The following is a 60,892-nucleotide window of genomic DNA, read 5'->3' on the forward strand; positions in this document are numbered from 1 at the left end:
AATATTAAAATAATTATTTTTCATTAATATGTCATTTTAAAAACCACTTTTTAAAGAAAATATTTGATTCAATTTCGATATTAAGCAAATTGGTTTTTAAGTAAAATCAAAAGAATTTAATCCCGAACAATTTCAAAAGTAAACAACTAGAGATAATTAATCACAATATTAGTATTTTTCATTAACTTACATAATTTTACAAAAAATTTTCACGTTATTATTAATCTTACTAATAGGACAATTAAATTATACCGAATTAAAATATAGGGATTAGTTCATAAAAGAAAAGGATTAAATTTTAAAGTTGAATGCAGTAAAAGGATTAAAACCAAAATTTACCCTGAAAATTAAACATGAGAAATTGAAAGTCGGCCTAAAATCAAACTCGAACTCCAAAGCAGCAAATTCTGGAAACAACCAAAGGAAGCAAAAACTCGTGTCATCAATTAACTGGTCTTTGTTTCAAGCTTTCTTCAATTTTAAGTCCTGTAATCAAGCCGCCACAATGGCGCCTGTAAGAACCACAGGCGCTATTGTTGCTTCCACTGCCGCCATCTCCATTTCCATGGCGATCTTCTCTTACTTCCTCTTCTTTAAAAAGACCAATTCGACCCTTCATTGCAACAAGAAGAAAAAACCCAGAAATGGAGTCGTCGATGCCATTGGTAACACCCCTTTGATCCGCATCAATAGCCTCTCTGAAGCCACTGGCTGTGAGGTTACTTTCATGTCTCTTTTTCTTTTTTCAAATTTGATCACTGGGTTTTCGATAATATACCTCTTAGAACTCAAAGCTTCTTTTTTTTTCTTTTTTTTTCCTTTTTGGATTTTATTGATGTTTAGCCTTGAAGTTACTGTTTTTGGCTGATTTTGAGATTTGGGTCTTTCATGTTTTCTTTTATTAATCAATGGTTTTTATGGACTTGATTTCCTGAAAATGAAGGAAAATGATCATTTAAATTGCTTGTTGGTGTGATTTTGTTTCAGATTCTGGGCAAGTGTGAGTTCCTGAATCCTGGAGGAAGTGTGAAAGATAGGGTTGCTTTGAAAGTAATTCAGGAGGTAATTTATATTGGTCAAATTATGGTTTTGGTCCTTCTGCTATGCTGAAATTTGTAATTTAGCCTATACTTTGATTTTGGTATATGGTGCTCCTACTATTAAAGTTTTATTAGTATCCAAATTATCAACACTGTTAATGTTAAATTGCTCATGACGAATTTTTTATATTTGGTTCGGTTCACATGTAATTTAAAAAAAAAAAAATTCTACATCAGCACTTTATCCTGAATTGTTAACAATATTAACAAAATTTGACTAATTAATAACATTCTAAAAGTATGAAGACCAAATTATGCCAAATTAAAATAAAAGATTATATCTTAAATTTTAGGATAGTAGAGGGATCAAAGCCATAAATTTTACATTTATATTCTATAAGTTTTCAATTCAAATTGGTTACAAATAGAAGAAATGAGAAAATTTCAAGCTATAATGCACTGTATATGATAGTTCATGTTTCAGATTAAAAAGCTTGCATTTGAAATATAGCACGTTTAGCCATGGAGTGAGAATTGAAGCCTTATTATGTTATTATCATGGATAAATGTAACTTTGTATGTTTTTTCAGAATTTGGGGATTTAATATTCATAATTGTAAATATAGCTTCTGTTAGGTAAAAGTACCCTGGAGACTCCTGTACTAGGAGTCAAATTGCATTTTGCCTGCTCTACTTAAAAAATGGGCAAATTAGTCCCTGTACATCAAGCCAAAGAACAAATTGGTCCTTTTTCTATTACAAATTTCAATCCATTTGTACTTTTTAAAACCTGGCGTGGTTAATGGAATAACCAGATAATGACATGTGGCATGCCATGTGGACCAGTTTTTAATCATAGAAATGAATGGAATTTTTAACAAGAGGACTATCTTGCTCTTTGATCTAAACGTACAATGATTAAATTGTCCATTTTTTAGTAAGAATGGCAAAATGCAATCTCACTCCAAGGACAAGTGCCTCCAGGGTACTTTTACCGCTTATTAACTCTGTTATGTTTATAGCATTGGCAGTTCTGTTTGTTAATCTGTCCGTTTTCTTCCTTGTGCTTTCCAATTTTCTGGCGCATTATAGGCTCTTGAATCAGGTGAGCTAGCTCCCGGTGGGGTAGTTACTGAAGGGAGTGCTGGGAGTACTGCGATTAGCCTCGCTACGGTGGCTCCTGCCTTTGGATGCAAATGTCATGTAGTCATCCCGGACGATGCTGCTATCGAGAAGGTTGTGTAAAATGTACTATGGATGAGCATATTCTGAATTTTCTTGTAAATATTTACTTTTAATTCACAACATTAACTCGAAAATTATTGTCTGTTGCAAACATATGTTAGTCTCAAATAATCGAAGCATTGGGAGCTACTGTTGAAAGGGTAAGACCAGTATCAATTACACACAGAGACCATTATGTCAATATTGCTAAGAGGCGTGCGCTAGAGGCAAATGAATTAGCAGCAAAGGATAAAAAGGTCAGCCAAGTTGATGGCAAAGACCGGGATCAAATGGATGGTTGCGTACCTGACCCGGAGAAAGAAAATCCGGGTTTCTTGAGCCATTATAACGGTGGTTTCTTTGCGGATCAATTTGAAAATTTGGCAAACTTCAGGGCTCACTATGAGGGTACTGGGCCTGAGATTTGGGAGCAGACTGATGGCAATGTGGATGCATTTGTTGCAGCTGCAGGCACTGGTGGTACCGTGGCTGGTGTTTCCACATTTCTTCAGGTAGAAGTTATAATGTCGGTAGTTCGTTTTAACTGCCTGTACATATTTATATGAGGGGCTAACTTAATTCATGAATGTCGAACAGGAGAAGAGTCCGAAAATCAAGTGTTTCTTGATAGATCCTCCCGGTTCTGGTTTGTTCAATAAGGTAACTCGGGGAGTCATGTACACTAAAGAGGAAGCCGAAGGACGAAGGTTGAAGAATCCGTTTGACACCATAACAGAAGGGATCGGAATCAACAGATTGACTAAAAATTTTATGATGGCAAAGCTCGATGGAGCTTTTCAAGGCACGGATAAGGAAGCTGTTGAAATGTCGAGGTCTGTCTACTATCTTATAAATATATATTACTTCTGTATTTGTCTCCTTAAACTTCCTATTTCTGTCGAATCCAATATAAAATGATGGGAAAGCCGTCTTGCTCAGCTTCTTAGCTGCAATCTTTTTATCTGCTCAATATTTCAGGTTCCTTTTGAAGAATGACGGGCTCTTTCTCGGGAGTTCTTCAGCCATGAACTGTGTTGGAGCTGTTCGAGTGGCAAAGGCTCTTGGCCCTGGCCACACTATCGTAACCATTCTATGCGACAACGGGATGAGACATCTAAGCAAATTCTATGATCCCAAATATTTGGCGCAGTATGGATTGATGCCCACGGCAACCGGATTAGAGTTCATGAGCACCAAATGAACCCTGCAAAGGTTTCTACTCCGAGACGAACATTATCCATCAAATCAGGTGGCATATCGAGTCATGTTTTGGTGGTCGGAATCTTCAGCTTTTTATTTTTATTTTTTTAGTTTCACAGTTAGAAAACATTAGTCCTATGTATACTGCTTTTAGCAGACAATTTTGGAGACCCAACTTATAATGAAAATTTACACGTATAGTTAGGTTTTGTTACTTTTCTCTTCAGAATTTAGATTCTGCTCAGAACTGCAAAATTCTGAGTATTTCGGAACGGCAAGTTTTCACCATATACCAAAGTGTGTATGCCAAGAAAATTGTAGTGTAGGAATTTTATAAATATATCTTTCAATGTCTTCTCATTAGTACCAAAACCAAATGGCTTGGTTGATAGATTATTGTCAAAATACATAAGCTCGATAATTTGCTTGCATACAAGATAAAGACTTATAATAAATGGTGCTGGAACGTCGAACTTTGCACCGATAACTATCTTAAGCTAAGGAAAGCTCCGATTCACTGAGGGTATGGCTTCTCAAATTCTGATTCATTGCAATGTGGGTCTAGCCAATCCCTAGGGGAACCCTTGGACATGTTGGGGCTTGCTTTCCCACCACCAACAAGCTCTTTCAAATTTTCCACCTTGTTCTCCCGGCCTGTCCCGCTGACCCTTTTATCAGCTTCCTTTAGTTTCTGTTTGAACCGTTGCTTACGAGTGGACAGATTCAGCTCCTGCTGCCTTGATTGTGATGGCGGCGCACCATGCGGTCCCAAGTAGATGTTCTCTTCTTTTTTGGTCTGCACAAGACAAGACAAAAGTTTCAAACAAACAAGTATTGACTCGGTAAAAGTATCATGAAGGCTTCCTATACTAGGAGTCAGATGGCATTTTACCCCCTTTACTCGAAAAAGAAGTGAAGTAATCCTTATATGTTAGATCAAAAAGCAAATTAATTATTTCTGTTAAAATTTTTATTCAATTCTATTGTTAAAAACTAGCATTGCTAACAAACGTGTACTTCATTTTGAGGTATAGAAACCAATTTTTAATGATAGAAATGGACGAAATTTTCAATAAAAAGACTAGTTTACTCTTTGATCTAATGTATAGGGATTAATTTGCCCATTGATTGAGTAGAGAAAACAAAATGCAATCTTACTCTTCGTACAAGGGTCTCTATGATACTTTTACCGTATTGACTCTTGACATCTATAGAGGTATAGATATTTGCAAATGACCTGCTGCGAATACGATTTTGATGTTTCTACATCTGAAGTATCAGCTTTAGTTTCATATGGTTCTTCAATTTCCAAGCTCGGAATCACAAATCCATCAGTGTCTAACGAAACACAAAAGAATGAACAGACATCAACATAAGAAAAACCTTTTTTTTTTAAGTTATAGACAACATTTCAACATACCAACAGTATAAAACTCTCTAACTCTACTGGTAACAATCTGCAAAATAGTGACAACACATCTCTCTCTAACCATAAGACCGACCTCTTTATAAAAGGCCACTTAGCACGGCCATCTTTGAAACTGTGTGCCAAGATATAACAATATTGTGTTCATTGTCAAAAGGGCAAGTACTAAACAGTTTCATTCCATAGTTAGAGATGCTAGATTTGACCGAATACAATGACGAAATCAACAGCTTACAAATGACGAAATTGAATAAACTTGAACGCCAAAAGAAGAGAAATGGTACAATGGGAAAACCAAAAAGCAAACTAATAGAAGCCACAAAAGACCAGCAGTATATACAGACACAAGATACAGCAATTGGAATAAATGAACAAGCAATTGCAAACTTAAAAGCGAGGAGTAAGACGTGAGTGCATCCGTGTTTACTATCATCTTGCTAAAGAATTGGCTCATTTAACATACCAAAAGCAATCAAAGACCAACGAACAACTATGGAACAAATGTTTAGAAGTGAGACGTTTGAACTGAGAACTTCAACAAACAGCTACAAATATAAGGACTAGTTCAATTCTCTAACTTCTCCCTTGGTGAAAGTACCTATCAGATCTATCATAAGGACTAGTTCAAATTAGTCCTTGAATTAATAAAAAGAATCAAATGAAGCAAACTTTCAACAGAGTTAACTCTTACTATTTAAAAGATGACATGAAATTTATTCTTTTCATTTGCAGCTCAACTCCAAACAAAAGATTTCATTTGCAAAACCATAAAAGCTTTAAAAATACTAACTTTGTTAAACAATAAATGTTAACTGTCACAATTTGACCTTATTCGATTCTTTTTAATAGTTCAAGGACTAAATTGATCCATTTAATAATACAATGACTAATTTGAATCAGTCACTATATTAGAGGGACCTCTTGTTACTTTCACCCTTCTTCCTCACTAAGATATCCTACACAAAGTAAAGCTTCATAAACTCAAATTCTAGTTTACTACAAGTATGTAACCTTCAAATGCTTATTAATTAGCCAAACAGATGAACTTGTTCATAAGATCATCACTTCCATACAAAAGGCAACCAGATATCAACTAAAGCAATAAAGAATAATGAAGGAAATGCATAAATCTCATCATCCCCCAATCAAAACAAAATCATCAAAGAAATAGAATTGAAACAGATAATCATAAATACCAAATTTTCCATATCAAATGATGCCAACAAAGCAATTTTCCATTGAAAATCAATTCAAACATCCAGTTTTCTCCTATATATCACTACAATCTAAAAAACCCATATCTTCAAATTAAATATTAATAAAAACTCACTAATAAAAAAAAGATCTTTTTGATAAGGATCCAAATTTCTCCCATTTATCAGAATTTTCCCAGCAAACAAACGGAGAGAGAGAGAGAGAGAGAGAGAGAGAGAGAGAGAGAGAGAGTTAGTATACCCCACTCATCTTCTTGTTCATGGAGTGAAGAAGTGGTGTGCACTGGAGATGAGTCCATGAGGTGCTGAAGATCATGGATTTCAATGGCGAAAGGGCAACAAAGCCCAGAGATCAACGAAAACTCAGCAGCAACGAAACGAATCCAAAAACAATTTTTTCTTAAAAAGGAAGAAAGTTCTGCAATATGTAAATAAAACCCAAAAAGAATCTTCAAAATTGGAACCTTATTCTCTCTCTCTCTCTCTCTCTCTCTCTCTCTCTCTCAAAGATGGTTGGCTTTTTAAATGATTTATGAAGCATTTATAGACAGGAATTTAAAAAAGAAAAGACCCTAACCCTAGAAAATTTTCTTTTTTGAATTTCATATACTATAACAATAATTGCATTAATTCTAGAAAACATTTATTATTTATCAAAAATTTTGTTTTAATTTTTTTAGAAATATCTCATTCAAGAGTGTTCATGTTTCTTTATTTGTGCGAATCCTCGTAATAGAATCTGTAATTCTTTATTTATACCAATCTCATAATGGAATCGGTAATTCAGTTATTTATTACTAATGATATGATTCTACTATAATTTCGTCACTTACAAATGTAGAAGTTAGTGTTAATATTTTTTTAATCTCTTTTAAGAATTTTATAATTGACATTCGTAAGTGTCGAATTGACTTGATCATAAGTCAAGCTGGATTGCACCGATGTAAAATTTTAGGTTTATTTTTTATGCTCGTGTTTCGACCCGAAAAATAGGCCTAAATTTGTTATTTAAGCCTAACCCAGACAAAAAAATGCTAAAATTGAGCCAGCCCGGCCGTATTAAATTTTTTTAATTTTTATATAAAAACAAATTTTAAAAAATATAATACATCAAATGTAACAGCCAAAATTTTCACTAGTTTCGAAAACGGCGGTTTTAGAACCCCTCCATAAATTGAGTCTGTAAATATTAATATCTAATGGTTACGAGTCTATTATAGAAATATATTAAAGTTTGGTCAAGTAATTTTGTCGAATTGATGGTTAATTAAGGAACAGAGACTAAATTGTAAAAGTTTTATCACTATAGATTTTTAAATAGTTAAAGGATTAAAATGGTAATTTGACCATTATAATTTTTTCAAGCGGTGTGGAAAGGTATTAAAATCCACTTGTTAATTGTAATTAACTTTTAATTAATTAAAGTTTAATTAAATAATTGTGATTAATTATATTTTAATTACAAGTATATAAGTTAAAACATAAAGATGTCACCTTTATTTTCTTCATCTTCTTCAACCTTTCCATGAAAAAGAAAAGAAAACCTAAGAAAAAGTTTCAAACATTTGGCCCCTTAAATTGGTAAACTATACAAGTTCTTTTATTATAATTTTTATGTTTTTGAGGTCATGAGAGTTTGATTTAGCTATCCCGTATATTAATTTGTAAAATTGTTAAAGTTTTTGAATGTTGTCATTGATGATTTCTTGAAGAAATATGTGTTAAATTGATAGATTTTAATATTAGATGTTAAAAGGACTAGATTGTAAAGTTTAATTGTTAGTTTTGTACAAAATGACTAAAGTGTATAAATTGCAAAATTGATGTAAATTTTTTTGTAATAATAGCTAATAGAGGGTCCTAAAAGGATGTGATTGAGATCGGTTTTGAAATCAAAGCTCAAAATTGAAAGTTATGGCGATTTCGGTTTTAGGGACTAAATTGAATAAAATGAAAAACTTTAGAGGCATTCAAAAAATGGAATTAAATTGGTTCATGCATATATGGGATAATATAAAAATGTTTGGTATTGATAAATTATTTAAAATAATTGTTTAGATCAGGAATTGAAATCAAACCGGGGATAAGCGAGAATAAGGCAAATTTATGGAATAGTCCTTGAAGATTCAACTTGTTTGTTGTTTTGACCAAAGGTGACTTGAGTTATAAATTGATTTAGGAAAAAGTTAGAAAGGGCTCATAAATTACTTGGTTGTAAATGTTGAGTGGCTTAGGTTGATAATAGATTAGGAATGTGATAAATGAGTCTTAGAGTCTTATAGGGCATATCAGTGTTAAATAAGTTTTGAGGTGTTTTATTACCCAGAAAGTGACTTCAGATAGGTTTTTAAGGTCTCATTGCACCTACATTTCAATACCTTAAGCATTGGTATTGATACTTGTAAAGCCAGTAGCTAATTGAACTTTTGAGAGCACTATTGATACCTCACCTTTGGGTATTGATACCTTTAGTCAATATATTTATACTTATGAAAAAAGCATCGGTACATGGTAATTCAGTACCCAATTAAGGATTTTAGGGAAAACAAGCATTGATAACTAAGCTTTTGGTATTGATACTGTAACAGCCCGTTTTTAGTAAAATCGAAACAGTCGTTTCAGGACCACAAATCCGAGTCAGGAAGGAAAATTATTTTAATATTATTTCATGATCTGCATTATGATAGGAATGTCGTATGAAAATTTCGTTAAGAAAATTTTACTGATTACATGTTTAATTGATAAAAGGACCAAATTGCATGAAATGCGAAAGTTGAGAGCTATAAGTATCAAATAGTTATGGAATTCAAAATTAGAGGTCCTTATATGGCAAATAGACCATTAAGAGAAGTTAGTAGATAAGTATGATGATTCATCCATGGAAAATTAATTAAAAAAAGAGGATGAAATTGGAAAGTGAAAATAATAAAAGATGATAAATGATAAAATAATGGAAATATCATCATTTTCATCATCTTTCCCAAAATTAAAACATGGAGACCCTAGCCTTGGAAACTTAAGCTCAAGCCAACTTGTTTTGCTTAATTAGGTATGTTTCTTTGTCCCGTTTTAGTGATTTTTATATTTCTGAAATCGTAATAACTTAATCTAGCTATCTCGGGGATTTATTTGCAAATTTATTAAGGTATTAAAGTTTTTTCATGGATGAGTATGCATGAATTATGAAGTTTTATGGTAGAAAAAAGAAAGGTTGTTGATAGATAAACAACTTTTGTAAAGTGAATTTTGATGAAATTGTGATTTAGGGACTAAATTGTAAAAATGTAAAATTCATGGAAAAATTCTGAATTTTATGAATTAACGGGCTGCAAATGTTATATGTAAAAATTGGTTAGGCTTGGAATAAGGATTAAATTGCATGAATTTCATTTTCCGAGCCTAGGGACGAGATTAAAATTAATTAAAAGTATTGGGGCAAAATGATAATTTCACCTAAGATGTGAAATGGACTGAATTGAATATGAATTGATGTTAAATTCATTTGTATAGATCCGAATAGATCAAATACGAAGTTAAATCGAGGAAAAGAGAAAGTAGTAGATTAGTAGCTTTTGTGTGCATAAACATTGTCGAGGTAAGTTCGTGTAACTAAATTGTGTATTTTTATATGTTTGAATTTAATATTGTATATGTGAATTGTATATATGCCATATGTATGAAATTGATCACATATCCGATAATGTCCGATAAATAATAAATTCTGTTTGGATAAATAAGATTTGATGGATACAGGGTTCCCGAATTGGTTGTGGTCCTGCATATGTTGCGAACACACCATAGCTCGAAAGAGCATCCTGTTATTAGCTCTCTCGAGCTTCCCGTTATATGGTTCATGCGAGCTTTCCGTTAATAGCTCTTCAGAGCATCCCGATCGGTTGTGATTCAGCATGTGTTGTAGACACACCACAGTTATTTTGAGCGTCCCGTTATATGGCTCTTTATGAGCTTCCTGATTAATGGCTCTCCGAAGCTTCCCGATATAGCTCGCTTGAACTTCTCGATATATGGCTATTCGGAGCTTCCTGTTAATGTCTCTTCGGAGCTACCTGTTATTGGCTCGCACGAACTTCCTGATTATGGCTCTTATGAGCTTCCCGTTATACAGCCCGGATAAGCTTCCCGTTATATGACTCAATTGAGCTTCCTGTTATATGACTCAAGAGAAGGTTTCCCGAATATGTGCTTTAACGAGCACTCCTGAATACGAATTGACGGATTACAGGTTCATACACTTCAAGTGTACTACCCTTTTATCCATCGATATTTTAAATGATTTAATGGATAAAGTTCCAGTATTATATGATATGAATTTAAGATGAATTATCATGAGAAATACTTGAATTACAAAGATATGGTATGTACATGTTCATGAACACTTGAAGTGATAAATACATGTATATGGAAATTGAATATTGATGAGCTCATTCATGTTTTTGGTATTTATGCGAGTTACATGATTAACAAGCTTGATGAGGATATGTGGTCAGGCAATTGGCCAAATTGGTTTGAGCATTTTTATTTTCTTACCTTAAATGTGAATTAATTGGTAAGTTAATTTCCTATTATACGAACTTGCTAAGCATTAAATGCTTACTCTGTTTTATAGTAACGTGGAAGCTCGTTAAGGTTGGAAGCTTGTCGGAGCCACATCACACTATCAATAGCCCTTTTTTGGTATATTTATTAAATCAACTTTGGTATAATGGCATGTATAGGTTAACTTAGTCAATAATGACATATAAATGTTTTGGTTGTAATTAGCCATTTGAATGGCTTGTGATGAATGTGTTTTGATATATATATATGAGATAATATCATATTGGATATGAAGTGATAATGTCATGCATAAGACTTGATATTGGCTTGATTTGGATGTATTGTATTAGATTGAGAATATGTTTAAGTGTTTATGTAGGTGGAAGGTAAATTTTAGGTGAGGAATAAGGCTTAGAAATGACTTTATTTTGTCCACACGGGCTTGTGTCTTAGTCGTGTGTCAGCACATGGGCGTATGTTTTGGCCGTGTGTCCCCTGGATCTTAAAAATTTCAAAACAAAATGCTTAGAATTGATCACACGGCCTGGCACACGGGCATGTGGCTTGGCTGTATGACCCTTACACCTATTTAATGCAAATTTTCATATTCACACAGCCTAGCACACGGGTGTGTGGCTTGGCCATGAGACCCAAGTCAGAGAGTTATATGGGTATGCACACGAGTTGGGACACGGGCGTGTGCCCCATTTTGAATATCCACATGGCTTGAGACACACCCGTGTCTCTTGGCCGTGTGAGCTACATGGCTTGACCACAGAGCATGTGTCCCCTGTACCTTGGAAAAATTTTGAAATTTTGGAAAATATTTTCTTAGTACTCAGTTTGGCCTTGACTTGTTTCTAATGTTTGTTTTAGGCCTCGATGGCTCATATAAGGGACTTTATGATTGACTTATTATATGAATACTATATGATGTGAAATATTTGTTTACTTGCTTGGTAAATTTTAGTATTGCTCCGTAACTCTATTTCAGCGATGAATACGGGTTAAGGGTGTTACAGATGCCTTCCAGTACCCTCACTAAGGTATCAGTATCTTCTGACTTTGTTTCATATGTTACTTAGCTTAATGAGTCGCAAATCAGGTTTTTGAATTTGGATTATTACCCGAGAATTAAGGATTAGTAAGGTTTTTTAATCAATGTTTGAGGTTGGTTTTAGTCATGAGATGTCGTTAGGATCCTATTTTAAAACCTCTTAATTAAGGATCGTTGTCAGTTCAAGTTAGAGGTGGTCTTTATATGTACAATGGTTGGCACTATGGCATGTGTAATTGATGGATTAATCCTGGCAAACCAGTGGCATTTTATTAAAAATCATCTATCATTTGCTTATTATTGCATTAGTTAAAATAACGTACCATAAGACCAATAAACTTTGGTTCAAACAGGAGAAGCAATAAGGTAACATTATGGCAACCAAACACACTTCTTACAACAAAGGGTATTTAGCTCCTATCGTGTAATAGAATTCTCCCACTTACAACACATGTTTAGGGTTGATGATCTACTGATCCATTATGGGGGTGCCACCAAGTTTATTTAAAGTCAATCTTGATAAGAGGTGGTGTGATTGTGGGCATTTGTAAGCAAAAAGGTACCCATGTTCGCATGTGATCATTGCATGCAATAAAATGCATTTGAATTGCATGGTGAATTGCATGGAATAACATTTTCTAAATTAATCGTGTAATCAATATTTATTAGCATGCATTTTAATCACTTTTTATAAAGACTATTATTCACTGAACATGATCGCTTATCAATTGTGTTTGAATCCTGAATGTTGCAAGCCCCCCAAGAGATTGCCCTTAATCAACCTAAATACCCACCAAAATGGACAATAAGGAGTTAGGCTATCTAAAACATTGTTCATGATGTAGAACTAAATGACACGACAAATGCAAGTTTACACATGATGCAAAGGAGACAAACATTAGATAAGGAGAGCAATGTATAAATTGTATTCCAATAAACTTGTTTAGGGTTAAAAACTTGTTATTTAAACTTAACATATTTTCAATTGTAAGTTTTCTTTAGTATTTTGTTATTAAGTAATAGACTTAACATACTGTAATTGTAAATTGAGGTTTAGACTTCAAATTATACAAGTTTTACTCTTTTCTTACCTAGATTTGTGTATATATTCAACTTGGTGTGTATTCATGTGGAACTCCGCATTTGGAATTGCTTTGGAATTTCAATTTTGGATAATTTTTAATGTTTTCATTGGTATTTCAATTTATAGATATATTTATCTGATATATATTTATAAATTCATAACTTATTAATACAAATTAGGAACCTAAGTAAAAAATAAAAAATTCATTAAATTATCTAAACTCACTAACAATAAAGCCTATAACCCAGTTACAAAGTTATCTAGTTAAAATCATTATAAAACATATGTAATCATTCATTTGGGATTGCATCGAATTTTTAACCTCAAACAAGTTATTAACATTAAAAGGCACTACAATTTTAGACGAGCTCACTATTTGGCCATAAATTACAGAAAAATAGGTTTGATACTTGACCGAACTAGTATAGGCATCATTATCAAATCAAGACTTAGATTTGGAAGACTAACATGTTTGCTTAGTAGCTTAATATTCAATCACACTAATGCCACTTGATATAAAAGAAGCACATAAGTGTCATGCACACATTAAAAATATGATTGTGCAAGCGTACATTCACCAATAGTATGGTAGTAATCTTTGAAGCTTGATATTACTTCTACATAAACTACAAAAACAAATAAAGAAATAAATTTAAATTCAATTATGATAATAATTATATTAACTAAATATAAATATAGCAAATAAATTACCTTTTCATATGATTGAATAACAATTTGCAATTGCATCTATACAAGATTATCCTTCCAAAAAGTTGTATGGTCACGGTGCCCAATCCATCTATTAAAATATTAAATGTCAATACCAATATAAACTATTAATAATGCAATACATTATAACACATGCTTACAATTTTACTCTCTAATAAAAAGAAAAGCATGTAAAGTACAGGGGGTAAACACTATCCCTGGAAGTCGATGCCATACTCGTGATTGGGAAATAATAAGACAACAATACTTTTTCACGTTTCTCAATCTACATGCCTTGCATAGAACTTTTTATAGACATACTAAAACAACAGACCCCAAATTGTATGTTTTTATCTATGGAAATAATCTAACAATGGATTGTGCTTGGACTAAACTTTGTTGCTAGACTTTTCTAGCTATAGTACACCAATGATTAGCTAATGGATGCAAGCTTTAACGTGTCGAATAATCTCAAATAAAGGGTTTCTTTAGGAGAGTTTCGAAGTGCCTTTTCAGCCATGTAAAATTAATAAAAAACATCGTAATAAGACTTATAGTTGGTGGATTTTGAGATGGTAGGATTTGAATTGCCTAATGGATTTTGAACAACTCCAATTTGAATGAAGCAAGTTATATTTTGAAAAGTGGATTTGAGGCGAGGTAAGGCTTGTAGATTTTTGTTAAAAAAAATCATCATCTAAACTTGTTAAGATTTAGTACCCTAAATGTAGTGTATTCATCATTTTGTACTTGTAATCTTTCAAACAAATTATTTTATATAAAATTTCATTATACATTAATATCATTTGCACTTTTCTCAACGATTTTTGCTCGTAAAGCAAAATGTAAGCAAATATTGACTCATTGATTATCTAATATTTAACTAATATTAAGTTGCATTCTATGGTTAGATCACAATGTGAGAAAACAACTTATATTAGTAAATAATCTAAATAGTTCATAGTCTAATCGAAATTGAGAAAATCGATAGAAATACTATTATGTCATCTATCAAATCCAATTGGAGAGATGTATTGTCTTGAGTATCGAAACAGATGACTCTCAGAAGATAGATAAATAGATGTTATTGTTAGGACTGACAATACATTGGACAATACCCAAGTTGAATTTATCCTAAATTTGTTTATAGATTTATTCACTTGTGACATTCATAGTGTGATATACCTTAATTCTGTGTAGATGATGAGCAATGTATGCGTGACTTATATACTTTGATATATTAAAAGTCTGACTTCGAATAGACAAGGAACCAAAAGCTGGTGCGTTGGGTATACAACTTTTGCAACATGTAGCATCATTCAAAATAGTGGAATTCATAACCCAACTAATGGATAAATGATTTCCTCTCATTGACATTACATGATTGATGGAAAGTAAACGAGGTCACGGGTTATTTGTCTTTGTCACAAGACAAATGATTTAATTATTATGGGTTAGTAATTGACTTTTTTCATTGCAAGATGTAATAGATATTATGAGATAAAATAAGATCACATTAAGATAATAGATTTTATCTCAAAGATATTAAAGATATCTTATGAGAGTAACACACTTATGATAAGGTCATTGGACGAACACTTATTGAGTGAGTTTCATAATGGTATATAATAAAGAAGAGTTCAATTGTGGTACCATAGTTGAATGATTACATGATTAAATAATATTGTATTAATAGACGAAGAGCAGGAACTAAATTCCAAATTATTTGAGATCTAATTATATATTTCCAATCGCCCATTGACTAGCTCAAGATGATTTGAAACGAATTGCATATAGAACTAATAATATGGAATGAATGAAAACGACAACTAAGAGAAATAGATCGCACATAATAGTATTGGCAGTGAATGTGTTTTCTCGCTAAGTACAAAAAATGACTTAGAAATTAAATTAATTTCTTCAAATTATTATTTAACCGGCTGTAATTAAATAATTAAATTTGATGTTCGAAGTGAGAATTAAATTAATTCGTCATCGTAGATTTGTTGAATGAGACAATTAAATTAATTTCCTCGTGGATTTCAATACGGTTGAGTTGTCATGACTTTAACAAAATTATAATTGGGTTGAGAAAATAATTTAATTTAATTAATTAAAATTTTTGGAAATGGAAAATAGTTAATTGGTAGATATTAACTCACATAGATGACATGTCAGCATTTAATTAATTTTTTTAATTTTAAAAATATTAAAAATAATTAATACAATTAATATAATTTTTAAAATAATTTAAATGGTTATTAATTTTTTAAAATAGTTTGTATAAATTTTTTGATTTTTTAAAATTTGAAAAATTATTTAAACGCTAATGTGTCGTCCATCTGCATGCAATGTCAGCAAAGTTAAAAAAATTAATTTTTTCATTTATTTTGGTTGATTTGACAAAAAAATGTAATTTTAAGAGTTTAAAAAGGTTAAAAATTAAATTAAAGGCTAAATTGACTTTTTTTTGTAAAGTTGAAGGGCAAAATAAGTCATTATGTCATTTTTTAACGTGGGTGGCAACAAGATGACAATCTACTTGTACTTTATGTGAACATAACACTATTTGTCTTATATGTCACACACCAATAATATAATTTAAAAATTATAAAAAAAATTCAAAAATTTAAAATTTTAAAAATATAAAAATTCAAAAAAATCAACATAAAGTACACATGGATTGTCATGTGGGCTATTATGTTAAAAAATTAATATTTTAGTAAATATTTTCATTAAAAAATAATAATTTGACTCTTTTTGAAATGTTATGATTAAATTTGACTCTTTTTAAAAGATAGATAGTGAAATTTAACTTAAAAAATATAAAAAGAACCAACTTGAAAAAATATAAACATTAAGGACTAATTTTAGAATTATACATTTATATTCAATTTTTTTTCTATCACATAATAAATGTGATTTAAGTTAAAAAAAAATAAGTTTTTCAAAACTAATAATTACTTTGAAATAAAATAAAAATTGGAAAAACCGCTCCCACTATCAGCCCACAATTTACCTCACAAAATTGGGGCCCACCAGCAAACCCAAAATGTGGGGCCCGCAACTTCCAAGATGCCTCCAAAACAAAATCTCAACCCTTGGATTTACATTACGTAGAATGAACAAGATCACAGCCGTCCATTACCTCCCATCTCGAGTTTCGTCCCTTTTCTGACAAGATCCCGTCCGACGTGTCACTTAACTGCATTTAAAATCCGGGTTTCAAGTCCGCACTTTGAAAAAATTGAAAGCTTAAAATTTGTTTCTCCCAAAAAAAAAAAAACAAAAATTTAATTAAAAAAAAAATTCTCACTTTAAAACACTCTCTGCTCTCTGGCGAGCTTTTGAATGATTATAAACAGTCCGTAACTCGCTGTAAGTTTTCTCCTTTTATTTTTTTTTTCGATTCTCAGCTTATATTTGGTAATTACTCTTCATTTTTTTTTGTATTTTCTTTGGAATTTTGGTTTTTTTGGGTGTGCTAAAAAGTTAGGGTTTTAGATTTCAACGTTTTTGAAATTTGTAAAAATTTGGGTTCTTTTACTAACTTTTTTGTGGGAAAAATTTCGGTGTTAGTTTGGTTGCTTTAAAATTTGAGAATTGACGAGTTTTCAATTTTTAGATTTGGGTTTTTTTCTTTGTCTAAATTGAAAATCTATTTAATTAAGCTTTAATAGACTCTGATTTTTGCTTTGTTAAACTGTGATTTAGGATTTATATTGGGTAGAGAGACGAAAGGGAAAAAAACTTGTGAGATTTAAAATTTCCCCCTTATTTTTACCCTTAGGAACCAACAAGGTGACTTTGTTATGAATTTTGAATTCTTACTTCTTGTGGGTCAAGTTTGGGTTTTTCTTTGCTTTTCAACATGTCAAACTCATCTGGATCTCTAGTAATGCAATTCAAGTCTGGAAATGCTGTACTTTTCTTTTGGAGTATGAGGCTTTTCAGTTAGAGGATATTTTTTTCTTACATTGAGTTGAATGTTTCTTATAGTTTGTTTTTCCTCCTTATATGGAGAGTAACATTTTTTTGTTGGTTACAGCTTTTTGCTCATTGTATTTCATGAGAGACTTAGAAGAACTTTATTCTGTGCAGAACAGAAATTTTGTTTTGTTATGTGAAAAGATTGCGAGGGAAAATTCGCCTGCAACACTAATATGGCCGTGAATTTTGGAAGCATTTAATGAGCCTATTGTTTCGTAATGTATGGATTATTACTTAAGTTTTCATGGAAATTTTTTCAATGGCGGTGTCTTTGGTGGTGTTATGGTGCTTGTTGCTGAGTGTTGTAGTGTCTGTTTAATGGTTCTTTTGTCTTGAGTGTAATTAATCGATTTATTTGTCTTTATTATTACTATACTTTTTTTTTGTTTCTTCATCTTTTTTGTTATCCTATCCTACAGATTTGGAGGGCAAGATAAACAAGCGTTGCTGTTTGAAGCATTTAATTTGAATTGGTTTGATTATGGGTGAACAAGAAACAAAGACCAAAGTCCCTGACCCAGTGGCTAACGGGACTTCTCTTCCGGAAAAATCCAGTGAAGTTGTAGCAGAGAAAAAAGAGGAAGAAGATAATGGGGTAAAGGAAATGGAAGAAGATAAGAAAAATGATGAGAAAGTTGAGACTGAGAAGATGGATGAAGACCAACCGGTCAAGGATGACACAGAAAGCAAAGAGACGGAAAAAGAAGAAAAGGAGGAACCTAAAACTGAGGCGATGGAAGAAGAAACCAATGCAAAAGAAGATGTTAGGAAAGTTGCGGACGATGAAAACAAAGATGAGGAGGAGAAGGTGGATGAGTTGAAAGAAGAAGATGAAGAAGAGCAGGAAGAGAAGGCTGAAGAAGAGCCGAAAGAAGAAGAAGATGAAGAGGAACATGAAGAAAAGGATGGAGATGATGAAGAGAAGGATGGGGATGATGAAGAGGAACAAGAAGAGAAGGCTGAAGAAAGTGAGGAGGAAAAAGGTTCAAAGAAGCGTGGGAAAGGTAAAAAAACTGAGGAGAAAGTTAAGGGGAAGACAAAGAAGTTGGAGGAGAAGAAGGAGCCAGAGCAAAGAACTCCTCTCACTGATCGACCTGTGCGTGAGCGGAAATCTGTTGAAAGACTTGTTGCTTCTATTGAAAAAGATGCTTCTAGGGAATTCCAAATTGAAAAGGTTTTTTCCCCCTCTCTTTATTGGTTCTATATATATTTTTTGACAAGTTAGATGTTTAGATCTCTATTTTGAAGGTGCATTAGAAATTAATTGGTTACTTTGGCAATTGCAGGGCAAGGGTACTCCACTTAAAGATATTCCTAATGGTGTGTTCCTTAGTACTTTTTATATCACTCAAATTTTTTTGTTGTTATAGACAATATCCTACAATGGCTTTGTTTGGTGCTATGTTTGTAAATCTTAACAGTGCATTTTTAATAATGTTGTTCATCATTGATTTCATACTGTTTGCATTGTCAAGAAAACATCTGAGGATGCTGCTTCTTTAGTTTAACTTCACTTGTCTCCTTTCCATATTTCTACTAAGTTCCTTTAATGTGTATTTGAATTCCTTTTCCTTTAAAATTAAATATGTTCTAGTATTTGATATTAGTCCAGAACCATGAATTGAGTGAAATGGCATCTCATATGTCAATTTTTGCAGTGGCATTCAAGTTGTCTAGACGGAAGACTGATGACACTTTCAAACTTCTTCATAATGTTCTCTATGGAAGGAGAGGGAAGGTAATATGATTCCTTTCGAATATTTTATATGTTTCTATCTAGCATTCCAAATATGTTGTTTCATCCTCTTGCTTTGATGATAAGGGCTTATTGGCTTGCAAATACACATAAACAGAGTCCAGCCATGAGTCTCTTAAAAGAAATAATTCTTGGATGGTGTGGATTGCTGCAGTAATAATTTGCTGATTTTACTCACGTTCCTTGCTATTGCAGGCTACTCAGATTAAGAGTAATATTTCCCGATTTTCTGGTTTTGTGTGGCATGATAATGAGGTAAGACGGATTATAAAATCATGAAGCTGTATTTCTGTTGCATATAACTGATATCCTTCAGTAATTGGACTTTTGGATTCCAAAACTTTTAGGAAATTTGTAGTTGTTCTATTAGTTTAAGTTTCCTATATGGTTGATATTAGTGCACTATAGTAGGTGTTTCTTGTGCTTATTTCATTCAAATGTTATGAAATCGCAGGAAAAGCAAAAAGGTAAAGTAAAAGAGAAGCTTGACAAGTACAATAAAGAGAAGTTATTGGAGTTTTGTGACGTGCTTGACATACCAGTTATAAAGGCTACTACAAGGAAGGTTTGTCATACTGCTGTAATTTGTGCTTTAGTTCTTCCTATATGTCAAGAAAGTGGTGGGGAGTATGTTTGTTTGATTAGTTAAAAGCACTTTCTTGGTGGTTGGTTATTCAACATTCATGCAAATTGATTAATAGGAACCCTACTAAGATAGACTTGTCCGCTGGGTTCTTTTTCTCACCTTGTACCTACTACGCAGTAAAGTGGTGAGTAGCCAAACAATGTACATATGCATGTATGTAAGTTACAGAACTATGGGTATTCTTTTTCCTTTACTTTTCTTTTCAGAAAGCTTATTTTTTGTTATTTTCAGCTGAGAAACCCTCATTTATATGACTAGTTTATCTAGGAATGCAGCAGTTATAATTTAATAAGATTGTGATTCACTAGACGGGTAAGGGTAGATTCTGGAGTTCTTGAAAACTATGGTTCTGGTGGTGTAGTTAATACTTAGTAGTATAAAAATCAGTATCACTGCCCAAGTCAAGTGTCATTTATGTGAGAACTTGTTAACAATCCCACTTCCGCAATCCTGAATGGAATGCTAATTTTGATAATAAAGAAATTGAATTTCACTAATGGGTGTTAATAAGCCGAAAATGGACATGCAGGAAGATATCATTATAAAGCTGATGGACTTTTTGATGGCTCCTCATGCTACAACCACTGTTCTACTTGCTGAACAAGAAAAGGTTACCTAATTTTTGTCTGCTTCTTTTGACTAAGTTCCATTTTTACATGCTTTTTTTCTAACCTATAGCGTTTACTTTTTATCCAGTCAAGTAAGGGTAAAAAGCGCAAAAGGGCTACGAAGTCTGGGACCACAGTTAAACGATCAACAAAGGTATTAATTTTCCTTGTTGACATCAGAAATATGATGCTTGATTAACCGTTGGAACTTTTTGTTAGGACAGTCACCTGTACCATGCTTAGGGAAATTGTAGCATACCATTCAGTTAGGTCTCCTACGTGTGAATAACTTCTATATGAATGTTTTGTATTATGGTTTTGGTCAGGGATTTAGGGGTCATATGGTTTTACTTCTTTTTACATTAATCTTCCTAGTTATTTTCTTAGAATTTTTTCCCCTTTGTTCTATGTATTATGCAGAGTCGAAGAAAGAGTGAGGATACTCCAAAATCTAGGAAAAAGAATATGCCTGATTCTGAGGATGAGTCTGAAGAAGAGGAGGAGGAAGAAGAAGAAAAGGAAGAAGAAGAGAAGGAAGAGGAACAGAATGAAGAAGAGAAAAATGAAAATGGAGTTGCAGAAAAATCTGAGGACGAGATGCCTGAGGATTCTGAAAGTGAGGAGAAAAATGAAACTGAAGATGAATCTGAAGAAGATGTGGGAAAGAAGAAAAAGAGTAGAAAAGTATCATCTGGAAAGAAGGAATCTGCTGGAAAAGCTAAAACGAAGAAAGTGTCGATTCCCAAAAAGTCTACTCCACAGAAAAGAACCCCAAAAACATCAGCATCTAAAAGTTCAAAGGCAGATGATGATAGTGACAAAAGTCCAAAGGTGTCTTCGAGGAAGAAACCGGAGAAGGTCACTAAGGAAAAGTCCTCTACACCGAGTACATCTGTGTCCAAGGAGAAAACCAGTAAGATAGTAATCTCCGTTCTTTTTTTGTCTGTACTTTTTTTCAAGGAAACTGAATAATTGTTTCTTATGGTGGCCCAATTTGTAACATTGGCTTTTGCTTCTGATTGCCTATGGTGCTATCTTTTCCTTTATTTTTTAAGGCAAAAGGGCTGGAAAGGGGAAGGACAAAGCTAAAGAGCAAAAACTGAAGCCAAGTGATCATGAACTAAGGGATACAATTTGTAAAATTCTTAAGGAAGTGGACTTCAATACGGTAAGATCTGTATACTAATATAATGACTGCAGCCTTTACTGGACTTCTCTTCACAGCATTTTTGGTCTGGTCTGACTGCTAAGACTATATTGGTTGCGAGGACTTGTTTCGGTGTTAAATAGGCTACCATGGATAACAATTGTAATATTGTTCACATTCATTGATTGGAAAGTTAGTATAAACTCCGAGGATTATTACTATTTAGTCTAATTTTGTCATCATGAATCCAAACATTCTGCTTAAACATGCCAGTGTGAAAATTGGCTCTTTGGAATGTTTATTGACAACATAATTGCTTTTTATACTCTATTTTCTGAAACACAATCCTTAATTCTTGCTACTATTTAGTCTAATTTTGTCATCGTGAATCCAAACATTTTCGAGTATTTTTAAGTTTTTATCTAGATTCATTTCTGAATCACACTCGTGTTTTCATTTCATCATTAATACTTATTTCGATATACATTCTAACTAAATTGTATTACTTTATTCTGCAGGCTACATTCACTGACATTCTGAAGCTTCTTGGTATGCATCTTTCCCTTTTTACTCGACTCTTTTAACAGTGTTATATAATAAACACTTTTGGGGCACAAGTATTTAATTATGAAAATTGACAATGAAAGCCATAGTTTTCAATGGTTAATTTCATACTTTGTCCGATAAGGAGTCTCAGTAATGGTTTGCCTTCTAAATTTCATTGTAAACTTTGATGGTTTCGGGATTAACTCAGTTAGTGCTCAACGGTGAATCATGAAAACCGACCATGAAAGCCATCTATTTCAATGGCTAATTATGTACTTTTCTAGGATGTAAACTTTTCTGATATGCAATGTTCTAATGGAGAATTGACTTCCTTTCAGCTCAACATTTCAATACTGACCTCACCCCGAGGAAGTCATCAATCAAGCTCATAATCCAGGAAGAACTTACCAAACTAGCTGATGAGGCCGATGACGAAGACGACGAAGGAGATGCCGAGAAAGATGAAACCCAATCTGCTGGTCAAGAGGTTCAAGCCTGACTCTACAAGATGGATAATAACTACATGCAAAAAGGACAAAAAGGAAATGTAGGTATTCATGTCTTGTGCCAATATGTACTTTTTAGTTGTTACTTAGAAGGGTTTGGTTGTAAACTATTGTTGCTTTTTCCGATGAGCAAATTAGCATTTATGAAAAATACTAGAGGGGGAAACTGCCGTTGCACCCATCTGTGTTGCAGGATATGTACAAACCATTAACATAATCTGTAGGAACTTTACTATCTGAAAAACCAAGTACTTTTGAGTTATAGAACACAGCTGCATGTGGTTTTTTCTTAATTTATTTTTCCATATATTCTCTTCTAGTCTCGAGAAGCTAGTTTTTACATGGTTGTGGTTGGTCAAAATGTTGGGTGTTGATTTGGCCACTACTAGCTTATGTTGGATGGTACACTATTTTGATTTTTTTAAATTAATAAATTATAATATTTAGAATTTAATTAATAATTTTAATTGAGGTATATTAATTTATTATGCAATATTTTGTTAAACAATTATAAATTAAAATTTATATGTATGAAAAATGTTTTAAAATATTTATAAGCTTCATGAGATTTTTTATTAAAATTTTAAAAAATGAATAAATCAATCTTTGTACATTATATCAATGAGTAAATTAATTTTTTATTAAATTTTTTTATCTACTTTTTTGTTAAAATTTGGTATGGTTAACGGAATAACTTGACTAATTAATATGTTTTACATAACTTTTTGTAAGGTATTTACTGAAATTTGTATTTTGTAAATCAATTAAAGGGTAAATGTTGGTCACGAATTTTAAAATTGCCTCATATCTAAAGCGAAAATTAAACTTTCGACCAAGGTAAGAAAAATCATTACCGTCTCACTTAACTCTCATAATTTATGACGACTAATTTTTAATAATAAGAATAAATGAAATTTTTATCTATAAAATTTGAAACGGTGTATAAAAATTTAGTGCTATACAGGTACATGTCAGTATTAAAAATTGAAATGGTAGAGTATTAATTGGTTGTGCAGTCTGCAGTCTGCAGAGATGCTTCAGGTAGTTTAAATGCCAAGTTTCAGCTAATATGAACTGAAATTGTGAAGCCCATATAGCTCCCCTTCAAGACCTTGGTAATGCCCAAAATACTTATTATGGACATGATAAAATTATATATAAAAAATAATTTAAGTACAATATAAATACGAGTGAGTAGAGGTGATCATGGGTTGGGCTACCCGGCCCGGCTCGACGGTCCATCCAAAAATGGAAAGGTTCGGGTAAAATTATAGGCCTGAAATATGGGTTTGGGCAAAAAAATGAGACCCGTTTAGAAAACTGGTCGAGCCTCGAGTAAGACATTTTAGCTCGGACTTAGGCCTAGAAAATAGGCCTAAAATTTTATCTGGGCCCGGTCCGGCCCGACCCATGATCACCTCTACGAGTGAGACTTTGCTCATGGTCTGGATAATCACGAACCCTTTTATTATAATATTTATTAAGATATTTATAAAATTTTAAAACCAATGATTTAGTATTGTCCGTAAATGTATGAACGATGTATGTATGTATCATTTTCCTATAAATTTATAACGTGATAGACTAATTATTTGGTATATCGATGAAAAATTTTAACTTCACAAACGAAGTTGAAAATTTACGACATTTCCCGTCAAATCAAATTATTGAAATTTAATAATTGAAAGAAAATAAAATTAAATAAATTGAGAAAGATTTAATCATTAAAATTCAGTCAACAGAAAAATAATTGGGATTTGAGATTTGAGGGCTGGTAACGGCTATTTCTTAAATCAAATTAAATTTGTTACAACGGTCAAATTTTCTTTGATCAAACCATTCTATAAATTCCTCCACTGACCTTTCAATCTCAAGGAACATCCCATCAACGGAAATCAAAGATGTGTGTAGTCAAAGAGCTTTCCATTTTTGTTCTCTTTGTTTTGATTTTTGGAAATGTAATTCAAGCCCAAAATTCACCTTCTCCATCTCCTAAATCCACTCCAACCACAACTCCTCCCTCCAAATCTCCTTCATCATCGCCTCCTGCGAGTTCCCCAACAACATCATCGCCGCCTGCAGCATCTCCGACTACTCCTCCTCCTCCACAGATCCAACCACCGGCTGCGACTCCGCCTTCTTCTTCTAGCCCATCGATTTCTCCCCCAACTGCTTCTCCTCCGGCTTCCACTCCTTCAAGCTCTCCGCCTTCATTGACTCCAACTAGTTCGCCTCCTTCAATGACTCCGGCCGGGGCTCCACCTGTTTCGGCTGATATTCCTTCGAGTTCAACGACGCCGGCCGAAAGTCCCGGGGTTTTCCCGTCGAGCAGTAGTCCACCGAGTCCTACTCCGATCGGTTCGTCCCCTGAGAGTGCAGCGGGCCCGGCTGTTAATGATGATTCGGGTTCAAGATCCGGATACGAAGTCGGGTTCGTTCTAAGCTTTGGTTTGGTTATTGGGGCCGCATTGGCTATTTAGATTTTGATACTTTTTTGGATAGTAATTTTTTTGAAATTTTTATTTTCTAAGCAGCACTTCATTTTATTATTTTGGATTTTTAATTTCATGTATAAAGTAAAAGTAAATAAAGTAAGGTAGGATCTTCATTATTTTTATAATAATCTCTCATTTTTAATTTATGTTTATTTATTCACTTTAAATATTTATTATTTTTCGGTTGATATTTGCTTAAGCTCAAGGATGTAACGACCCAAATTCGCATTTGTGATGTGTGAACATTTATCCACTTTGTGCGTTGTTATGTGTGGGCTTTTTTCGATTTTTGTTCTTAGTCTCTTGTGCTTTGTACTGGATTGATTCTACATGTCATTATAATTGGTCGGACATGTATTTGCACTTGTAATTACATTTTTAAGTCTTACCAGTACAAATACAGGTGAAAAACATATATGAAGTATTGTGAATCAACTAAATTGTGTCTATGAAAGTTACCAAGTTCTTTGGGAAGTTAGCAGGGACGGATGACGTTGTTCTGTCCAAGTCTCATCTTGGTCAGGCAATAAAAAAAGTTCATTGACGGGTGGATGACCCTTCGAGTTCGGATGATCCAATGGTGGATGAAGCAGGGGTGGTTGTGGGTACAAGTACTAGTACCGGTACTGGTCACCGGACATCCTTTAAGGAGACGTTGCTGGGAGCGAATCCAGCTAATCCCACTGTTCCAGTGTTTATGACTATTCGAAGGTGTTGACGGGTTTTTTTGGGTTAGTATCTTACGATTCTCCTGTGGTCTCTGTTTTTCGTTACGTTGTAAGAGCATCTCTCTCGGTTGGTGATTTGGATACAGTAGTCGGGTATGTCGGTTGAATTATATAAAAAGTGTTTGTTGGAAATTTTTGGTTATGAAAACGCTTTACTATTATAACGAAAAAAATCGACTTGGTTTGTGATATTTATAGTAACATTCTATCGAAAGTTACACCTGTTTTGTATGAAACAGATTCAAAAGGTTACTGTTTTTCAATCGAATGGTCTTCTCCGCTATCCTCAAACAATAAGAACCAAACACAGGACCAAAAACGATTTATTAATTTCAATAGGAAATTAATTCTTTTAATAGAAAACGGTAGAAATTATTATTCTTAAAAAAATAAGAATTTATTCTAAGAAAATAAATTTTCACCACTTTTTGGTAGAATAACAATATATGAAAACTTATGCGGAAAATTACTAGTGTCATTTATTTATATGGAGAGATAGGAGAATTCTAGTTGGAAAATGAGGGGAATTGGGTCTCTCATGTATAATGTCTAAATTAACTAAATTAATTTCCTAATTAAATAATTTTCTCAACTTAAGTTTAATTCCGTTAAATCAGGAGAACTTTACTGTAAAAGAATCTATAAGGAAATATATTTAATTTTTATATTCAATGAATTCATAATGACCAATTAATTTAATTTCATTTTCGAACTTTAATTATTTAAGTAATAATTTGAAAATCTTAAATTAATTCTTAAGATATTCTATACTCGATGAGAAAAACGTATTCATTTGTAAATCCGATTCATTTCTTTAATTTCATCATTTCTATTAATTTTTGATCATTTTGTTCTACAAACAATTCATTTTTAGTTTCAACGAGTTAGCGGAGAGACCGATTGGATAAATGTAATTAAAGCTCAAATAATTTATAATTAAGGTATAACTTTTTACCTATTAATTATAAACTTTTACAATCACGAGCTAGTGAAAGCATGGTGGAATCTACAGTTCATGTAGTACGAGACTGTCTTTTTAAGAGAGGGGTCTAGTGTTCATTCTTCCTTTTAATGCCTTCTTTGCAAACTCACTTGGTCCATGGCTTTGCACTAATTCGCAGAGTATGGTTGTTGTTGTGTTGCCTGATGGTAAGTAGCCCATTGTGTTCTCTTATTTGCTAGTGCCTATGGAAGAGCCCATTGTGAGTAGTAGCGGTGCGGAGATAGTTTCACTAAGCCTTGGGTGGGTGAGATGTTTAATGCAGGGGATGAAGCGATGACCAAGTTGTTAGTGGTGGTTTTAACATCATTCGATGGCAACCACTTCTGGTTGGTTGGATCAAGGTAAATACATACAATGCTTGTACAAGCATTGGCGTTCGACTATTGAAGGAGTCTTGCGGGGCTCAAATGGGGGTTAGCAGCTTGGATTTGCGATGGATATAAGGGATGCGTTAGTTTTTAAATAGGAGGCAAGGGCCTTGTATTAGGGCCTCCAGCTAGCTTGGGCAAACGGGTATAAACCATGTTGAGCTAGAGACTGACAATGGTGTTATAGTCAATGCTATTTGGGTCGGTTGTGGTGTGGACAACAACCTTGCTAAATTACGATTAGTAGCACAACTGCTCTATTAGTGTTGGGTGTGTCACACCTAATTTTCTTTAACATTTGGAAAAGCTAAGCTAATGAGGTCAAAAAACATCAAGTGAGTTTTTTCACCCCATTTCTAGGAATGTTGAGTAGCTGGCTTGATTCTGTGCTAAGTTCTATGACGGTAAATGAACTCTATTGATTGTGAATGATAAGCCTGCATAAAAATTTCTTGCTATATGAGTATCCGCCAATGTAGTTTAAAGTGTATGAAATATTTAGGATTTTATGTTTAAAAAGATAGCGTACTCCATACTAGTATGTGAATGAAATGCATGTATTGCATAATTATAACGATAGAAAATTAATTGACGAAATAGATGAAGCTAAGTTTGGGAATGAGAATTTCTGTTAGATACTGCCATACGGGGTTACTGAGTGCACCTGTGTTGTGTGAATCTTTGGGCCTTGTGGATGGGACACTGTGGTATTCGAGCATCAATGTTAGGAATGGCGAAATGGAGGAATGGATAGAGGAATAGGAAAAATGGAATTCCTGTTAGATACAGTCATACAGAGTTGCTGAGTGCACCCGTGATGTGCGAAACTCCAGGCTTATGAGGGAATACTTTAGTGTTTGAGCATTAAGGTTAGATATAAGATGAGTTGATATCGATGGATATTAGGAATGGTACCAGATTGTATCACACCCTGCTGAACTTACTGCTGGTTACTACAATACTGCTCTCAGGGATGGTTATGATCCAGTCATCTTAGTATCGTCTCACTTGAAGCTGCTTTGCATATTTCCTTTTCTTCTTGACCTAGCTAGTTTAGTGTCTTGTTGGGTTTCTTTTCCCCAAAACTGCTCGGCACAATGCAACATTCATTTAATGACTGAAAACAGTTTGGTCTATTTTGGACTAAACTGATACTTGCCCAAAAATAGAGTGATTGATATTCAAGGCTGTGAATCTCCTGGAAATCCCACGTTGTGAATTTACAAATTTTACTTTGTAGAAAGCTTGTCAATGAAACTTTATTTTGTAGAAAGCTTGAAACCAAATTTTACTCTCTTCTTTCCTCTTTTGGTCGATTGCTTGAACCTTGAGGTTAAATTTACAAGATGAGCATGCAATGTTAGCAAGCAGCAATATTATTTAAACTTTTCCTTGTTCTTTAGTGAAGTTCTATGCTACTTAATTTTATCACCCTTCTTATCTAAGTTCGTACGTTTAAGATCATTGTAGATATTCAGTCATATTTCTTTCATCATTTTCATTTCTTTAACTTCCCCTGCAGCTGCTCGGTGATGTTCAACAGTGAAAGCCCACCAACATATCTTTTCTGTCCCCAAGGATTACTGAAGCTGGCATGGATTACCTCCTTATTGGAAAAATCTTCTTTTCTCTTGGTATGCAACATTTCAAACCTTCTTTCTGTACAGCTATATAGGAAACAACTGGTTGCCTCTTATCAGGAAGTTCAACTGAGGTTGTTTAGACTGTATGAGGTGCGATTTAACGGCTAAAGAGTATGAATACGAAGTGCTACTTGTCCCATTCATGTTCTTCTCTTGTGCAAAAGCCTAATTTGATCTTCTGATTTCTATAGCGTATATGGTCTGTGTCAGGTCCTGTCTTTTCTTTTTTCTCTTCAACTTTGCCAGTATATTCTTTACAAACATAACTCATATTGCTCTTCAACTGTGTTAAATTCTTGCAGACTGGACCATGGAAAATTCATTCAAACTGTTACAATCCTCAGGCAGAAGTTGTAACATCATTTTACCTATTTCAGAATGAGTATATATTTAAGGCTGAAAATTGGGAATAACTTAATGAGCTGTGATTTGTAAGATACTGTTTCAACTGTCTAACCATTTGATTAAAGCTAGTTGAGATCTCTCTGCCCCTACCTTATTTTTTTTCCCTAACTGGGGGACAGAAGTTGAATTACAAAAGCTTTTGTAGCATTATCGTATAATCTACAACCTTTTTAACCCCTGCTATGTCATTTTTGTTAATGTTGGAAACTAAATCCAAAAATAACAACAAAAGGTTCATCTGAAATCCGATAATGAAAATGTATAGAAAATAGAAACTTGGTTGGCTAGATATTAGCAGCCGTAGCCTTTTCGGCAACGTAGAGTACCAGCATACTGAGCTGTCTGTGTTAGAAGTGAAGATGGTCTTGCCACCATGCTTGATGCTTTTATGTAGCTTTCTGAAGCTTCTTGTCCAGAAGGTGTGAAAAAAGCACCATTAAGCATCATATCTCCTTCTGATCTCCAATTCCAGTTCTTCCACTCATCAAAGTAGCTTTCACGTTTTGTCACCTGATTAAATAAATAAATAAATTGTTGACAGAAATATGGTAACCTATGGAGTAATTTTTTGCTTAGTCTTCTAGCTCTTTCATGTTAGGATGGAGTTAGTATAGGTACATTCGGGTGGAGAAACTTGCCTCCTTTGAATAATTGTTATCTGATGCTACGAATACGTTCCCTTGGCTATTGATTGTCAGGTTGGCACTTCCTCCGATTGCATACATCTGCCAACCGGTGTATACATTGTTGACAATGTGAAAATATCCATGCCTGCACCTGAAACATTTTGACTACGTGTTTAGATATCCATTTATAGTTTTTATAGGTGTGACTTAGCATATATTGTGCTACTTGTGTGTGCATATTGCTGCAGGCGAATGCTACCTCGGCATTCTCTGAACCAGGCCTTCCCCAAAGTAGTTGAAAGCTATTGTTACTTGCATGTTCTTGTCATCAAGGAACTCATCACTATGACCCATAAGCATGACTTCATTGTGATGTAGCATATAGTTGTTAGAGATTGTTATAGATGTTGAACCATACGTGGCATCAATGAGCCCGTCGTAACAATTTGCTAGTGTGCAGTGATCGATCCACACATCCCGGGAGCCAAATATCGAGATCCCATCTCCATCAGATCCACTGTGAGGAAACGGGTCCCACACCATTGCATTCCCTGAAGGTGAGCACTTATGTATGTAGATGTTATGTATGATTACATTACTCACATTGTGTAACGTTATGCACGGTCCACTTGTGATTTGGACGTCGTGTCCTCTTCCATCGATGGTCTTGTACGAGTTGATCAGTGTTGTTCCAATAGGGTCGGAAGCGTGTAAATTATTGTACTAAAAAATCACACAAAGTTCAATTATCAGGGAAGAGAGGTGGATCACAAGGATCTCTTAAATACCAAGTCTTTCCTTAGTCAGAATATTCCTTCTAACATAATTTAATAGCACAATTAAATACTACTATTATACCCTCAAATATTGAAAGAAAAATAGGACAAAAAGAACACAAGAGTTTTAACGAGGTTCGGTAAATTATACCTACGTCCTCGGGCTACTAAAACCAGATGATAACTTTACTATCTCCAAAATATTACAAACAAATAGAATTCCTTAAGAATTCTCAAATGGGAGAAGAGAGAAAACTAAGAGAGAAAGATTGGTTGGGATGAATTGAAATGAGAAATGAGAAGGCCTATTTATAGTTGAGGTTCAAGGACCAAACAATAAATAGCCCATTATCTCAAGGACCAAAAAAAATTATCCCTTGCCACTTTTCCAAAGTTGGTGGTTGTTATTATTGATTGTCTCCCATTAATGTTAATGGCAACCATTATTAATTGTCTTCCATTAATGTTAGCAATCTCCACCTTGAAGATTTGATTAGGATAATCACATCTTCACACACTTCCTTCAACTCCCCAAATTCGATAAAGCTATCTTTTGTAGTGCCTACAAATGCGCTCTCGAGCGCCATACACCTGAAGGTGCTCAAATTCTCAGGATGTTAATCAAGTTCAAACAATGATTAAACTTGATTGTTGTTACCACATTGGTCATCATATCTGCGGGATTAACTGCTGTCGGAATCTTCTGAAGTAGAATTTTTCCTTTTTCAAAGACTTCCCGCACAAAGTGATATCTTACGTCGATATGCTTGGTTCTTGAATGATAGACTTGATTTTTTGCTAAATGAATAGCGCTCTGACTGTCACAATATAAACTTATGTGACTTTGAACAACTCCTAAGTCTTTCAACAATCCATTAAGCCAAATAGCCTCCTTAACAGCTTCTGTAACTGCCATATATTCTGCCTCTGTAGTAGACACAGCTACTGTAGACTGTAAGGTAGACTTCCAACTCACTGGGGCTTTCGCAAGAGTAAACAGATACCCCGTAGTTGAACGACGTTTATCTAAATCACCAGCAAAGTCGGAATCAACATATCCAACTACAAACTGACCAAGTGCTTCATCCTGTTCAAAAATTAAACCAACATCTACGGTTTTTCGAAGATACCGTAGAATCCATTTCACAGCTTGCCAATGTCCTTTTCCAGGATCATGCATATACCTGCTCACAACTCCAACAACTTGTGAAATGTCAGGCCGCGTACACACCATCGCATACATCAAACTCCCAACTGCATTAGCATATGAGACTTTTGCCATATATTCTCTTTCTTCTTCAGTTTTCGGAGATAATTGAGCACTAAGTTTCAAATGAGAAGCAAGTGGGGTACTTACATGTTTTGTGTTTTCATTTACACCAAAACATTGTAATACCTTTTTCAGATATTGCTTCTGATTCAAACAAAGCTTGTCTCTCTGTCTATTTCTACTTATCTCCATGCCGAGAATCTTCTTGGCCTCACCTAGATCTTTCATCTCGAACTCTTGATTCAACTGAGCCTTCAGCTTATCTATCTCATTTTGGCTCTTCGAAGCGATTAACATATCATCAACATACAAGAGTAGATAAATGAAAGATCCGTCATGCAGCTTCTGCAAATACACACAATTGTCATATTTGCTTCTTGTGTACTTTGCCTTCTCATAAAGCTATCAAATCGCTTGTACCACTGCCTCGGGGATTGCTTCAATCCATATAGCGATTTGTTCCGCTTACAAACCCAATTTCTACCACCAGCATCTGTGTATCCTTCGGGCTGAGTCATATAGATCTCCTCTTCTAACTCACCATGCAAGAAAGCCGTCTTAACATCAAGTTGAGCTAGCTCCAAATTCAACTGTGCTACCAAGGCCAACAAAATTCTAATGGAGGAATGCTTCACAACAGGGGAAAATACATCATTGTAGTCAATTCCCTCCTTCTGAGCGTAGCCTTTAGCTACCAATCTTGCCTTGTAGCGAATATCCTTCTTGCTAGGAGATCCATCTTTCTTTGCGAATACCCACTTGCATCCGATTGCCCTTTTACCTTTCGGTAATTGCGCCAACTCCCAAGTATTGTTCTTCCGGAGAGACTGCATTTCTTCATCCATGGCGCTTTTCCATTTATCACTTTCTAAGCTTTGCATTTCTTCTTGATAAGTGATAGGAATATCATCAACAACGGGAAGGGCGTAGGCCACTATATCAGTAAATCGAGCAGGTTTACGAATTTCTCTCCGTGGCCTTGCAACTGCAATTAGTTCTGGTGTACTTAGTGGTTCTTGGGTCAGAACCTCTTCAACCTCTAATTCCTCTATTGTGGCTGGAGAATTAGACTTATTAACTGGGCAAATCCCCATCTGCTCAAACTCCACCTGTTTTGGAGTACACTCCACCTGCTGTGGAGTATTGCTCGTCTGAATATCTTTATCTGCTACCTTTTTCAATGTGGCAGATTCATCAAAGGTAACATCTCTGCTACAGATCATTTTCTTTGTGCTTAAGCACCAAAGACGAAATCCCTTCACTCCAGAAGTGATTCCCATAAAGAGAGCTTTCTTTGCCCTCGGATCTAACTTTGACTCCTTCACATAGTAATATGCAGTGGTTCCAAACACATGTAAGGAATCATAATCTGTAGCCGGTTTTCCAGACCATACCTCCATAGGAGTTTTTCTTTCTAATGCAGATGATGGCAAACGATTAACAAGATGGCCAGCGTATGTCACAGCCTTAGCCCAAAATTGCTTGCCCAACCCGGCATTGGACAACATACATCGAACTTTCTCCAGCAATGTTCGATTCATACGCTCTGCCAATCCATTCTGCTGTGGTGTATCCCTAACTGTGAAGTGTCGAACAATACCATACTCTTGGCACACATCGAAGAACGGATCACTTTTATATTCCCCTCCATTGTCCGTCCTAAGCCGCTTGATTTTCTTGCCAGTCTGGTTTTCGATCATAGTTTTCCATTTAAGAAAAACTCTAAGCACTTCATCCTTAGTTCTCATGGTATACACCCAAACTCTTCTGGAAAAGTCATCAACAAAAGTAACAAAGTAGTGTTTTCCTCCCAATAAAGGTGTCTTGGAAGGCCCCCACACATCTGAGTGAACATATTCCAAAATACCTTTTGTATTATGGATAGCAGTACCGAATTTCACTCTCTTTTGCTTTCCCAGAACACAATGCTCGCAAAATTTTAATTTGCAAGCCTTTGCACCTTTCAACAATCCTTGCTTTGCCAGAATTTGCAAGGATTTTTCGCTGGCATGTCCCAACTTCATATGCCACAACTGTATTGAGTCCAATTCTTTGTTGCCGGAAGCTGCAGCGACTGCTCCAATAACTGTACTACCTTGGTAGTAATACAAGTTATTTTTCCTGATGCCCTTCAATATCATAAGTGCGCCAGATGTCACTTTCAAAACCTCATCTCTCATAGTAACAACTGAACCATTGGATTCCAAGGCTCCCAATGAGATGAGATTTTTCTTCAAACTCGGCACGTACCGAACATCAGTCAGAACTCTGGTTGATCCATCTTTATTCTTTAATTGGATTGAACCTATCCCAACAGTTTTACAGGCATTGTCATTGCCCATATAAACAACTCCTCCATTTAATTCTACTAAATCAGAGAACCACTCCCGGTTAGGGAACATATGATAGGTACAACCCGAATCCAATATCCACTCATCTGAATGGAACGACGATGATGATGCAACCAGTGATAGTTCAGAGTCACTAGTATCATGCTTAGCAACACAAGCATCTACAGCAGCTTTTCCCTTATTCTTCAGCTTTGGACAATTTTTTTCCAGTGGCCTTTCTCATGACAAAAAGCACATTCATCTTTCCCGAGTCTGGACTTTGACTTTGATCTCTCCTTTTGAGTTTTCTTCCAAGTGTATGAATGACCTCGGACTACTAAAGCTTCTGTATCTCTGATTGAGTTTTTCTGTTTGTCCTTCTTTCTCTGTTCATAACTGTATAAGGCCGCACAGACTTCGCTCAGAGATATATCACTCCTGCCATGAAGTAGAGTAGTTTCTAGGAACTTAAACTCCTCAGGAAGTGACCCCAACAGCATCAAAGCCAAATCTTCATCTTTGAATGTCTCATCCATATTCAGCAAATCAGTGACTAACTGATTAAATTTGGTGATGTGATCATTCATTGTGGTACTTGGGACGTATGTGAAGCGAAACAGTCTTTTCTTCAAGTGGAGCTTATTTTGACTGTTTTTCTTCAAAAATTTTTCTTCAAGTGCCACCCACAACTTATTTGCAGAAGTCTCCTTTGAAAAAGCATACCTCTGCTCTCGAGAAAGGCATGATCGAATTGTGCCACATGCCAACCGATTGATCGCCTTCCAATCTTTCTCCTGTACATCATCTGGTTTCTCTTCATCAATGGCAATGTCTAGACCCTGCTGAAAAAGGGCATCTAGAACCTCACTTTGCCACATACCAAAATAGCCCGTGCCATCAAAGATCTCCACGGCCAATCTTGCATTTGCAATTTTCGGTCTTGTCCACATGGACGATGTTGAAGCTCCTACACCGACCGTTTTCTCCATAATCTTTCAATATACCTAAGGAAATCTTTTCTGATGTGGAAGATCAGTTTAAACTGCAACCACAGAGCATACTACGATTAACCTTCGGCTCTTGATACCACTTGTTGTTCCAATAGGGTCGGAAGCGTGTAAATTATTGTACTAAAAAATCACACAAAGTTCAATTCTTAGGGAAGAGAGGTGGATCACAAGGATCTCTTAAATACCAAGTCTTTCCTTAGTCAGAATATTCCTTCTAACATAATTTAATAGCACAATTAAATACTACTATTATACCCTCAAATATTGAAAGAAAAATAGGACAAAAAGAACATAAGAGTTTTAACGAGGTTTGGTAAATTATACCTACGTCCTCGGGCTACTAAAACCAGATGATAACTTTACTATCTCCAAAATATTACAAACAAATAGAATTCCTTAAGAATTCTCAAATGGGAGAAGAGAGAAAACTAAGAGAGAAAGATTGGTTGGGATGAATTGAAATGAGAAATGAGAAGGCTTATTTATAGTTGAGGTTCAAGGACCAAACAATAAATAGCCCATTATCTCAAGGACCAAAAAAAATTATCCCTTGCCACTTTTCCAAAGTTGGTGGTTGTCATTATTGATTGTCTCCCATTAATGTTAACGGCAACCATTATTAATTGTCTTCCATTAATGTTAACAATCAGCAGTTGTTCTCTTAGGTTTATGACCATGTCATGATCAAAGATGATCCACAGAGGTTCAGTTTGAATAACTGCATGACGTAATGTACCTGGAGTTGGATTTAGGGGATCATCATTACCTGAATCCGTGACTACATAAACATCACCATCTCGACCCCCAATGGCATTTTTCCGAAACCCAACCGCACAATCAGCTAGCTTTTTCCGGTTGGCTTCCCATTCAGGGTCACACCTCCAGCAATCATCTATAGGATTACCAGTTCTACATTGTTCTGTATCCAACTGTCTTCTTGTTGAGTACCTATTTAGATGCCATGTCACATTATCGAAACTTCATTAGAAAAATACGAGAAAATCATTAGGTCAAGAATGAAGCTCCGGAGAACCGGAGCAACTCACCTAGGTACTGGTTCCGATATTTGCTGAGGAACATGTCTAGAGAATGTTGAGGTAGCATGTAAGCATATGAGTAGGGAAACTAGATAGAACCTTGCCATCTCAAGGAAGCTTTTAGTAAACTACAATAGAGAGATGACTATATTTTATATTAACGTTTACACATTGCATGATTTTATAGATATTATCATGAATAGTATATTCATTATACTAAAAAAAATTGTCCTAAATGCATTAATTAGCAAAATTCATTTAAGAACAAACATAGGAATTGAATGATGCTGTGAAAAGCTGGTTAGTTTTCCCACTTGGATAGCTGCACATTGAAGGAGGTGATTTATAGTGTAAAATATTTGCTCCATTTAAAGGACTTGGCCAGTAATGGCGACCGAATAGTTAGGTTCACAGGGACTAGCAAGTTAGCTGGTTGGCTTGCCTTTTCCATTTTTTTTCGTTTTTTGGTTTTAAGATTGGTTAAAATATGCCATAAATCCCTGTACTCTTCATTGATTTGGAATTTAGTCTCTCAACCTTTTTAATTTTAAAAATTTAGGTCCAACTATTAAACATTGTTAATTATTTTTGTTAAATTCAAGTTCATTACTTGTACTAAGAGTAGAATTGTATTTTGCCCCCTTTGCTCAAAAAATGAGCAAATTAGTCCACATACGTTAGATCAAAGAGCAAATTGATCCTCATGTTAAAAATTTTATCCTTTTCCATAATAAAAACTTATCCATGTACGTTAAAATGAGGTACACATGACACGTCACGTGTAACTTTTTGTTTATTATGTCAATTGCATGGTTTTTAACAAAAAAAAAGGTGAAATTTTCAACATAAAGATCTAGTTTGCACTTTGATTTGTTGTACAATGACTACTTTATTCATTTTTTAGTAAAGGGGCCTTCATGGTACTTTTACCCATTACAACGTCATTTTTTTAAATTGTCAAATGCCACCCTAATAAATTTAACAGTATTAAGATTAAGTGATAAATTTATGAATAGTACAAGGAGTTATATATAGCCTATTTTAAGCTTGTAGGGTTGATATCCTTGAAAATCATAGACGATGGTCTATGGCTAAGGAAATGTCGGGTGCAAAGGAGCCAGGAATTGGACTCATTTAAAGTCATTACGGCTATAATCTAATGTCTAAATCCATTCGAAATTTCACATGCTTTTTACATCTTTGTATTGCTAAGTTCTTAATCCTGTATTTTGGTCAAACTTTTCTAGTGTTTCAGTAAACTGGCTTTTATTAGTTGGTTTAATTATATTTAAAAAGATATAATCATTATTGAATTTTTTTAATTTAAAAATTAAGTAAATTGAGGCTTTTTTAGTAAAAAAGTTAATTAATTAACAAAATAATATAGACTAAAAATTAATTAGAAAAATAACTCGTTTTGAACTGTGGCCGTTGATGCCGCCAATTGGTCAAGCGGCATCACCCCTTTTTTGGTGCCATCATCAATCAATTATCACCTTTAAAATAATTTTTTTGATGCCGTCACTATTCCAGGCGGCATTCGTATTATTATTCAAAATACCTGTGAAAATGCGGATATTCTTGTGGAGAAAACTAAAGAAAAAATACGGTGGAAGTTGGAAAAAATATTTGGTGAGAAAAAGAAAAAATATTTTTTAATGTATATTTAAAAAAAAGTGGCTTGAAACAACAAAAAGAAAACTGTAGAAGATTTGAAAGATTTGACCATTGTTTTAAATGATTTGGAAGATTTGAACTATAACGAGGAGGAAATCTCTCTTTTTGTGTCGAAATCGGCACAAAAAGTCCCCGTAAACGGCAGCGCCAGTGATTATTGAGTATGGTGACTAAAGTTTTCAATTGAGAAAAGAAAAGGACAAAAATAAAATAAAATAACAAAAAGGATAATGTGAAAAGAAAGACAAAAAAGAAAAAGAAAGAACAGAGAAGGATAATAGAAAGGAAAGTTATTAGAATTTTAAAGTTGGTAATTTTTTAAAAATATATATTTAAAGGAAAAAAATATTTAGAATTTAATGGAAATTAAATGTTAATAGCTAGTTTCCATTATATTTATTTTAATTTTCATTAAATATTTTTTCCTTTAAATATTTTTAAAAAAAATTTATGTCAATTAAAATAAACTGGAAAAAATATTTTTTATGAGCATCACTTTAATTTAAGTACTTTGTTACCATTCTGTCAATTTGGTCCTAAGTTAACAAATATATCCCGCAACATTCATGTAAGTGTATAAATGTTGAGGTTGAATTTATTAAAATTAAGGTCAAAATGATAATACGTAAACATTGAAGGCTAAATTTATTACTATACCAATCAAAACTGTGTACAATTAATGGAAGACATTAACGTCATAGTTAATTATCCTTAGTTGTTTGTTTTAAAATTGACAGGAATTAAATTACTCTAATTCTTTTAAGAGGGATAAATTATTCAATTTCGAAGAGGTGGTTTCAACAATAATAAAAGCAATGATATATTGATTATACCAAAATAATAGTAATAATAACAATAATCAAATTCGAATTTTTCTCAAAATCCAATGCAAAACTAATTCGAGAAAGATTAAAATTCAATCCTTTTATCTTTTCAATTAAAGAATCCCGGTTCAATCATTATTATAGTTAGTCGTTTCGGTCAAACATATTTACTTGCCATTCATTATATGTCGCGTCATATGAGGGCGACTTAATCAATATGCTAAATTGATCAATTTTGACGAAAAATACTTACGATTTTAATTACTGGACTGGGATTTTTAAATCAAGAAAATAAGAGTTAATTTTTAACATTTTAAATATAATGATTAAACCTTAAAATTTGTCAAAGTATAAGGACTAACCGCATATTTTAACCTTTGAGAATATATATATATAAATTCAAAGTGTTGATACAACCACTTTTTCTAGCTATTAATGTGTTGAAAAGCTTTCCATGTTTAGGTGAGTTTTATTGGTGTAGTTTGTGGTGAAGTTTAGAAAAGGACTATACAACGAGACCCTCATTTTATACACAATCCAATCCATAGGGTTTAGGGCTTAGATTCTGTCTTTTTGTCCTTTTCCTTTTTTTTTTAGGTTTCTTTTTAGACTACAAATTAAATTATTCGAGTTTGAATTAAAAAAAATTAAAGATAAACTGTTAAAATAGTTAGTTTTTTTGTTTTAGGTTATATTTTAGTTACTTATATTTAAAATGTTATGTTTTAGTCACTTACGTTATCGTATTATAACATTTTAGTCATTGAGTCATTACTTATCGTTAATGGTGTAACAGTAAGTTGACGTGACACGTTAAATCATCATTTCAAATGAAAATTTTTGGTTAAATTCTACAATTAGTCCTTATATTTTTTCATTTTGAAAATTTTAATTTTTTCTTTTAGGTTCTTTTAACTCTTTTTTTCCATTCTCTTTTGCTTCTCCCTTTGTTTTCCTCCTTCATTTTATTTAAAGTAGATTTTCTATGTTTTCTATTTGTTAAAACTATTACATAAGCTTGCCTCACTCAAAAAAATTAAATTGTTTAAAAAAATAAAAGTATAGGGACTAATTTTAACAAATGGAAAAACATAGAAAAACTACGTTAAAAGAAATGGAGAAGTGAGGAAAACAAAGGGAGAAGCAGAAGAGAATGAAAAAAAATTAAAAGAACATAAAAGAAAAATTAAATTGTTCAAAACAAAAAAATATAAGGACCAATTGTAGAATTAAAACCTAAAATTTTTGTTTGAAATAATGATTTAACGTGTCACGTGAGCTTATGGTTACACCGTTAACGATAATTAACAGCTCAGTGGGTAAAATATTACAATGCAATAACGTAAGTGATTAAAATGTAACATTTCAAACATAAGTAACTAAAATGTAACCTAAACTAAACAAAAGTGACTATTTTGATAGTACTTTTGTTTAGTTTACCCAAACTTAAATTATTGAGTTTGAGTTTAAATACCAACAAATTAAATTTGAAAATATTAATAATTTAATATTATCAGCGCAATTTAATTTTTTCTGAGAAAAAAAAAAGTTATGGTAGAAAATATTTTCTAACTTTTATATTTTTAAAAGGTGCCGTAAAGAAGTACTTATGAAATTTTATATGTTTAGTATTGGCGTTGTTGTTAAAAAGTAACTTTTTAGAAATAAAATATTTATTTTAAATATGATGTTGTGAAGTAAAAATATGTCTTCAAATAATGTTCAAATTCGTTAATATTATGATATTTGAGTAAGAATATTAAATAAATAATTTATTGCAACTCATTATTAATATTTTAATGTATGAAATATAAATTTTAAATATTTGTAAGTAATTAATATTAATTATTTGTGAAATTTAATTTTAATATATAATCTACATTTTAAATATTATTAAAATTAATCATTATAAATTCAAATATATAAGGTTATATATTTGAAATAAATTTCAATAAAAAATTAATCCAATATAAATATTATATTAAATATATTAAATTATAAATAAGAGTTAAAATGTCATTTTGACTTCAAAAGTAAAGGCTAAAATTATCTGTTTAGCATTACTTACGGATCTAAAACCGTTTTTTAAAAACAAAACCTTAAACCGAACATATTGGTAAGCCAAAGCAATATACATGTATATATTTAGAGAAACTATACAAATTTTCTTTTATTAAATAATAATAATTACAAATCATTTACAAAAAAATAATAATTACAGGATTAAAATGTGTTATAAATTCTTATATTCTTTATAAATTAAAATCTTTATTTTTTTTTTTCAAAAGTTTAATCTATTTACTTCTTAAATTTTAAAATTCAAATTATTAACATCGTTATTTTTTTTAATTAAATTTACTAATTACTATTATGATATTTTTAAAATTAAAAAAATTTCATAACCATATAACTACAAATATAATATTGTAATAAAAAAATTTTAATGGTATTAACAATTAAACTTATAATTTTACTTGATTATAATAAATTATAATTACTTGATTTAAATCTCACATTTTCCTTAAAACCTTTTCAAAGTTCAAACCTATAATTCAACCTTTGTTTTTACACATTTGTGATGGTGAAAAGTAATTTATTTGCCAAATCCAAGTTTATTTACATCCACTACTAGAAAATAAAAATGGAAAGAACCCTTTTGAAAAAAGAAGAAAATGTACATTGTAACACCATAGAGGGAAAAAAAAAACACTGGATTCCAGCATGTCCGAGACTCAAATGGCAAACGGCGATCGGCCAATTGACGAAAACAAGAATGTTCAACAGTTGAATATGAACACACATAAGAAGGATAAATTTTAAACCAATGAACCAAAACAACATCATAGGAACTCACTCTTTTAGCCATTTTGATCTGAAACGTCCACGGATAGGAACAAGCTTTGAATCCAGTTGCATTCAGGTATCATCAACTTGTGAGTGAAAAACAAAGCTCGGGAATGTTGTTGTGATGTCCCTGTTTCGAGTATATAGAACAAAAATCATTGACGGTGAGAGCAGACTGGGATGAAACCAAGGTGTTTATCGGGGAAGTTTGCAACTTACTTGAGGTATTGCAGGGTCATGTTTTTCAGAAGGGACGGATGTCGTATAACAAGGCTTCTCCACTCTTCCTTGTCAATCCTTCCATCGTGTTTCGTATCAGCTTCCTCAAAGGTCTGTTGGAAAATGTTAAAAACAAAGGAAAATGAAAGTTACAAGATATGACATCAAATAAATCAGATTTAAGAGATCAATCACCTTGTCGATTATACTTTCTATAACATCATCCGAAAGGTTCATGCCTGATTCAGCAAGCGTAGCCACTACCATTTGCTTCACCTATATGTAAAAATATATGCATGAATGACGGAAAGAAGGATCAAAGAAATATAGAATACAGAAGATCAAAACCGGGAAACATAATACTTACTTCCTGCCTCTCAATGAAACCTTGTTGCTTGAGATCGTATAGTTGAAAAGAGACTGCAAAAGGGCACAAAAGAATTACGAGACAAAAAAGTACTCAGTGGATTGATAATTGGAAAATGAACCGGTACTTGAGTTCATAGTTCCATTTCCATGGCAGTCATTTACATCTGATCTCCAAGTTTATGAACGATGGCCAAAGATGCAAATAAAGATCTCGGTGTAGACAACACATACACTCAATCTTATCTTCAATGGGTGCATTCGGATGGAAGACAGAGAGCGCACGAGCAAACTCTTCAAAACCTAGAATTCCATTATGCTTTGTATCAAACAAGTCAAATACCTACAGCGAAGTAGGAAACACGTTGAAAACGGCTCAGACAAGATGCTAATAACTGCAAATATTGGTATGATAAGATTTAGGAGCATTATTTTATTGAGGACGGAAACAAAAACAATATCAGTTTAACATTAGATTAAAAAATACCCGATCTGCAAACAAGCTCTCCTTTTTGTTTGTTTTGAATAATGCCAATTGAAACTCCTCCTGCCAAATGGTAACATAAAATAAAACTCAGATACGAAAAAGCATTTCGAGCGATCATTGAGTCCCAAAACTTGTCAAATGTAACAAAACAGCATCGGTTTAATAAAACGTGAAGTAAAAAAAATAATAGAACAAATACCTTGTGAAGTAAAAGATAATAGAAAAAATGTTAAATTCTGCAATTAGTCCCTGTACTTTATGAAAGTTGTGGATTTAGTCATTGTACTTTAATTTGGTCATTTTAGTCCCTGAACTTCTCAAATTTTAAAATTTCAATCCTCACCAAAACAAAAAAATGTTAAATTTATTAAGTTAAGTTTAGCTATTTCCACATATTACTCACTAAAAACCTAGTTAACAGATTAGCGACAGTCATTTATGTCAAGATTAAAATTTCAAAATTCAAAAAGTATAGACTTTAAATGATTTAGTTGCAGAATAAGAACTAAATGTACACCTGTATGCATGGTACAAAGCTAGTGATTGAATTTAACCAAACAGATTTAACAGTTACTGTTTGGGTTAGGACTAAAAGTTTAAAATTCAAAAAGTACAAGGAGTTAAATGGACCAATTCGAAAAGTATAAGGACTAAAATTGATCAAATTAAAATATAGGGACTAGATCCACAATAGGGACTAATAGAAGGATTTAACCTAGAAAAAATACCTTGTTAATCAGCCCATCATCTATCACCGCGCTACTTATCTTCTTGAACAGCTCGTAAAGAGCTTCTATTTCACTTACACTAACTGCATCAAGGTGCAGAAGAAGGAAAAGCTCAAATAATACATTAATTTGTTCAAGAGCTTAACAATTTAAGAAAAAAAACAAAAATAAAATAAAAGAAAAGAAAACAATAACATACACACAGTCTCTCGTGCAAGAAGTTCGGGATCACCGAGACCTCTAGATTGTTTGTACAAATCAATATCACAACATTGCAGTACAGAAGCAAATAAATGCTTCACACCAGCTACGCACTGCAACATGATATCTTCCACACATCAAAACACTCCATACCTACAAAACACAAAACCGGGGTTAGAAAAAAATTCCCATTCACAACATTCTTTTCAATAATCTGTCTCGGGAGGAATATACACGACAAACCTTTTAACCATTTCCTGATTCTGCACTGAAGCTCAAAATGTAAGAATCTGAATTCTAAAAAAAACGAAGGAAAAAAAATCCTCAAAATCAAATCAATATCTGTTTAATAAATGAAACCAAGATTCCAATTCTTTTTGTCCTAACAGTCTTAAATGCATTCCATGATGTTCTCCCTGATTTTTGTACATACGTACATGCATATACATATACATATATATGTATATGCATATATGTGTATATATATGATAATAATTCCTTTGTGTTCATTTTTCATGCATTGGATAATAATTGAAAACAATAAGGCAATGCATAATAGATGAATGATGAAATGCCAAACAGAAAAAACCAAAAAAAGAACAAAGAAAAAAAATGATCCAATAAAACAAAAAAAGAATTGTCCATTTTATCAATTCCACAAAAATTACAGTGGTTGACCACAAATCACCAGGTTTTGTTACACCAATTAATATCAGAATTTTCTAATAAAAGAAACAGTTCAAAATCATATACCCATCAAATCAAACACATTAAAAACGCCAATTCAACCCCCCAAGCAGATCCAATCTAACCAACTCAACACAAAATCAACAACAAATGATTGAGAAATTGAAAAAACATAACTATAATAGATCTATCAAAGATTGGAAATCTAGATAGAAGATACTCACTTTTAAGCTCACGTAGATTTTCAAAAAAGAAAAGAAAAAAGTTAGGTACTTTTCTCGAGAAACAAACAGAGAAAAGAAAACAGAATTGAAGGGAAAATTATGGTAATACCTAGAGAGAGTAATGTTGGGGTAGTATAGAAAATCTATGAAACTGGGTGTGAGTTAAATGGGGAATGAAAACGATGGTGATAAGGGTTGTGGAGAGAACTGTAGAGTCCAATCATTTATATATATGCAGACATAAAATTGAAAAATAATAAAATAATAAAAAATAATTTTCTAAAAAATAGAAAATGATAAATATGAATAAATAAATGAAAAATAGATAATTACGAAATTTTATTTGTATAAGTCGTGAGTTTAAATTTTATCGTAATGTTATTTTAATAAAAAATAAAAAGACAAAAACATCATCGTATTAAATATTGTTACTTTATATATAAAATGGTATTTTAATAATATTTTAATAAAATTAGTGTTTGGTTAACTCGTGATATACTTATATCTTTATAATGTTTATCAATTCCACAAAAATTACAGTGGTTAACTACAAATCATCAGGTTCTGTTATACCAATAAAATTACAGTTTGGCTCCCATAAAATTATAAAAATTTAATTTAATCCTTTAAAAATTATAAATATATAAACTATAAAAATATAAAATTTCATTCGGAACATAAAAAATTGTTTTGGCTTCGCCTTTGCATATGATTTTAAATGAAAAAATTATTTCCATGGTAATGTTTATTATTTTATAGAAGGAAGGTTTTCGATAATTGCTCAACTAATTTGAGACCTGTTTGAAATGGGACACCAATTCAATAAGCCCTTTAAATATAGTATAGATAAATATAATATTAATATATATATTTTTAAAAAAACTAATAAAACATCTAGAAAAAACAAACAAACTATACTAAATGTTAAGACTTTGAATTTTTGTCACATATCAATTACGCATCAATTAGTTGGGTAACGATGAAAAGATCATTCCTTCACAAAATAAATGGTATTATATCTGTTTTATCATTTCAACCAAAGTATTATTACTTATTACATCTAAATATTTTACTGAGTTGGTGTCACCCTTTATTCGATCATTGGGTTTCAATGTAATTACAAAGTAGGTAACATCATATAAGTGGATATATTGTTTTTGTTTTAGTACGAGTAGATACTGATGTGTTTCGATGTACTACTTTGAATTTATCAATTTTTAAAATTATTATTATCTATTACTTGCTATATTTAAATCTTTTATTGAGTAGGTGACACCTTTAAACAAATTACCAACTCAATAATAGATTTAACAAAAATTATTTTTTTTAATAAGTAAGGGTATTTTTTGGTTCACTGTAATAGAATAGAACTGTAATTAAATAGGGCTATAATGAAACAGAGCTATAATGGAATAGAACTGTAATCAGTAATTCAATTGTTTGGTTGAATGGAATGAAATAGAACTGTAATACTATTCTTTTGTTTGATTGAATAGAATGATGTTGTAATAGCATAAGGTAAAAAACTAAAACGACTAGAATATACTTAGCAAAATTTTTTTTAAGTAGATGATTATTGTTATTAAATTTTAATAAGATTATTATTAAAAATAATTTAATATAATGATTATTATATAAATTTACTAAAATCTTAATATATAATATTATAAAAATAATATATAATCTACTTTATTATTTTTAAACTGCAATACATATTTAATGTGCTATAATATCATTAGTGAAACAATATTTCACATGCAAACATAATATTCATATATTAACAAAAAGTTACAGGATTTCATTAGTTTAGATGTCATAATCCATATGTTATACAATTTTACAACATCAAAAAGTTACAACATTGTAATGAAATTCTATCATGTCATTATACCATCCAAATATTACAAACACAAAAAGTTATCAAAATATCATCAACACAACCATAATTTTTAATGGCCAGCAAGAAATCTTCTGATATTTTTCCCCTTCTTGTTGCTACCTTCAACCTACAATGATGACCAATAAATTAATTTCCTTTAGGAGTTACAATGATGACCAATAAATTGACATCACTTGTGTTAAAATATTAAAGCTCCAAACCATAAAAGAAAGTAAAATTGCAGAACAAGGTATTAAATGAATACATTTCAGTCTAATAGTAAAGCATTAAAATTCCACAACTTAATAGTAAAGCATTTTCCTCCATGTCTCTCGCTTTAAACTATAAGACAAAACTGTGCAAATAAACATCCAATAAGTATAATGATAAGCGGAATAATATTACAAAAAGAAAAAGACCACCAGATGCAGATGCAGGGGAAAAAGGAAAGGCTATCGCTAATGATATTAGAAGTTTAAAACCAGTGGCAACTTTCTCCCCATAACTACATTTGAACGCATCCAGTATCATATGGTCATCCTAGATACTAATAATAAGGACAAAATGAAGTGTTTAAGGTTGAATAGCTATAACCTAATACCTATGTTAGTCAGACTAGGGATGCATGTAGGATATTCGTATGTGTTTGAGATGTATATGCTCAACTCTTAAGAGGGTCATACCTCCATATCCATGTCTTAATATGTTTCATACATGGTACTTCAAGGAAAATTAAAAGCCAAAGCAACATGGCCTCAGCATAATCACTCCCAGACTACTATAGCAACTGAACAAACCAGAGCAGAGTTAATGTGCTAAAAACGAGTTGCAAGTTCTCCATGAATAACATTTAATTACACGAATGACAGACAAGAGAAGAAAAAGATGTAAGAAAATTCCAGCACACAGTATATATCACGAAAGGAAATGGTTGTTCAAAATAGCAAGTTCAGTCAATTAAGCTTAATTCCTAACCACAAATGGCCAAATTCCTTGCACTCTTTTTTTTTTTTTTAAATCGATTGTCTCAGCAAAGATCACATGCAAGAAAGGGGTTAAAATAAGAAGTAGAAGTAAAAGGGTACAAATCATATTATATGATTCCACATAAAACTTCAGCTCCAACGGAAGAATGAACAAACTTCAATCCAGAATCTAAGAATTCAACTTTCAGGTAAGCATTTTTCCTTACATTTCGAGAATCATAATCACTCATTCAAATCAAATATGTTTCAGAACACAGATGTCAGATTCGTATAATTTAGGAGAAATGAAAAAGCTCTAGCAACAAAGATTTTATGTGAAGTAGATAGAGAATTTAAAAAAAAAACACATACCTCGTGTTGCAACCGCCATTTCTCTCTTGCTCGACCGCAAAGCATCTGGAATTACAAAAAAAAATGAAATAAAAATTTAAAAATAATGAAAAAAACACAGTGAAACAGAATTAACAGAGGAAGTGAGCAATTAGAGAATGACCGCAAAATGCAGGAAAAAGAAAAAGAGAGCAAGAAAGCAACGATAGAATCAAATCTAAAATACCTTTGGGAGATGTTTTCTTCTTGAAGATCTTCAACATGAGATTAACTTCACTGGTTTATCCTTCAAAAACAAACAAAAACCCTAAGAAACCAATAGCAATGTGAGAGCAATAGCACTTCCAGTGAGGGAGAGACCTGGGCATCCATAACCCTGCAACCCAGAAATAACCAAACATCTTGCTTGATTTCCACTTCAAGGAACAAATAAGCTAAAAACCAAAACCTGCATAGGAATAACCTTGAGAAATACGAAGAGCACCAAGTTTGGGAACAATTTGGAATGGAAACTCTGCCTTCTCCCAGTACTGAGGGAAAAATGTCGAGGAAGAAATGTGGTGAAAGTGAAAATGATGAGGAAGAAACATGCTGTGAGGGTTCTTGGGTGATTATTAGTATCTACCTTGGGATGCCACTTTTTTATGGGAGGATAAGGTTAAGAGTAGGTTGAATGGGTATGAAGCACATTTCCTTTCATTAGTTCTGCAACTTCGTTTGGGGAGGGACGATGAATAAGAGGAAGGCTTGCCAGAAAGGAATGTATGTCGCAATTGCTCAAAATTTTGAACATTCTTCTTTTCAGAATTCAATCTGCCCCCTCTTTCGTGCTCTCTTCAAGCGTCTGTAATATCTTTTCTGACACCTATGAATGGTAAAATATCATTAATAGTCCCCATATTTTATCAAAATTTCATGATTACAAATTTTAGTTGCTTTTTCAATTGTCTTTCCCCCCAGTTTCAATACAATATTAACATATTTCAATCTAAGACTTTGGTGGGAACTACAAGCAAATATGACGTTGAATTTTTTAATCTCATCTTTAAAAAAAATTATCTTTTGAATTTTTAATAAAATGTTGAGGGACCATTTGTGATATTTTCCATTTTAAGCCCAAAGCATAGAAAGCGCAACCACCAAAGAACCGCTTGTTTCTATGCTTTCATTGCTTTGCAAATATTATAATTTTAAATTGGATGGGCTATATTGGAAATTTGATATGCATTCAAGGGTCATTTATGATATAACATCATTTTTCAACATTTATGATTTTATTAAATGGCCCGTGAATGTATATAAAATTTTCAATATAGTCCATCCAATTTAAAATTATGTTTTTTTGTAATTTTTTATTATTAGTAAAAAAATACCAATATGAAAACCATTTTGTAAGTTTAAAAGTACCATATAATTTCCAATATAAAAGTGTAAATACAATTTCTTTAATTAGTAAATTTTAAATTCCCATATTTTAGAAGTAATTGAATTTCAATTTTTTTAATTTTTTAAATTCTTATAATAATTTTTAATTTAATTTTTTAGTGTTTTTTAGTTTAGAAAATAACATACTATTTTAAAATAAAATTTATAAAATGAGGGACCATATCAAAATTTTGATAAATTTTAAAGTGGATAGACTATATTGAAATTTTGATAAACTTTTAGAGACTATTTTGATATTACTCCATTTATATTTGAGCATTTAATCGAAGACGGTTTCCATAGGTATAGGTAATTCTCGAAGTCCCGAGAGGTGAATTCAACATCCAGGCAACAACCTTCGACTCAACAAAGTTTGTACAGTTCTTTTAATTTTGTCAATGGTATATAACTAGAATTACTTAGTTCTAAGTAGAAAATGGTCAAATTCATGTATTTGAGTTGTGGACATAAGAAAATGATAATGGTTCATGCATGAAAAGGGTTTTGTTGATTTGAAGTTCTATATTGAAATTGTCATATGTGTGAAATGGTCTTTTGGGGACAAAGACTATATAATTCAGATACATATACACAATTTAAGTGTCAAACCACCACGCATTATAGAGTAGTACTTAAATGATGTAAAATTCTTGCATGCGTCTCATATGTTTCGTGGATTTGAATTGAAGCTTCCATTTATCAATGCTTTGTTAGAGAAAGAGATGAAACTCACACATTACATCTACCGTGAGATGAGTGCACCATTACACTCAAAGGTGTGGTATTACAACTCGAAAATAATTTTTACATATCTTATTACAATAATTAAACCAATAATTATATAAAAACTAAACTAAATTATTTTTACATATTTTATTTCGATAAATTTTTAGAACCAATTCCTAAAACATAATTTTCTAAACAAAGTTAAAACGAGGAGTATGCTTGAAACAAATTTATTAACATAGAATAATTGAACCTTTAGATTGAAAAAGGAAATTTGTCTTATCTATTAGTTTTTGTTTTTAGTAAGCCTTTACTTGGTTTAATGAAGAAACATGTAATAGTCTCTTTTAAGTTTAAAACCATACTACAAAAGGTGAAAGAAATAATAAAACTATATTTTCTCCTTAAATAAAATAAAATAACACTAAAGTAATGCTTATCATGGCAGAAATAACTTCAGCTTACCTACTTTTTCTTTTATTTTATCTGCATATTCAACCCCACATCTTTTCTGTGAAAAGGAGACAATATCAACAAACATCCCTTTCGAAGGTTGAATTCCGGAATCCTCCATCCACTGAAGAACCTGCACAGAGATTTGTCGAGGAGATTTGAGTCTTATAACGCATTTTGTACCATAATGCCATTGCAGAAAAGTAAGATGTTTTGAGGACCTGCGTCTCCTAATTCAAAGGCCGTTCAGATTTCAAACATTTAGCCATCATGCCAGATGTTAAAACTAGAAAAACAGATGAATCCAACACCATTTACATCATTTATCTAAGAAACTCTATGGTGTGTGGATTGAAGATAGACGCTCTAATGGTTAACAGATAATACAGAGTATAACCTCTATATATTTCCGCCAATTTTCAGCTGCCAACAGATTTTTCAACAAGATTGAGTAGGTGTTGAAACTGACTGGAACACCTGATGCTATTATCTTGTAAAACAGCTGCACGTTTTCCAAAGAAAAAAAAATAGGAAGTGGAGAATAAGAATAATCAAACACCGAACCAACCTTTAACCTTAGTGGTAAGATAGAACATGAGAACTTTGGAGTTTTTGAAAGACAGAGCAACAGCAAGGACTTCTGTTGCATGTATAAACATTAAGGAAATCAAGTACCTTCATCATGGATTCAATCTTTCCACTCTTCCCAAGCAGATTAAGAAGCTGATTCAAAAGCCCAATGGAAACCAAAGGGAACCAAGGCTCCATTAGTTTGATCAGGTCAATTGTAGTCTTCCAATCTTGTAAACTTCATTTGAATCCCCCAATGTTAGTTTCTAGTAAGCAGATAAAGCATACTGAATGTTCAATGAAAAAAGGATCTATTTTGTCATGTAGGATATATCGTGAAATTGTGTACAGGCAAGCAATGTTGGCTGTGGCCCCAACAAAATTAATTTCTTCTATACATGTTCTTCCTTTAAAAACGCAAAAAGGATACAACTCGGTTTCAATAGAATTGGTTAAATTAGATTCATTATCCTCAAATTCTGGAACTCTTTCAAAAGTTAATTTTCCTCTGCTATAAGAGTAAAATGGAAAGATCTGCATCAGGTATCAAGCACTCTAAAAAATAATAAACAATAAGCAATATTTTTGACAAAAGGGGAAAAAGCTAATGAAACATGATTTCTTTTCAGAAAATAAAGACATGAAACTTACATGCTACAAGCTGATACCATTTCAAAGAAAACAGCATCATTTAAAGGAATTGCTTTCTCTCTCATATACTTTGCCAAAACAAGAACTTTGGACGGTTGTCCTCCCTTGTTAAAAGCTCGCAGTAGAGCACAACATGCTATAGAGTCTGGTTGGATACCATTTTCTTCCATCTCTAGGAAGATTGCAGAAGCTTTTGCCCAATTTTCTGTAGTTAATAAGCACCAAGTTTTTAGTTCCCAAAGAAGTAGTTTTTCCAGCTAAAGAAGACATACTTACAAACAAATTGAACATATTAGCATGAGAAATAGCCAGTTCTGATGCAGCTTTAAATAAATGTCCAAGACAAAGTGGAAAATGTTCTTTAGACAAGTTCAACCAATAAATAACAAAGAACTAAGCTCACACCGTACCATGAAATTAACCAATAAACTTCCAGGTATATAATAGAAAAAACATTTTAAGAAAAGATCAGCTGTGATAATAAAATTTCTTCGACAAAAAGATCACTTCCTCCTATAGCTTGTACATTTATCCAGAATTGGTCTCCACAGTGGGTTAGTTACTTCAGAAGTGTATCATGCAACTTACCTGCAGAATTATAAGCATGCAGCATCGCAGTATATGCAACAACATCAGGACAACAACCAGAAACCTTCATCATGTTGAACATTGATTCAGCTTCAGCAACTTGGCCCTGAAATGGGTGTTAAAAGGAAGAATAAAATAAATAAGAAAACATTTCCCTCAAGTTGTATATCAGCAATTAAGAAGCACACCGTGCAGAAGCACCTGCCTGTTTACTGTAGACACAAATAAGAGATGAGTACACCTCCTTCGTTAAGGGAATTTTTAAACCAACCATGTCATCAAGAAACCCAAGTGCCTCACTATATCTGGACAGTTTATAGGAACCACTTATTAATACTGTATAAGTAACAGAATCTGCTAAGACTTTCCTTTTCCTCATGGATTTGTACAAAGCTATCGCCTTCTCAAACTCTCCGACATTCATATAGCTTCCAATTGCTGAATTGTAGGCAACTGTATTCAGCTTGATACATCGCAGCTCAGCTGCTGACAGTACAGCATCAATATTCACTTTCTGCAGCGCCCACAGGCAGCTAAAAGGGTGCAAATTGAGACGATGTTTGGCTTAATCCCTTCTTGCTCCATTTGACGCAAGACTTCTACAGCCTCAGCTAATAAACCATTGGATCCATAGGCATCAATCAATGCATTATAACTTACAAGATTAGGTTTAACATTTTTTCTCTTCATCATATCAAAAATTTCTCTAGCTTTTTCAGGTAGCTGCGATCTTCCATAAGCATTAAGTAAAGAAGTATAAGAAACAACATCTAGACGAAATCCATTTTGTTTTATCTGGTCAAAAACAGCAACTGCCTCTTTACTCATTCCATGTGAAGCATACGCAGCCATTAGTGTGTTATATGAAACAATATTGGGTTGTATACCTTCTGCAAGCATTGCACTGAACACAGCCTTACAGTTTTCTATCTGTCCACAAACAGAATATAGGTGAATGATGCTAGTGAATGTAACGATGTCAGGTCGGGAATCTGCTCTCTCATCTCTCATGGAATTAAATATATCCATAGCTTTTCCATATTGTCCGAGCTTCACTAGGCAATTTATCACAATATTGAGTGTAGTTGTATCAGGACGAATATGTGTCCCTTTCATCAATTCAAAATAAGATAAAGCTTTTGAATACTGGGCCCCACTCTTATATGCTGACAATACAATGTTATGTGTCACCAGATCTGGTCCAACTCCATTTTCCGTCATTTTCTTGCAAACCTTCAGAGCTTCTCTCCAGTTTCCACTAGATCCACAAGCGTTTATCAAGTTGTTATAAGTTGATCGACTTGGAGGGATCTGCCCATATACATTAAGGTTACAAACATCTCTTGTTGAAAAGACATAAAATTTCTGAAGAGATGGAAAAAGAAATTAGGGAAAGAAAAGTTGCTTAATAGAAAAAGCTAGGTTGATTTATTTTTTATAAAACAAGAAAACATCAAAGCATTGATGCTATCTATCTATATAAAAAAAAATATGTGCTAACTTCACTGTTATGTTATCATGTACACTGCATGCATGAAAGTTTTATTTGGTTTCTTCCTCTATCTATTTTCCTCCAAATATTTATCAGAGAACTGGAAAAGAAAGAAGCACCCTTTATGGCACATCAATTTTTATTGCTTATTCTAGTTTGAAGGGGAAACCCCTGACAAAACTATTAAATCCCATATAAACTTCCATAATTCTAAACCATATAATTTATCTCACTATGTGCAACTCTGAATGAATTTACAAACTTAAAAGTGGGACTTGAAGCATGTGACCAATAAAAATCATGCAAAGCAATCTGCTCAATCAACCAGGGGAAGATTATATGAATAGTACAGCCTGCAGACACCAAATTTGTATCAACCATAACAATAATTATAGTAACAACTAGATAATAATAGAAGCACTTTGTGGGTGTTGTTTGACCTTAACAATAATAACAGTGACTATTGCAAGAAAATGAACGCACCATGTAGTATTGTGAACATTTATTTTATATGCAGTATGATTTCAATGTGAAAATAACAAAAAGAAGCTCACTCAAGCTATACCCACAAAGAGTCATTAGGGAACAAAAATACAAATACACACAGCTGCACTGAGCATGTCTTCCATGATATTCATAGCCCAACGCCATTGACCAACTTGACCATGTGCATGGATAAGAGCATTGTATGTGTCAACATCAGGTTTGCACCTACAGCAGAGATATTATGGAATTATTATGTCACCACAAAGTTAAATAAGATTTTTGAATGAGAAACCGTCAAATACTTCAAAAGTTAATATTTATAACATTTGATGATACAAGAAGCCTATTGCTTGGAAAGTTATAAAACTCCAAAGCTAACAATACATGCACATATCATTTTAGTGTCAGCCATGCATATCAATCTGTCACCTGCTTGTATTACACTATTTATGTCATTTCATGTAAATTACATTATAATCTTTGTTGTAAATAAGATATTATTTAGGCTAAATCTGATATTACTGTGTATGGGTTTTATTTACTTTGATTTATTTCTGTGAAATCGAGTGAGAGAGAAAAAGAGAAAGAAAGAAAAAAGAAAAAGAAAACAGCCTTACAGTCACTGTTTTGGCTCTAAAATAATTTCTTGTGCCTATACATTATGCTACATAACATATTTATACTAGTACCTAGATATACAAAGAAGGAAAGATACCTAATTTAATGCTAATTAATCCCTAGAATTATGTACAATAAATCTAAAGATACTAATAGGATCATAACAATTTCCTTAAGTTGACTATAGTAACTTGTATAAATGAGATGCTCTTCTCATAATTTTCTTCTTACACTCTTCTCGATTCCAACTTTGGTTACATGGAATCAGTGCCTTTCAGCTCTTTTTTTTTTTGGGGGGGGGGGGGGGGTTTGTGTTTCATTGTTTTTTGGGGTATTTGAATGAGTCACTTTTAAAGTGATTTTATAGTGTGCACTGCCAGCAAAAGGAGTGCCATCATTTCTTCAGCAGATTTGCAACTCCTGACAACTGGAAAGCAAGTGTGTGAAGCTCACGCACCATCCAAAGCTGAGCAATCCTTCGTCACATGGCGGTGCATGGGGAAGCCTGGGAGGCCTTCTTTTCACCGAATTCTTCCTCCAGTACGGACTAGTCTGTTTGAACATAACCCAGCCTTTGGGTGTGCCTGATCAGAGCTGGGTTTTAGGGAATTTGTATCGGTTTGGATTTGTGTGATTGTTTGGGCATTTTGTGGCTAATAAGTTTTAGGAAATTCAGATGATTCCCCTCTTCCGGTTTGAAGTTGGTGGCTTTCCTTGGGTTATTTTGGGATATTTTTCTTGAAATTTGGTTCTTTAAATTTTCTTTACTTGTTTTATCCATTGTTACTTGGATTTAAAGGATGGCAATAAAACCTAAAGTCCTTAAAGCGAGATGATTTTGATAATGTTGAAAATTACAGAGCACAAATTAAATTAGACCAATTATCTAGATTGGAGCAAGATGGTTAGAATTTACTTACAAAGCATTGATAAAGATGATCACTTGAATAACGAACCTCCTACTGATGATACTAGACAAGTGTGGCTGAGAGAAGATGCTCAATTGTTTTTGCATATTCGAAATTCTATTGATAGTGAGATAATTTCCCTAATTACCACTGTAACTTTGTTAAGGAGCTAATGAATTACTAAGTTTTTTTTTGTACTTAGGTAAAGAAAATATTTCTCATGATTAAGAAGTACGTCAACTAATTGCTTGTCAAATGTCACATGAACTAAAAGCACCTATAGTCAATTTCTGTTTGATAAAGTGATGATCAATCTTAATGTATTTTGTTCCATCATGTTTAACTGGATTTTGAGCTATGTTGATGGCAGCCTTGTTGTTATAGTACAAGGATAGTTTTCTGTTTTCTAAGAAGAGCACTATTATTAGTCTGAGCTGAATGAGTGTCTTTCAATACACAACATTCTCGTAAAAGTATCTTGAAGAGATGAAATTTTAGATCCAGAAAGAATATGTGATTTGGCAGTCTCGAACTTCAAAGGAAGGTCAATGAGGAAACTCATAATTGTCATTTGTTCCTGTTAAGTCTGCTGATCTTTAACATTTGGGCTAAACGACAGTAGAACATTAAACTCTTTATACACCTTTTTAAACTCCATAAACTGATTTTTAGGGATTTCAATTTCCGATATTTGGGGATATTATTACAATTTACAACTTTACCGATCAATTTCTGATTCAGACAGACATATACTTGAAAAGCTTTAAACAACATGATGAAATATTCTAGCAATCCACAGTGCCCTAAAGTTACTTAAGGATAATCAATCATGGCCGTATCATAGTTCTACAGCCAAATAGTCATTATTTAGGATATAATTAACATGGGGTTCAGAACTTTTCCAGGTTCTACCAATTACAGTTCCTTGGTCATTAGTATGAAGGCTCCCCACCAAAATGTATGAGTTCAGAATATTCTATAAAAGTTTATAATTAATTGAGATCTCATGCCAATTGAGCAATTGTATTGATGCAGTCTGTAGCTGTAGCTCTATTAGAAATAATTAAACTAGGATAATGACTTCAAAGATCTTGATAGAAAAACTACAAAAGGCTACACTTTTGTTAGACAGACATGTACTTGTCTACAAACAGCAAATTTATTCTTGACTTCTAACCATTTTATAAACATCATGAGATCCACACGAGTAAAGTTTTGCATACGGTTAAACGTAGTTTATGTAAGTTGGAAATGACACACTAAATTCTATATAACATCAAACAAACAGAAGGCATTACCTCCACTTTTGCATTTCAAAGAACAACCCCCTAGCCTGATCTGTCCGTTTATGTCTAGCATGTAATCTTATCATCATATTGTAGATATAAGTTCGTGCACAGTAGTTCTTCTGCTTTTTCATCCACTCAAATACTTTTATACCATGTTCAATTGCACCCCTTTGTGTCAGTTCCTGCAAATCCAGCATCAAAATCACTCAACCGATACAATTTCAACCGCTAATCACTAATTATTCTTAGGCTTTGTTTGGTTCTTACTTTTGTATCTGCTTTTTTCTTTTTTTCTTATTAAAAACGAGTAAATGAAGAATGTGAGGCGGGGAAGCATTTTTCATTATTTGAAAATTTTAACATTTACTTATTCAACATGTGCACTTATGCTTGGAATTTTTTTAAGAAAAAAAATGCAAAGACTAACAGCTATGTATTTTATAGCTTTATAGAATCATAAGAACGCGGCATACCTTAATGAGGAAGGGGAAATTTTTCCTAGCAAAACGGCCAACCCACCGGTTCAATACCGGGTCGACATTTTCCCAATGATTGACCTCCAGCACTCGGTCGACCACATCAGATATGGTCCAGTCCTTCTGGAAGCGGTCGCCTTCTACACGCAAACGGTACCGTTTAGGGATATGGGCCTTCCTGAGTCCACTCACCCGAGTGGAAACCTCGTGCTGGCCCTTGTCGTAGTCAACAAACCCGGATTTATGTTCCTCAAACGCGGTGTCGTTATTGCGTTTCTTGCAAAGGATAAGGGATTTGAAGGTAGTGGAGTGAGTGGAAGTTGGCGAGTTGATAGGGAATTTGATAGGGAGCGGATGGGATAGAGTGGTCATCTAATTTGACGGTTGGAATGTTTCGAAGACCACCGCAGGAGTGGATGACAATAAACCCCGGAAAATTTTAGTATTAGCAATAAACCAGTGGATTTTTTAAGACAAAAATCAATAAAGCAAAACAACTTCGAAGAAAGGAAAAGAAATATAAAAAATAGGGTGCAAATTTATTTAGCATAGCTGAAGATTTAGGGTGCGTTTGGTTCGCTATATTGGATTAGAGGTGTAATAGCAAATCAACTGTTTGGTTGAATCAAATGGAATAGAGGCGTAATAGTAATATTGTGTTTGGTTGAATGGAATAGAGGTGTAATAGCATAATGGAAAAAACTAAAATGACTAGAATACCCTTAGCATAAATTTGTCTTGGTAAATGATTATTGTTATTATTATTTAAATTTTAATAAGATTATTATTATCAATAATAAATATTTTAATCATATTTAAACATAATTATTATTAAATATATTTTAATTAAAATATATAATTTAATAAAATTCTTAATAATTAGCAGAAATTTGTTTTGGTAAATTATTATTGTTATTGTTATTTAAATTTTAATAAGATTATTAATATCAATAATAAATAATTTAATCATATTTAAACATAATTATTATTAAATATATTTTAATTAAAATATATAATTTAATAAAATTCTTAATAATTAATATTCTTATATGAATTGACTCAAATCATAATATTTGATTTTATTAAAAATAAAAATCTTTCAGTCTAATTATCACTAGTAACGATAATTGGACCAAGCAAACATACATTGTAAGGCTCAAAAGTAGAAGACAAGAATTTTATTTATTCATTTTTTAATTTGGAAAATAAATTTTTGTTTACTAATTTGACTGTTTTTTAAAAAAGTAAAATTTATAAACCAAGAAATATATCATTTCTTAAAAATTTTGAAATTCATATCGTAATTTGTTATTATTGTAACTTTCAGAAATAATAAATTGGAAATCTGGTTGACATAACTTTGACTTCTTATAAAGCATTCAATGATGACTTTTTTTAGGTTTGAGAGATCAAATTATTTGTTTGATTTAAAGAAATGCATTGCCTAAAACATTATATTCAGTGTTGGATTCAATTTTTATTTAATTAAAAAAAAACTTGGTAAATGAGTTTAGCTAGCTTAAGCTATTCCATGGCTGCTTATGAATCTTGTATATGCTAAAGCTTATAAATTTGTACCATGCCATAAACAGTGTATAGCCCAATTTTGCCCACAACCTAAAATTTCAGACCCAACTACCAGCCCAATAACAAACCCATTTCCAGCAGCCCAAAACAAAAAAAAAACCTACCCTCTATTGCACCTAACCCTAGACTGCCGCCGCACTAGCCTCTGCCGAAGTTGGCCACTTGCTCTGCCACCGCCGCACGTCCTACGTCGCCCACTTGTGCCATCAAATCACCTGCAAACAATAAAGAAAAACCACAACAGCAAGCAACAAGGGGCTTTGTTTTTTATTTTATTTTCGGTATAAAAACCGATGAAAAACATATTGTAAAAAGGGGGGCGGATCTTTATGTTTGTAAAAAGGGAGGATTTCCTTTTGAAAAAGCAAAAAACAAAGAGAAATAAAAACAGAGAAAAGGTTTTAGTTCCCATTTGTTCATTGTTATTTATTTTATTTTTTTTTATTTTGATTTGTGTAAAATATATATGTATATACGCATATAGTAAAAAAAGAAGGAAAAAAAGTACCTTTTTTATTTTTTCGGCCACCGCGTACGGTGGCCAGCGCGGCGGCGACGTGGCGGCCCTGTTCGCCGATTTCTGGGATCTGGCCGGATGCTTGAGAGGGAAAAGGGAAGGTTTTTGAGTTTTTTTTAAAGAATGGCAGCTAATGAGTTTTTGAGAAAAAATTTGATTTAAATAAGGGTGCAAAACGGCGCTGTTTGGAGCTAGGGTTAACAGGCTCCAAAACGACGCCGTTTAGCTTCTGACCTATGACCCGACCCGCCTGCCAAAGGGGATCCGCGTGTTTTTGATGGAAGGGATAATTCCACGTTTAGCCCTTCATCTTTTTAATGCTTTTTAAATTAGGTTATTTTAATTTCTTTAAATTTTACCCAGAAATTTATTGCGTTTTCAATGTAGTCCCTACCGGAACTCTGCGTTTTGCAAGAATGGGGTTATTTCCCTTTTGCCCCTCCTAGTTTTTTCAACGCGTTTGATGTGGTCCTTCCCCTTTAATTTATTTATGATTTAACCCCGAATTTCGTTTTAAATTTTTAGTTCAGTCCTTTTGTTATTTTGTTTATTTTCTTAATAAATTTATTATTATTATTATTATATATTTTCATTTATATTTACTTATGTAATTTTAAATATATGCGTCTTATTATATTAATATTATTATATATTTGCTTATATATGTATATACGTATATGTACATGTATTTTTTTCTAACTTATTTAATATATACATAAATACTTTATATATATATCGATATTTATGTATATCTATATACTTTCCATTTTTTTCTCACGAATATACGTATACATATTTATATATTTTTTATATGGCTTCTTTTATATCTATACATATATATATTTTATTTTATTTTATTTATATATCTCACAGGCACATTTATATATATATTATATATATTTATATAATATTTATACGTATTTGCACATTTTATTTATATGTTACGGTTTATTATTTCGCATGTTATCGATTTGTTCTTTTTCTTATTTTAGTATTATTGCCCGTATTATTTTTATACTTTTGTATTCATCATGGTTTTGTCATGCATAATAATGTAATTTGCTTTCACATTTTTACTACGACTTTGTGTTTTTATTTCACTCGATATAACAAAATTTGTTTTAAAAAATGGCACTTCGTGTTTAGATTCGAAAAGATCGTACCCTAACTTACTGGGTTTTGATTTTCACAATAAATCTAAATATACGAATCTTTTCAAACTCAAGTTTTTAAATGATCTCGGGAGTTAAGAAA

General features: G+C 32.8%; 6 protein-coding genes and 1 pseudogene across 21 annotated transcripts; 3 read left to right on the forward strand and 4 right to left on the reverse strand.

The window, feature by feature from the left end:
* The first annotated feature begins 386 nt into the window (after positions 1 to 386).
* LOC107922294 (cysteine synthase 2) lies at positions 387 to 3,678 on the forward strand. Its single transcript, XM_016852266.2, has 6 exons — positions 387 to 718; positions 988 to 1,062; positions 2,133 to 2,276; positions 2,387 to 2,776; positions 2,862 to 3,097; positions 3,243 to 3,678. Exons 1-6 carry the CDS (start codon positions 506 to 508, stop codon positions 3,463 to 3,465), a joined length of 1,281 nt encoding a protein of 426 aa, XP_016707755.1. The 5' UTR covers positions 387 to 505; the 3' UTR covers positions 3,466 to 3,678.
* A 115-nt stretch (positions 3,679 to 3,793) lies between these two features.
* LOC107922295 (uncharacterized) lies at positions 3,794 to 6,833 on the reverse strand. Of its 2 annotated transcripts, XM_016852267.2 has the most exons (3): positions 6,346 to 6,833; positions 4,702 to 4,802; positions 3,794 to 4,260 (listed from the first exon to the last, which is right to left on the reverse strand). In XM_016852267.2, the coding sequence occupies exons 1-3, from the start codon at positions 6,401 to 6,403 to the stop codon at positions 3,979 to 3,981; spliced, it is 441 nt and encodes a 146-aa protein (XP_016707756.1). In that variant the 5' UTR covers positions 6,404 to 6,833; the 3' UTR covers positions 3,794 to 3,978. The 2 variants fall into 2 exon arrangements, with proteins under 2 accessions (XP_016707756.1, XP_016707757.1); XM_016852268.2 differs by lacking the exon at positions 4,702 to 4,802 and having other exon boundaries at positions 6,346 to 6,823.
* A 9,901-nt stretch (positions 6,834 to 16,734) lies between these two features.
* On the forward strand, positions 16,735 to 23,002 carry LOC107922076 (protein DEK). 3 transcript variants are annotated; one of them, XM_016851912.2, is made up of 13 exons: positions 16,756 to 16,888; positions 17,612 to 17,720; positions 17,920 to 18,674; positions 18,787 to 18,820; positions 19,159 to 19,238; positions 19,452 to 19,511; positions 19,711 to 19,821; positions 20,432 to 20,512; positions 20,599 to 20,664; positions 20,931 to 21,423; positions 21,566 to 21,678; positions 22,176 to 22,206; positions 22,542 to 23,002. In XM_016851912.2, the coding sequence occupies exons 3-13, from the start codon at positions 17,982 to 17,984 to the stop codon at positions 22,700 to 22,702; spliced, it is 1,923 nt and encodes a 640-aa protein (XP_016707401.1). In that variant the 5' UTR covers positions 16,756 to 16,888; positions 17,612 to 17,720; positions 17,920 to 17,981; the 3' UTR covers positions 22,703 to 23,002. The 3 variants fall into 3 exon arrangements, with proteins under 3 accessions (XP_016707400.1, XP_016707401.1, XP_040948503.1); XM_041092569.1 differs by having other exon boundaries at positions 16,759 to 16,888; positions 17,559 to 17,720; XM_016851911.2 differs by lacking the exon at positions 17,612 to 17,720 and having other exon boundaries at positions 16,735 to 16,888.
* Positions 23,003 to 24,610: 1,608 nt separating this feature from the next.
* Positions 24,611 to 25,189, forward strand: LOC107921120 (classical arabinogalactan protein 5). Its single transcript, XM_016850989.2, has one exon. The coding sequence runs from the start codon at positions 24,611 to 24,613 to the stop codon at positions 25,187 to 25,189; it is 579 nt and encodes a 192-aa protein (XP_016706478.1).
* Positions 25,190 to 28,722: 3,533 nt separating this feature from the next.
* On the reverse strand, positions 28,723 to 36,507 carry LOC107921747 (probable pectate lyase 18). Its single transcript, XM_016851565.2, has 5 exons — positions 36,410 to 36,507; positions 36,002 to 36,311; positions 30,237 to 30,652; positions 29,990 to 30,128; positions 28,723 to 29,861 (listed from the first exon to the last, which is right to left on the reverse strand). The coding sequence occupies exons 1-5, from the start codon at positions 36,505 to 36,507 to the stop codon at positions 29,643 to 29,645; spliced, it is 1,182 nt and encodes a 393-aa protein (XP_016707054.2). The 3' UTR covers positions 28,723 to 29,642.
* A 5,030-nt stretch (positions 36,508 to 41,537) lies between these two features.
* LOC107922500 (calcineurin B-like protein 3) lies at positions 41,538 to 44,883 on the reverse strand. 13 transcript variants are annotated; one of them, XM_016852567.2, is made up of 10 exons: positions 44,767 to 44,883; positions 43,990 to 44,043; positions 43,745 to 43,899; positions 43,546 to 43,628; positions 42,818 to 42,877; positions 42,496 to 42,673; positions 42,332 to 42,384; positions 42,160 to 42,240; positions 41,965 to 42,077; positions 41,538 to 41,875 (listed from the first exon to the last, which is right to left on the reverse strand). In XM_016852567.2, exons 3-10 carry the CDS (start codon positions 43,866 to 43,868, stop codon positions 41,818 to 41,820), a joined length of 750 nt encoding a protein of 249 aa, XP_016708056.1. In that variant the 5' UTR covers positions 43,869 to 43,899; positions 43,990 to 44,043; positions 44,767 to 44,883; the 3' UTR covers positions 41,538 to 41,817. The 13 variants fall into 13 exon arrangements, with proteins under 13 accessions (XP_016708056.1, XP_040948055.1, XP_016708057.1 ...); XM_041092121.1 differs by having other exon boundaries at positions 42,565 to 42,673; positions 44,767 to 44,864; XM_016852568.2 differs by having other exon boundaries at positions 43,990 to 44,036; positions 44,658 to 44,859.
* A 1,638-nt stretch (positions 44,884 to 46,521) lies between these two features.
* Positions 46,522 to 58,086, reverse strand: LOC107922561 (pentatricopeptide repeat-containing protein At2g41720-like; annotated as a pseudogene).
* Positions 58,087 to 60,892: the final 2,806 nt, after the last annotated feature.

This window comes from Gossypium hirsutum, chromosome D05, assembly GCF_007990345.1.
Source record: "Gossypium hirsutum isolate 1008001.06 chromosome D05, Gossypium_hirsutum_v2.1, whole genome shotgun sequence".
NCBI classification, from domain to species: domain Eukaryota; kingdom Viridiplantae; phylum Streptophyta; class Magnoliopsida; order Malvales; family Malvaceae; genus Gossypium; species Gossypium hirsutum.

Coding starts and splice junctions, on each gene's coding strand:
- LOC107922294 (XM_016852266.2), top strand. CDS start 506: ATGGCGCCTGTAAGAACCACAGGCGCTATTGTTGCTTCCACTGCCGCC. Junction 2,277..2,386: donor ACGATGCTGCTATCGAGAAG/GTTGTGTAAAAT, acceptor AACATATGTTAG/TCTCAAATAATCGAAGCATT. Junction 2,777..2,861: donor GTGTTTCCACATTTCTTCAG/GTAGAAGTTATA, acceptor AATGTCGAACAG/GAGAAGAGTCCGAAAATCAA.
- LOC107922295 (XM_016852267.2), bottom strand. CDS start 6,403: ATGGACTCATCTCCAGTGCACACCACTTCTTCACTCCATGAACAAGAA. Junction 4,803..6,345: donor TGAACAAGAAGATGAGTGGG/GTATACTAACTC, acceptor GTGTTTCGTTAG/ACACTGATGGATTTGTGATT. Junction 4,261..4,701: donor CAAAATCGTATTCGCAGCAG/GTCATTTGCAAA, acceptor TGTCTTGTGCAG/ACCAAAAAAGAAGAGAACAT.
- LOC107922076 (XM_016851911.2), top strand. CDS start 17,982: ATGGGTGAACAAGAAACAAAGACCAAAGTCCCTGACCCAGTGGCTAAC. Junction 19,822..20,431: donor TAAAGGCTACTACAAGGAAG/GTTTGTCATACT, acceptor ATGGACATGCAG/GAAGATATCATTATAAAGCT. Junction 20,665..20,930: donor CAGTTAAACGATCAACAAAG/GTATTAATTTTC, acceptor TGTATTATGCAG/AGTCGAAGAAAGAGTGAGGA.
- LOC107921120 (XM_016850989.2), top strand. CDS start 24,611: ATGTGTGTAGTCAAAGAGCTTTCCATTTTTGTTCTCTTTGTTTTGATT.
- LOC107921747 (XM_016851565.2), bottom strand. CDS start 36,507: ATGGCAAGGTTCTATCTAGTTTCCCTACTCATATGCTTACATGCTACC. Junction 36,312..36,409: donor ATATCGGAACCAGTACCTAG/GTGAGTTGCTCC, acceptor GCATCTAAATAG/GTACTCAACAAGAAGACAGT. Junction 30,129..30,236: donor CTGGTTCAGAGAATGCCGAG/GTAGCATTCGCC, acceptor AAAATGTTTCAG/GTGCAGGCATGGATATTTTC.
- LOC107922500 (XM_016852567.2), bottom strand. CDS start 43,868: ATGTTGCAGTGCGTAGCTGGTGTGAAGCATTTATTTGCTTCTGTACTG. Junction 42,385..42,495: donor CATAAACTTGGAGATCAGAT/GTAAATGACTGC, acceptor GCCCTTTTGCAG/TCTCTTTTCAACTATACGAT. Junction 42,078..42,159: donor TAGAAAGTATAATCGACAAG/GTGATTGATCTC, acceptor ATTTTCCAACAG/ACCTTTGAGGAAGCTGATAC.